The sequence below is a fragment of the Prosopis cineraria genome, unplaced genomic scaffold (assembly GCF_029017545.1).
Source record: "Prosopis cineraria cultivar Desert tree isolate PC_DT_omini unplaced genomic scaffold, ASM2901754v1 PC7, whole genome shotgun sequence".
In the NCBI taxonomy this organism is placed as follows: domain Eukaryota; kingdom Viridiplantae; phylum Streptophyta; class Magnoliopsida; order Fabales; family Fabaceae; genus Prosopis; species Prosopis cineraria.
In genome coordinates, this window is record NW_026555338.1 from 19,812,887 (window position 1) to 19,884,975 (window position 72,089).

Here is a 72,089-nt window from a genome sequence, read left to right on the forward strand (position 1 = left end):
AATAAAATAAAATAAAATAATAAATGTGTAAAAATATTAAATATATTATTTATATTTTAAAATTTAAGATTTAATTAGTTAAAATTTTAAGATTGAAGATTGGGCTAATAAAATCAAATAATATCTGAGTAAATTCAATTAGTTTTAAATAAATATATAAAAGTTTAAATTAAAAAATAAAAATATATAAAATTACCAGCGTCTAAGTCGTCCGCGTGGGAGGCAAAAAATCGTGCAATGGCCAAGCACCGTGAACTGGAAATTCGCTCTTCCGGAGCCACTGCACTTTAGTGCGACAATCAGGCTGCACTTCACATTGCAGTTAATCCTTTCTTTCATGAACGGACTAAGCACGTCGCCATTCGTGAACGCATACAATTTAAGGACATAGCCCCACGAAAAATCTGGACAAAGCACCAAGCTGCGGCCATATTCACGAAGGCTCTAAATAGAGAACGCCATCATGATCTAGCTTGCAAGTTGGGTGTTGCAGAAATTCACACGCCATCATAAGGGAGAGTGAAAGAATGCATGCATGATGGGCCCGTACGTAATGGGTAACTACGTGTTGGACTTGGACTTGCATGCAAGTAAATACTATAGGGATTCCCAAATCAATCATTTTGAATGTAAATATTGTACGATTACGGAGATATTATAGGCGGATTACGTGCGATAGTTTTGCTAACAATTCTTCGTGTATATATGCTCATCTTTGTACAGCTTATGAGGTCGAATGAAATAATTCCACCATTATCAAGATCTTTACCAAGGGTTCATAATCTTACATCCTTTCTTGAGTCTTCGAAAAACCTTGGCCCGTCTCGCGCGCAAGTAATTAGGTTTTTCGCACTCAGTGCTAGCTCTGGAGCCATGGAAGGCATCGAACTAGAAGACCCTTGCTTGTCCCTAGACGAAGAAAATGGGGATTTCTGCAGTTCCATTCTTTCTCGCTTCGGCAATTCCACCGACGGAAGTCATCAGCATCTCTGCGCTGTTATCTGCGCCATGTCCCAGGAGTTCAAAGAACAGAATCTCCCTTCCACATATGTTGCCTACTTTGGTGCCGCATGTTCTTCCCTCGACCGCCTCTGTTCTGAACCCGAGGCCCCTAACAACCTCGTGGACGCGCTGCTCACAGTTCTTTCCAACGTCATTACCTGTGTACCCATTGCAATATTGAAGAAGAAAAGGGACTTTTTGTCGCATCTTCTGGTGCAAGTTCTCCGGTCTCCTTCGATGGCGGAGACTTCTGTTATTGCCGGATTAAAATGCGTCTCGCATCTGTTGAGACACAGGGATAGTCTCATGTGGTTTGATGCGTCTCAGCTGTTCAGTGTCTTGTTGGGGTTCGTCATAGATTCGCGACCAAAGGTACTATGCAAAACAAATTCTGTAACTTGTTCATCATTACCTAAATTCTCTGTAGCAGTGGGATTCCTAGCCACTCTACCTTGAAACTGACTTAATGATATGCTAGTACAAACTCACATTCACTGGGTTCGAGCCTTCTTAGCGTTTAATCTTCAAATTTATTTGGTTAAAAAGCAATAATCAGAAACCCGAATTTGATAAATTTTGAATGTTAATGTCACGTTTTTTCATCGTCAACGGCGCATAATTTTCACGTTTATAGCCGAAGACAGTTGATATTTACTTGGGACTTACGGCCCTCTTTAATTTGATCCCATGACTCTAGGTGGTTTCATACTTTTAACACTATATATGTATAACAATGCTAAATAACAGAGCAAGACAGATGCTAGAGAGGATCTAATTATGTTAGGAAGCTTCCATGACTTCCTCAATTATAATTAGTCTCTGTCTCAGTTGCCTTAACTGTTGACTACGGACAAAGTTCACTGACTGGGAAAACAACGCATGCCCTTTGATATTGTGTGCTAATTGGATCTATATACAGGTTAGAAGGCAATCACATTTGTGTCTTCGTGATGTGTTACTGAGCTTCCAAAAATCACCATTGCTGGTATCTGCTAGTGAAGGAATTACAAGCATATTTGAGAGGTTTCTGCTGGTTGCTGGCGGAGCAAATGCACGTTCTGGTGAAGGACCAAAGGGAGCTCAGCAGGTTCTATATATTCTTGATGCTTTGAAAGAATGCCTTCCTCTTATGTCACTGAAGTGCAAGACTTGCATTCTTAAGTACTTCAAAACTCTCTTGGATCTACATCAACCCCTTGTCACTAGGCGCATAACTGATGGTTTGAGTTTTCTCTGTCTCTACCCAGCATCAGAGGCTTCCCCTGAAGCATTACTTGAATTACTAAATTCATTGGCTCTTTCTATATCAACAAATGAGATATCTGGAGATGTAATGGCGTTTACATCTCGTTTGCTAGACGTTGGAATGAATAAAGTTTTTACTCTTAATAGGCAAATGTGTGTTATCCAGCTGCCTCTTGTCTTTAATGCTCTCAAAGGTAAGATTCTGGATGCACTTTGACTGGTGAAGTTCAGATGATGTTTTTGTTAGCAGAATTCAATTCCATGAACTCTATTGTGTGTCTTTATATGTTCAACTTCTTTTACAAATTAATTATTAAAGCATGCTTCTTTCTTTAAAATGTACAGATATTTTGTCATCAGAACATGAAGAGGCCATACATGCAGCTACTGGTTCATTCAAGAGTTTGATACATTCTTGTATGGATGAAAGTTTGATTAAACAGGGAGTTGATCAGATATCTATGAATGCAGACACTCCATCAGGAGGTCTGGTCCTACCATCATTGAAAAAGTTTGTACAACTATTGAAAGCCTGCTTGATTATCATTTTGATGCTGTCTGGGACAGAGTATTTGAAGTTGTTTCAGCTATGTTTCGCAAATTGGGTACTAAGATTGCTATCTAGTCTTTTTCTACTTCACAACATTCATCCATATAAATTTTGCTTGTCATTAAACTGCAGAGGTAGAAGTGTTATTTCTCAAATCGTGGTGCATACAAGTTGGCTACTAACCTACATTGAAGCGATTAATTATCTAACTCCCTGTTTGGGATATTTTCATTGAATAGTTTCTGTTTCTTCATAATCTCATCTCTCAAGCTTCAAATTATAGTACGATATGCGCGCGTTGTTGCTGACTTTTGTTGTGACTAATTTTGTCAATACAGGAAATTATTCCACTTATTTTATGACGGGACTAGTTAAAAACTTAGCTAATTTTCAGAAGCTCCCTGATGAAGATTTTCCATTTAGGAAACAGGTCTTTCTATTTTTTATAATAATACATTTTATTTGGATTCAATAATCCTGACGCAAGTTGAAATTTTGATATGACATATTTGCTTCTTCTTCTTGTTTTTTTTTTTGGCATGTCTGGTTCAACTTAGAGATCACACAATGTGTATCATTCATTGCACCTTGTTTGCATATGTTTTACTAAGGGATCCTGAAATCATTGGAGTTTGAATAATACTCTGGTTCAGTTTTATTCGATGACTAGAGAATGTACATATAGCTAAAATTAAGGTTACATCGAATCAAATAAGATCAGATTCTAATATGATTTTATTCCTTAATATCTGTTGATAATAATAACAGAAAAAAAGGAAATAAAATAGTTTAAACCCTAAGTAGAAAATAGGTTAAGCCCATAAGAGTAATGGGCTCAAGCCCAAAGTAGACGTCCCCCAACAGATCCTTATTGGAAACATCACTCGTTTATTGTTACTCTTGCATTCTGATATACAATGGAGGTAGGAAAGAAAGAAAGCAAGAGAATCTGAGAGGGAACGTGAGAGAAAGAGCAGAGAGAGATGAGATAAAGGAAAACTAGTCTATTAGTCCACACCACACCATGTTGATTGCAATGACCCTTACACCTTATATATATATATATATATATAGCTGTTTGTCACAACTTCTCTTTAGATATAAGAGAACCTGCCAGGTTGTGAAATTTTTGGAGAGAATTCCAGAGCTTTCAAGAAGGATCCAGTATGGTGTGTAGAACAATCTAGAAATATCTGGGAAAATTTAGAAGTTTCTAGAAGGTTCTAGAAACTTATGGAGGAATATGGAGATGTCTAAAATATTCTAGGATATTTTAGAATGTTCTAGAACATTCCACACACATTTTAAATATTAGTCTAGAAATATCCTTGTAAAGTATATAGATATTTGTTGTAGATATTTCTATGGAACACTCTAGAGGATGAATGTAAACCGTTGGATTAGATTAATCTCCACCGTCCATTAAGGAGGTGGGAATTTTCTAGAGAAAGGGGAAGGCCTATAAATACCCCCACAACCCCTCATTTGTAAACAACAAGGAAAGTAATCAAAGTTTCAAGCTCTCAAGTTCTCTCATCCAAGCTCTCTTCGCTCTTGTGTTCAAGTTTCCTAGTTTCTTTGCCTACATCCTGAGGGTTCGGCTGACTTAGCAAAGATCAAGAGGTTGATCACGCTAAGGCCGGCACGGTTCAAGAACTGGGGAGTTCCAAGGCCGTGATATGTTGGCTTACTGACATTCCTAACAGCCTTTTAACTCCTTTACTGACTTTCCCAACAAACTTCCTCTTATTACATTTATATAACACATTCTTGATAGTTATGTATTTTATGCTGAGATCCAAAATACATGTTCTATTGTCTATTTCTAATTTCCAATTACATATTAAATGTAGACCAAATATCTCAATTTTGAACGGTTAAAAAAGTTGAACATTGTTTTAAATTGTACTTCAATCTTGAAGTTCAGAAGAAAGTAACATGTCTTGGTAATTTTGAGAGCCCCTAATGAGGTGGCAGATCTAGCTTTTGGCATGTGATATTTGGATTGATGTTGTGTACTGTTGTTAGATTTGATGTTTTCAAAAATTTAGCAAATGAAAAAATATAGTTTTAGTGCTGCTGATCTAAGTTTATCATGCTCTATAATCTGGTTATTAAAGACATTGGGAGCACCTTTATTTTCTTTCATTTCTCATTAGATTAGATTCCGTTGACAGTTTGATTTGTAGTGTAGGATTGGGGTAAAAGCTCGATCATTTATATAATTTTTAGTTTTTAATGTATTGCAGACGGATATTCAATATTCTAAAACATGCAGTTGCACGAGTGCCTTGGTTCTGCTCTTGTTGCAATGGGACTGGAAACTTTTCTTTCTCTTCTACCTTTGAATTTGGAAGCAGATGACTTATCAAATGCAAATATTTGGCTATTTCCAATTCTAAAACATTATACTGTAGGTGCACGTCTAAACTTTTTTAAAGAGGAAATTTTGAAAATGATTGATAATTTAAAGGAGAGGTCTAAACAGGTATGAAATATTATTGATGAGTTGCTTTATTATTCTTTAGAACAATCCGTTTCTTACTTTTTACGTTCTGCAGTTTGACCTACAAGGGCTGATTGTGTCATCAAGGAATGCGGATGCTCTTGCATACTCTTTGTGGTCTTTGCTGCCTTCATTTTGCAACTATCCTTTGGACAATGCTGAATGTTTCATGGATTTGGTCCATCTAAAAAGCACTTTATGTATCACGCTTCAAAAAGAACCTGACATTCGAGGAATAATATGCTCAAGTTTGCAGCTTCTTATTCAGAAAAACAAGAAAATTGTGAATGAAAAAGTTGACGAGCAATATGTAAGTGGAGATATGGCCAGTGAGCCTGGTTTGGTCCATTATACAAAGAGCTTGCAACAAGGAATTTGAATGTGCTAAAGTCTTCTGCTGGGCAACTTTTAAGTGTTTTGTCATGTGTTTTGAAGTCTACAAAAGATGATGGAGGTTGTTTGCGGGTACTTGAGTTAAATCGGTCAGAAGTAGTTCTTTTAATGCTTTACTGCTGAAAAATCCTTCTGGCTGATCTGATTTAAAAATATTTTAAGATTGATGAGATTAATATGGGATTTTATATCATACAAGTCTCTGCCTTGTAATGGTTATATGCATGTGTTACCTGCATCCGTGGCATTCATACCGTTATTACTATCTATGACATGTTATAGATTACGTTCTAGTTCTAGGACTGAATTCTGACAGATTTTAAGATTGATGAGATTAATGTGGGATTTTATATCATACTGGTCTCTGCCTTGTAATGGTTATATGCATGTGTTACCTGCATCCGTGGCATTCATACTGTTATTACTATTTATGACATGTTATAGATTACGTTCTAGTTCTAGGACTGAATTCTGACAGATTTTGCCATCCACTGCCCATAAAGTGCATATTGTCTTTAAACTTGTTGTGTCACTTGATTCCTAGTTCCCATTGCAGTAGTTGGGGTAACACTGAGGGATGCATCATCACAGATGCTGAAACAATGATTGTCATATCATTTGATGTTTGTGGGAATGTAAATTCACAGCATTGTCTAAGCTTGCTTCCATGTGGCTAGGTGGTCAATTGAGGCTTGCATTTCAGGCCAAAAAAAAAATTAAGGCTTGCATTGAGTTGATCAGTGTGAACATGTAGGCATAGTTTGCTTGAATAACTTCTTCTTGTTGTATTGGCTTTTAGTTTTCCACAAAAAGGTAACTACTCTAAAATCAGTACTAAACTCTAAATCACCACATTATGACTGTAACGTTAGGACTGAGATCATTACTAATCATAGATAAGTCCGAATGCTCAAGACAGTTTCAGGTCACACATTTAACCTCTTCCTTTTCCAAGTTTAGGCCTTTCAAAGTCTAAAGTTTATACCGAATTACAATATATGGTCTTTCACTGCTAATGTATTATTTGGAGATTTTTCTTTCTCAAGTTGGTTTATTCAAAATTAGAATGTTTTCGTGTTGATGTAGTTCTTGACATTTCTTATGGTTCGCATTGTTCACAATCGTACTAGATTCTCTCACTTGTTTGTAAGTGTTGGAAGTGGTCTTGCGGCCACTTACAAAGCCCAAACCTAGGAAAACCTATTTTTCATTTGTTAGATCAGATATAATTATCTTGTGTATTTATTTGTTTTTAATGCTCTGAGATTATAAGAGGGATTTAGGTGATTTGATTAGGTTTAATTTCTCTTATCTCTTCTATGTGTTTAATCATTCCACCTGAATAAAATAAATAGAGCTGTTTTATGCAAATTGTTTCAGTAAGTTTTTTTCCCTTTTCACTGTGGTTTGGATTTGCACCTGGTTGCCTTTATTTACTCTAAGATGTTCCTAAATGATTTTGTTCTGTTTACAGCACACAATCAGGGAGATTGCTTCCATATCAAAGGGAGAAGTGACATCCAAGCTCTTCAAAAGGACAATGCGTGAGCTTTTAGAAGTCACACAACAAGCCAATAGAGCAGGTAACACCAATTCCATGCAGGTTGATGAGTCATCAAATGATGTGTTGCTATCAGTTGCCAGGTGTTCACTGTCATCTCGCCACTTGTTTATTTCAGCCTTAGATTGTTGTGTCATGAATTTTACTTAGGTGTCATATGATCATGGTGGGTGTCTGCATATAGTTGACAGTAATCATTTTATTTCTTTCTCTATTTTTTTTTAATCCCAGGGCACAACTCGTTGACGTGGCAGTTTCCCTGTTGCCTGGTTTACAACCTAAGGAGATTGATCTACTATATGTTGCAATAAAGCCAACATTATATGTTTGAAGGAGATATATATAATCCTTTGTTCTTTGCATAAATCCCCTAAGCTTCCTTTTTTGTGATGAAAAGTTATGTTGAGTATGAGGAATCATTATTTCCAGGATGCTGAAGGTGTTATACAGAAGAAGGGATACAGAGTACTTTCAATCATTCTCAGGGTATTTTCTTTAGTTGTTCATCTGATTCATGTAATAGTTTAAAATATGTTCAGCATCATATAGCCTTTCATCTTAACTAGTGTTCACCAAGCAACTTCCCTGCCTCAATTATTCAATAGATGCAGAGTGTTCAATTACTAGTTTCCTGGTCTGAACTTGGTTGTTGAAGCATAATGAAAAATGTCATTCCGTTAATGTGCATTATGTTTCCTGGAGAACCAGAATGCCAAATTAATATTTGGTGTTTTTGCTGCTTAGCTAGTGTCAAGCTAGTAACTTGTTTGTTTATGGATTTTCTCAACAGGATTCAAATGATTTTATCCCGTCAAAGTTGGAGGAGCTGCTTGCTCTTATGGTTGAAGTTCTGCCTTATTGTCATAATTCCTCCAAACACCATAGAATAAATTGCCTTTACTTCCTAATAGTCCATGTCTCCAAGGTACTTATGGTTATTGGTCTTGCTTCCATGTTCTAAACTACCTTGTTCTTTACATGATGCATCTGATGTGTAGAATATTGCTATATTTATATTGCAAGTGTAATGTATTTGAAATTATGCACTGCAACAGGATAGTCTGGAGCAAAGGTGGCGTGAAATTATTTCTTCTTTCCTTACAGAAATATTACTTGCTCTTAAGGAGGTAATTTGGTTTATTTGTGGGAAAAATTTTCTTCTAGTACTTTTATTTAATGCTCTTTTCATTTTAATTTGTCAATTGTAAAAATATAATATATGGTTTAGTATGCAGTGTCTTTCGGCTTTTGCTAGCCCTGCCAAGGATTTTTTATGGGCATAGGAACAGCACCATAAAATTTAGATTCTCCCTTTTTGGGGAGGGGGCTTGTTGGTTCAGTATGCAATGCTTTTTGTAAGCTTAGCGATGGATATTTGCTGGCGCAGACATGTCTAGAGCCTGTGCATTTTGTGTGTATTTTGGTTTTGTGTTTTTCTAAAGTTGGGGTTAAGTGTTTTTCTCTTGGTTATCCAAATCAAAGTCTATGTTTCTGAGTATCATGTATGTACAAGGCTCATCATTATCTGAGGCACAATCCATTAGTTATAGTCTGATTTATCCTTGGTTATGAGCCACCATATGGTGATTGGTGAGCCTTTGATGTATGAAATCTTTTGAGAAGGAATTCAAACTAGCTATTTCCCCTTGCTTTCTATTTTTTTCCATCATTTCTCTGGAGAAGAAAGTAGTGAAAGATCAAAGATCTCAGGGGTGAATTTGAAAAGGAAGTGTTAGAATATTTCATATGTCCACCAAGGCCCATCAGTAGGGGAGTCCCAGTCCATTGGTTGTTGTCCGAGTTTATCCTCGGTTACAAGCCACTATATAGTTAGCCTATGACATATGGAATCTCTTAAGAATGAATTCAGACGAATTTTCTCTCTTTGTATTCTATTTTCCCCAACACTCCCCCTTTTTTTGTCCTTTCTGTTAAATCTGTGCTGGCATTCTTCCTTAGAAATACATCACATGATTCTTTTTTCATTGCTTATATTGTTCTTCAAAAGTTCCATGGGTTAGAGTTATAGATGTATTTGATTTGCTAGGCATTTTATTATATTTGCTGGAGCGTAAAAAACATTGCTTTATTGTATTCTCTTATTTCTGCAATGACACTTATACTGTAGCTGGTCATGTTTATTGTGTGATGCCTGTATGTTGGTTAGTCATCTCACACAGACATCACTTCTGCCAATTTGTTTTGAGTTGACTTGACAAGTTTGCTGAGTTGTTAACTTTGAAATATATATTATTTCTGCTGGCTAATAAAAAAACTAGGAATAGGGCTTATGTCATTCTCGTTAAAATTGGTCATGCAATTGGAGATGAAGAGAGAGGCGGGAATAGAGAAAATTTATTTCAGATTTTCAATATGGTAAATATAGATTTTCAATTCTTCACTAAATTATTGATAAATTAATGTATAATAGTTGATATAAATCTGCCTTGATTGGATGTGATTTAATGTAATCTAATTCTTAAACCACTATACATGAGCTGTGTATTTTCTAGGTTGACCATATATAATATTTGATTCTGTTCTTTTTCTTGGGCTCAGATTGCCAGTGGCCTGGTCAGTGAAACTCCACATATGATTAGTGCAGCAGCTAAAGGTTTAGCTCGTGTTTGCTATGAGTTTTCTGATCTTATTTCAACTACTTCCAATTTGCTTCCATCTACTTTGCTCCTACTTCAGAGACAAAACAGAGAGATTATAAAGGTTTGCTTCCTTTTCTTCTGTTCTATGTTACATGCTATGCCAAATGAACCAATGTAATTGCTTTAAGCTCCAAAATCAAGTAAACCGGTGTCGAATCTTGCTGCAGGCCAATTTAGGATTATTAAAGGTGTTAGTGGCTAAATTGCAAACAGAATGGTTGCAATCGCATCTGAAGAGCATGGTGGAAGGTTTGATGAAGTGGCAAGATTACACCAAGAATCATTTTAGAGCGAAAGTTGGTGTTTGGCTATCCTGTGGTAATGTTTCATTTAATGCAGTTTCATTGACCTGTTGCTGGTGGCTGCTGTTTTTCTGTTTCTTTTGCTTCTTGTTCATATTATAATGTTGTGATGAGATTCAATTTTTTTTCCAGGCAAAGCTTCTTTTGGAAATGCTTGTTAGGAAATGTGGACTGGAGGCGGTTAAGGCTGTCATGCCTGAAGACCATATGAGAATTCTTACCTGCATATGCAAGGTCTGTTGAACAGCATCATATGATAAAATTTCTCATCAGCACTCAGTCAGATGTGTAATCTTGTTTTTAATGCAGATCAAAGAGCAAAAAGAAAGGAAAGGAGGTGTTAAAACTGAGGAAACTAGATCTTGTCTTTCAAAAGCACCTACATCCAGGTTAATATTGTGATTATTTACATTTATAAATAGGTTTTACTGGCAAGGACACTTGTTTCAAAACTACCTTCCCACTCAAATATGTTGATTTGCAGTCCTCTTAAATTTATGCAACTTGACATGAAATTAATTTTATCTTGATTGATAAACAAGAGAGCTTGCGATGCCTAATGCGATTAGCAAGCTAGCTTCTTGATAGACGAGTAAACTCATTAGTAATGAAGTATTGCCATTTTGCGATTGGTCTTGTGATTTTTAATACCAGACCACCTTTGAAACGCTCATCATTTTTTTAGTGTTTGTTGTGTCATGTTGGATATTAAAATAATTAACCTGTTTTAATCTGCATCTGATCAATGCAATTCTTTATTGTTGTTGTTGTTATTGATGATGATCAATATGACTCCTAACCTCAGGCAAAGCATGTGGAACCATACAAATTTTTTTCTGATTTTGATGATGAAGAAAGTGGAGGAACTGATGCAGAATACTTGAACGCGAATACCATTTCCAGAGGGGACAAGTCTTTCTCGTGCAGTAAATTAGCAGCGTCTTCATATTGAGCTGTAGTATTAAATCTAATGAGTCTTCTATTGACTGCCTTGTGGATAAATTATGTGATGTTAAATAAGTGATAATTGCAATCTTAGTGGTTTTAGTTCTTGTGGATAAATAATGTGATGTTAAACATTTTGATTCATTTTGCCCAACAGATAACCATGAGTAATATAGAACCTGGCCTAGCAAAATGAGATTGTTCTTGTGCCTTATCTTGAGTGGTTCACTATCGAAATGGATTTTAACATTGTTATTGTATTCTACCTTGGTCAAAGATCAGATACAAGAAGAATTTGCTTGAGCACTTGCCTGACCAATCAGACGAAGAGCCACTTGATTTGCTTGACAGGCAAAAAACGATTTCAGCTCTTAAATCATCCGAGCATCACAAAAGAAAGTCAATGTTAGATGATGAAGAAGTTGAAGTAGATTCTGAAGGACGCCTGATTATTCGTGAGGAAGGGGATTGGAGGAAGAGAAAACCTGATGAGCTTGATTTTGATGATGCTGCTATGAGTGAAGAAGCTGAGAGTCACTTGTCTGGCAAGTGTGGAAGTAGAGTGAAGGAGAAGCGCAGAAAAACATTATAGAGTGTGGGCGGTGGGAATATGGCAGCAAGAAAGCAAGTGGGGAAGTGAAGAGAAAGGAGAAGATGAAGCCTTATGCATATTGGCCACTTGATCGGAAGATGATAAGTCGTAGGCCACAGCTCCAAGCTGCGGCAAGGAAAGGCATGGCAAGTGTCGTCAAGATGGCTAAAAAGTCTGAAGGCAAGAGTTTGAAACTGATAAGGACCAAGAAGAAATAGAAAATAAGGAACTTCACTGCTAGTTAGTATGTTTTTATTTATAAGTAAAATTATAAATTTCAAAAAATATTTATTACATTTTTTTTCAATTTGTCCTTTGTCAATATTTATTTTTACTACAAAAATTTATTTCATTAATTATAAGGATAATCTAGTCTAAATTTTTTAATTTCAAACATAATTATTATACTTAATTAATTTTCTTAAACTTTGTGAATTAATTATTTTTTCCCTATATTTAAAAAGTAGATGGAGTATGTAAATATTTTTTTTTGGCAGCGAGATATTGATTATTATTTTATGAAATTTGATCTGAACAGTTGAGCATTAAAGAAGGAAAAAAAATTTTGCTAAAAATTAGATATAAAATTAATACAGTGGAATGAAATATAAAATGGCATTGGATATCGACTTATTCAGTATGTTCAAAAGATACTCCGTCCGGTCTTAAAATATATGTGCTAGGTAACTAACATATATAGATTAAGGAAATTTAGTTATTTGTAAAAAATACCTGTGTTTTCTTAAAATTAAATATCCCTCCTTTTAACAATTTGTATTTGTAATCACTAGGGGTGGTTTGAGATAAAAAAAAAAAATGTGAGATAAAACAAAAATTGAGATCTTACAACTAAATGAGTATGACACAAATGGTAATGATCTGAATTTTTTAAACATTATTTCAGAATTTAATTTCTAGAGATGTATGAAAAATATTGCTTGGGTGTCTTCTATTTTTGTTTCAATACTATTTTAATATTGGAAAGGTTATGAGATATATACATACATATTTTTTTCAAGCTGAAAAAAAAAATACATGTCATTCAAATTTTATTTTTTCCGTTTTATTTTAGGCTTCTTATAATACTTTTTAGATAACAAAATACGGTAAATAAAAACAGTCTTTTAATCATTAGTTTCATACAAAAATATAATTAATACGTATGTGTGTATGTATATGTATATACATGTATATCTAGATCTTATAATTTGTTCATAATAATGTAATATTTCTTAATCAAAAAATCATAAGGGTTAAAATTTTGTGTTATTGTACAAATTAACTCCTAAATTTTTGAAAACGGTGCTATCTAACCTCTACTATTGACAAAAGTTAACTTTAATTATTAGTTAAAAAAAACTTAAAAAATTATAGAAAATAATAAAAAATATAATTTTTTCAGTCCTTATTTGTAATATTTTAGTTCTTTATTGTAATTTCTTGGTCATTTTTTATAATTTTTAAGATCTTTTTATGTCATTTTTTGGTTAACAAACGGTCAAAATTAACTTGTTATTGGTTGGGACTAGATTGCACTGTTTTAAAAATTGAGAGATTAATTTGTATATAAACAAGTTTAGGGTATGTGATGCTACTTGATCAAAAGTTTAAGGGTAATTTTCTTTTTTACCCTAAAAATTGAGAAAATTAATTATTTGATATTTATAGTTTTGATTCAGTTATAACTTAATCCTTAAATTTTAACTTATAACTCAGTTCTTATAGTTTTTACTCAATTGTAACTCAATTATTAAATTTTGACTTTTGCAATTCAATGCTTATAGTTTTAGCCATTTAAATATTAGTCTATGATATTAAAAAATAAAAGTATAAAGATTAAAAGTATTTTAAAATTTTAATTTTTATAATTTTTATAAAGATTAAAAGGGTTTAGTAGTTTAAAATATTAGTCCTAAATTTTATCATAATTATAATCATTATAATTCTATTTTCTAAAAATATAAGGAGCAGTATTTTAATTGGTTAAAACAAGCTGCAATAATCAAAATTTATGGACTAAATTATAATTAAGTTAAAACTGTAAAAACAAAGTAACAATGAGTTAAAGTTTAAGAATTGAGTTATAATTAAATTAAAACTTAAAAAATCAGAGAATTAACTTTCCTTTTACCCGAAAATTTTTATGCAGTATCTACCCACATGCATATAATAAGTTTAGCATTTATAGCTTTCTAAAATAATTTATATACTGACAAATCAAGAACAAAACATCTAGAATTGTTAATTGATTCATATTTGACCATTAACACGCCTTAAATTAATATATTATCTATATTGAAAATTTTAAAAATGGACGCTGTTTTATAGAAGACCTTAGGAGACAATTGGAGGAAGAAAAATAAGGAACAAGACAAAGATCAAATTTAGGTAAATAATTTGTTTTATAAAATGTGTCACTGCAATCAAAATCTTAAACTTAAAAAATAAGAGTGTGTTTAGATAACTTTTCAAAAACCTAGGTTGTCATGTTCAACACCCTTAAAATCTTATTTGGAAAAAAAAAAAGAGTGAATGAGTGGCGGCTAGGGCTGCACAAATATCGGACTGGACCAGGTTGGATGTCAACCCGAAGTCTAGTCTGAATGGAGACCAGGTTAGAATTTTCAGTCCAAAGACTAGTCTAGTCTTGTTGGACCCGGGACCTGGACCGGGTTAGACTTGGTCCACCGAGTTACTGGATCAGTCCAGTTTCTTGAATCCAACTTTCTCCAAAAAAAAGGCCCTCATATCTCCTTTCCTATTCACTTGTATCGATATCATAAGCTTACTACCGTTTGAGTTTCAAAGTAAACACTATTTAATTGCACATGATCCTTGTTATGAGATTAATTATGTTTCTTTTAGTTTTTTAGAGTATAAATAATCATCTTTCTCGCGTATTATATGAAATACAAAAAAGGTGTCATACTATTCAATACCTGTAAATATTACTATTGTTTTTTTTATTCTTGCAAGTGTCAAAGAGCTAGTTAGAGATTTGTGTTAATTATAAATGTAAGATTTTCATTTTTTTGTCTCTTGTATTTTATTTTTGTTTAAATTACCCTATAATCATATTTTCATGCGATATGGAGAAATGGAGAAATGACAAATGAGGCTATCAAACTTCAGAGTTCAGAGACCGAGTCTGAAGCATGCACGTGAGGTGTGAGGGTACTGTTACTGGGCTCAACTAAGTAAAATCTTTTTTTTTTGTAAATAATATAATTATTTAATATTTAATATTAAAAAAATAACCTGGACCGGGCGAGACTGATTGGTCCGAAAGAGCAGTCTCTAGTCTGGTCTGACCCATATGTGCAGTCTGACCCGTTCAGTCCAGTCTTTTATTCGGGTTGAATTTTTTAGGATTAGGTCACACCGAATCGGACCAAACAGATTGAGTTTAAAGTTTTTATGCACAGCCCTAGTGGCGGCCTCTAAACGAGCGTTATTGTTGAAGTTGGAAAAAGGGTGGACATTTTCTCTCTCCAGGCTATCTACGCATGTCTTCTCCCTCCAAGCTATCTATGTAGTGCGCACACTCCCAATCCCCTCTCATCTTTTTGCTCTGCTTGAAGCTCTTCACCTCTTTCTCCATGCTGCCACTCTGATTGTCCATTGTGCTCACCACTATTGCCATCTAAAAAGGTCTTCTGTCAACTGTGTTGCTCACCTACCATGATCTATGTTGCTCACTGTCAAGAGTTGAGAGCTTCTCCATGGTAAGCTTAAATGCCTTTCTCATAATCATGCTATTCACAACTCCAACTCTTTTTCTTCTTCATCTTCCCCCTCTCTCAGGAGCTTGTGTGTGGTGGTCACCTGACTGCCCTGTCGTTTCAGCTGTGTTTTGAGCATTACTGCTCCGTTTGCTTCTTCTGGTGTCGTCTTGCCAGTTCTGCGGTTCAAGGAAGAAGGGCATGACCGAGGAGGAATAATTATAAATATAAATATATTATAATATAATTATAATTATAATATTATAATAATTTATCCATTTTTAAATATTCTATTCCAAATTATAATATTATAAGATAATTATAATTATAGTATATAAATATAATGATCCAACAAATAAAATATCAATCAATTTTATAAAAAAAATTCTATATTTTATAAAATTTAGAATTTAAAATATAAAATATTTGGAATATATGTGAAATTTATGAAGATAAAAAAGAATCTAAAATATCTAGAACAAATAAATAAAAATCATAACAAAAATATCATAATATAACATTATAATTTTATAATGTTCTGAATATGTTTTATTTTTATTTTATAAGTTAATATTTTATTTGCTAAAAAATATATATCATATTTATTTAAATTGATAAATTTATTTCAACTTTTCGTAATTGAGTATTTTAAATTTTATCATTTAATTCTCTATTTTTTAAAAATTAAGATTTTTAACTTATCAATATCTTTTATATTTGTAATATATGGTTCTTTTAGTTGGTAAAAAAAATGGTTTTTTAAGTTTCATATTTTTTTCTTGAAAAAATCAAATTAGTCACAAAAATATATAACAAAACTTATGTTCATTTTTGTTATTATACTTTTCAATTGACTTTTAAATCAAATTATTCAAATAAAATTCAGTTTATCCAACTGACTTTTAAAAAAAATATTCAAATATAAATCACGTTACATTCACTAACTTTTTTCCTAATATTAATTTGCTAACTTCAGTTAAATCCTAACTTTAGTTATAAATTTTTTAATCAAAACACATACTAAATAACTAATGGTGTTTTGGTAGTAACCAATAAGATTGAGATTAATAGAAGGAGTTAGCCTCTCACAAACTAAAATCTCAATCCTCACCAAGAAAGGTGCCCATATTTAATGACCAACAATGCTTCTAATAAAATTGCTTGTAATAAAAAAATATCTGAAAACTTTAAAAAAAAGTTTGGTAGTAGGACAATATTTGATTTCTCTATATTCGATGTAATTTGGTGACAATAAACATGTGGCAAAAACAAAACAAAACCAAAAAAACAAATTAAGCAAAGCATCGTATTTCATAAATAAATATAATTAAAATAAAGAGTGAGAATGATTTGGCTTGTGAAAAGAAAAGCATAGTATATTTTTGGGAACCAAATATTGATGAGAATTTTTTTTACTTCAAATCAATCAGTTTCAGCGCCGTTTACTTCGCGCAATTAAAGGCTCTCTCCCTCCAAATGGCGCCCTTTGCGCCTCTCTTTCTTAAATATGTCCTCTGTTTGGGGGGATTAAAAAAACAAAAGAACGTTGCTTTTGCCTTTTAGAGTTTTTATATTTTTTAAATATTGGTCATTTTAGAATTTCAAAAAAACATTCAATTATTTTTTATACCTTATAATTATTATATAAAAAGAGAGTATTTAAATTAAGACTTAAGAGTACTACAATCTAAATTGCTATTTAATAATTTTCTTAGTTTGTGTAGAAAACTAATGAAACAACAAATTTTTAAAAAGAAAACTTATTTAAATAACTTTATATATTTAAATTATTTTCTTCAAATAAAATAAGTACAAGTAGATTTTAAGTTTTAAAATAATTAAAAGTATTAATATCAAAAGTTAATTAGAAGATAAATCATGAATTCAAAAATACAATCCTATTTATAAATTATTTTTTATATATTTTATCAAAATCAAGAAATAAATTAAAACTATCAACACTCCCTAAAAATTTAATAAGTTTCTAAACCTATTAAATTGTATACTCTAATAACGTTTCTCTCTCATCGACATGTAATGGAAAATAAAAAATTAATGACATATGCTTTATAAATAGAATTGAGGCGAATTTGTTTTAATTTAATTTAAAACAAGCATTATCAATATGTAAGGTTAATTATCTAAGGTTTTTGTATTTTAATTTTAATGGTAAATTGTATACTCCTAATTAGTCCCAATGACACTTATAAATATATTGCTTTATACTTTTTTTTTTTTACCTTGAAATAGTACGAGTGTTTGAGACTTTGACTTAGTCTTAGGTGACTCAATCTATATCTGTAATATTTAATAATATATAATGAATCATTTATAGTTTCTCGACTTTTAGGTCACGCTAATTTTCCATTGTTAATAAATGTATTAAATTTACTCTAATTGGGATCCAGAATAAATTGTAATCAACTTAACAATTAACATACTTGGCTAATTTTTTCCTATATGCCTCCTATGTGTATTTCATTGTTGCTTAAATCGTATATATAAACAAGAAAATGCTCGAGTTTAATGTGATAATATTAGATGTTAAAGAGCTTATTTAATTACATCCTTCTGTGTTTTTTTTTATAAATCACTTGTAATATTTTTATTAGAAATTAAATAGAATTTTAAAACTCATTAAAATTAACAATTTTTTTAACTTTAGCCTTATTAGCCCCATTCTTTTTTTTTTTTGGCTTGTTTTGAATTAATAATAGATTCATTTTCATAAAGAAATTACAAATTAGTCATGTCAATGAGACATCCCCTTTCATCATTCATCACCGCTAATACGATAAGATGGAATTGGTCAAAGGTAACAACGTACTCAAAACAATTATGGACTTGTATGGAAAATAAGTGGGGCACATGTTTATCTTTTCACCTTGTTATTAAATTTTTAAATTAACTTTTTAAATTTATTATTTATATATTTTTAATTTATATCATATCAATTCACTCATAACCTTGAATCAAATGAAATTTGATTAAACTCACAAGTTAACTTTTTAAATTTATAAATTTTATATTTTTAGTTTACAAAATCATATCAACTTACTCATAAACTCAGACTACATATAATTGATTAAACTTGTTAAACTTATTAATTTTTAATTGAGTGTAGCAAGTTAGGTATACACTATATAGAACTTTCTTCATAAAAGCGGTAGGGTATGGTTTAAAAAAACTCAAAAACAAAAATTAATATTAATGAAAAAGAAAACAACAGAAATAAGTTGAATATGACAATCTATTAATATAAGTAGATTTAATTTCAATAATTTATATTTAAAATATATTTAAATTAAATTATGATCATATTTTATAATTTACATCTCTATCATGAGTTTATTTAAACTCGTGAGTTTAACAACCTTTTTTCTTTTAACAATCTTTTTTCTTGCAATAAAATTCTAACAAACATTTTAATCCCTACAAACAAACAAAACAACAATTTAGCCTTATAATGTCTCTGAAGGGATGGGGAACAGAATCGCATCGAGTGATCAAATTTTCTAGTGATCATTAAAAGCTGCTTCCACAAAATTAGTGAAGGCTTGAACATTACGAAAATGTCTGTCCTAGCATATAATCGGAGTCCATAAATGATGCCAATCACTTCAGTAATGACAGGAAGATAATTACATATGTTAACAAAGAAACCAAATATGCAATCAAACTTGTTATCTCTAACTACTTACTCAAACTTACCTCCCCCATCTTTATAGAGCCATCAACATTGAGTCTCACCTCACGATAATATGATATTTTCACATTCTTTGAAAAACATAAAACAACATTAAATAAAATAAAAGTAATATAAAACTATGTATTAAATATTCTATTTAATAACTTATATGTAAAAAGGGAAAAAATATCTTCCAAATATTTTTTATTAAAAGGAGTTTGTACATGGCTTCGTTTAAATAACATAATTTCGGAATACTTTAGATTGATGTTCCCCAATCCCTTGACTAGACTAGGCCATGATTTAAGGAGTTTGAATTTAGGCCATTAACCAAGCATGTTATGTGATGGTCGTGGATAAGATAAGCACGTGAAGAACATCATGAGAGGATTGGGGATTAAATTATAAGAGATAAAGTTCATGAAATAGATTATAATCAAATTAAAATTATAATGACTAAATTATAACGAGTCAAAATTATAGAGACTAAATGATTAATTTTTCCTTCTTTTTTTTTATTCAAAGGCAAAAGCAGTATCTTCTTTTATTATTATTAGTGTTATTCGTTGCACTATAAAAGCCCCGTGCTAGTTTCAGTTAATTTCTTTTTTTTTTATTTTAATAGCAAGGTTCATACTCATTCCAGTACTTAATATAAAATGAATTTAATCAAGTTTGTGTTTATTAAAAATAGTATAGTTATATCCTTAAAAATATTTACAAAAATATGTAACTTTCAAGTTTTTCTTTTCTTTACAATTACTAACTATAATAAATTGTTTTGTATAAATTCAAATCATAATACATAAACAAGGGATAAAATTAAAAAATTATTAATTACTCTACCTTATATTAAAGATAAAAAACTTTTAAAATTTGTCTTATATTAAGAATGAGAAAGAGTATACTTATAAAGTTCACAATTTGCAAAGAGTGATCTGGTCTTGAACATTTAAAGACAAGAATGTACAAAAATGGAGATTATGAAACTTGATGTACCTGATGGTATATTTTGAGGGCATCAATAGACTTCAAGCCTTATGCATATAACACTCCCACTCTCACACACCTTTATAACATGCAATATCCATACCAATATTTATCTATGTTGCCAACCTATGAGACAAATATATATATATATATATATATAGTTAAAAGTATTTTTTTCAAATATAGAAAGTAAATAATATTAAAATTACATCTTTAATTTATTTAAACACTTAACCTATCATCTACTTACATTCTAACAATGGTCTTATAGCCTAGTGATATATAAGTTCTCTTGTAAGTAAAAAATTGCAAGTTTGATCTCACTTGTAACTTCAAGCCATTGGTGCTTAGCCCTTTAATTAAAAAAATAAAATCTACTTGACTCTTCTACATAACTTCAATATAGTTAAAATTAAAGTATATAAGGGTGAAATACGCAATTTAAATTTTTTTTAAATTATAAAAGCTAAGTAATTAAAGTTCATGTCATCAATAATATACCAATTTAACTGTTAAATTATAAAGTTATTTAATTGTTAAATAATATACCATTAGCTTACCACAACGTCATTTGAGTTATTTATACTGTATGTTTTACTTGAATAAAATTATCTTATTAAGTTCAGTCAACTAGCATGATTGTATTATCACATGTACTTCCATTGTTCGTGTATTACATTGGGCAAAGGTGATAATTTTAGATTACCCTCACCACATGATGGAGAAAGGAGATGCTTTGGAAATAAGATCCCAGTACCTCCAGCAATAAATATGTGAAGTCAAAAAGGACATTTTTATGGATCCATATATGCACTCATAAAGACCAATTTGCAATTGATATTTTTTTGTTAAATGTGAATTTCTTCTGATAACTCACCCTATTTTATAGGGATTATTGGCAACTGATCGTTCTTTCATTGAAGAATAACGCGGTCCTCTTCTTATGCTCCCTCCATTACAGACCAAATAGGACATAAAGAAGATGGTAGACTTATAAGTGTACTTGTACAAAAGCTATCAATTTTTATGGATATATTAGTTACAAATCTCGTGATGTTGATCATAGGGTAATGAAAACATATCAAACAATGGTCCTGAAAAAGTACGAGCATGAACTCAAGGATCTTATATGGATTGAGCTAAAAGTAGGTAAAACTAACACTTTATTAACTTATTCAATTATTAAGATTTGTGGTCGATTGCTTATATATATATATATACACACAAAGTCGTAGGCAACTATAGAAGACTTGTTTGTGCGGCATATATATGATAAGGTACATATTCAATATCATCACATTGAAAATAATTGAATTTACTAAGGAAGTAAATATATTTTTGAAAAGCTAATTTTATTATTATTTAAATTAGTTAGTTAATGTTTTAATTCATTGCAATATTATACTTTAATTTAGATGTTTCATATTGTGAATTTCTTTTCCAAGGAAGAGGTTGATGACAATCACACACATTGGGCACAATATGCTATAGATGGTATGTGAGGTTTGGATAGTTTTTTAGGAAATTGTATAGATCATTTGAGTTTTGTGCAATTTCTACAAAATTTTGTATTGAAATTTACATTTTCATTTGAGTTTTAGGAAATTGCAAAACTGTATAGAATTTCAACAGTGGACTAGGAACCGTCGTTGTTAAAAGTCACAAACTTTTAATATCATCTAAAACAATAACAGTTCCGTAACCACTATTAAAAATATTTTTATTTGCTATTAAAGACCTATCCTATAATAGTGATTTCATTTCTAGTTTTGAGTAATGAGAAGTAACAAATAGGGTTGTACAAAAGTTTAGCAATCTTGTCCAACCTAAGCAAACTTAGCCTAGTTCAATCTTTTGAAAAAAATTGACCTCAAGGACTAAAAGAACTAACATGACTTATCTTATGAATAAATTTACCTAAAGGACTAAAACATTAAAATAAATCTAAATAATTTCCTCAAAAATAAACAATAAAGTTTAAGAAAATTTACTAATAATCACATAATGTGTTTGTGTCTGTGTGTGGTAGGTGGATATAACAAGAGGCTATTATGATGCTAGTGACTATATTTAATTCAACTTTCCAATGGCACACTTAAATATATATATATATATATATATATAGCCGAAGAATGAGGCCTCAAATCCAAGAGGCCTGGGCCACGATCTATTGTGCCATAAAGTACCTCCCCAAGTGTGCCACCTGTCATAGGGCCATTACTCTCTCCCCAAAAGACTAACCCATTAGGGCGTGCAGCACAGCCGCTTATATAGCCAGGACCCTCCCCAAGTACCTCCAATGTGGGACCTAACAACCCCGGCCAATTCATGATGCCTCCATCATAGGTGACCCACTAGAGAGGCTCATTAATTGGGCAAACTCGGGTCTGACTCTGATACCACTTTGTCACGAGGTTATTACTCTTTCCTCAAAAGGCTAACCCATTAGGGCGTGTAGCGCAACAGCTTATATAGTCAAGACCTTCTCAAGTCCCTCTAATGTTGGACCTAACAATTGTCACAGGGCCATTACTCTCTTCCTAAAAGGCTAACCCATTAAAGCGTGCAGCGTACCCGCTTATATAGCCAAGACCCTCCTTACATCCCTCCGATGTAAGACCTAACAACTCTTGTAGCCAATCCATGAGGCTCTCATCATAGGTGGCCCACTAGAAGGGCCCACTAACTGGGCAAATTCAAGTTTGATTCTGATACCACTTTATTACGGGACTATTACTTTCTCCCCAAAAGGCTAACCCATTAGGGCATACAGTGTACCCGTTTATATAGCCAGGACCCTCCCCAAGTCTCTTCGATATGGGATCTAACACATTGCCACACCTGGGCGACTTAATGTTAGAGTTGGTAGCCCAAATGTGACTGCAAGTATTAGGAAAGGCATGAAGACATGAACATGACTCGAACTGTATATTAGGTCTTGCTTGAAAAATCGGGTTTAAATGTGGCCAATGAAACTACTGCCATCCTAGTCGCTACATCCGTTGTTTTGCATCGGGTCAATCCTACACAATCAAAGTTTTTATTGACAATAGCCCAACAAGTGTTCCAATTGGCTTTACATTATCAAGGTTCTTATGGTTGTTTCCTTGTATCTACTGTTTGGCCATTTTATTGCTCATATTTTGGTTACAAGGAAAATTACTACCTCTTCTAATTATGATTTTTATTTTAATATTTCAATTTTCCCTATAACTAATTTTTTTGGTGAAACATATGTCTCCATTATTAGACATTAGGCATGGTCTCCCACCACATAACTTAAACCCTTAACGGGCTAATTTTCGGGTTAGCTAGTCAGCTCACTTATATTTTTTTTAAAAAAAATAGACAACAAATTCTATACCTTAAATTGTTGATAAATTATTTATTAAAATAGAATTTAATCGTATATAATATATTTTGGGGGTATGATTGTTGTTAAAAAGGTTTATGATTTTTTTATTTTTGAAATTTTAATATAATTATGAAATAATTTTCAAATATGTCATGATTAAATTGGAAAAAAATAAAAGCAAGAAGTATAGGAAGCTCAATCCAAAAAAATACAAAATCTAATAAACAAAGGCCAACATAAAAAAATGAAAAAGAGAAAGCAATTGAAAATGAATGAGACACACCCAAATCATTGCTAAAATTACCGTGGTAACTACATTTCTAATGCATGGACATCCCTTTTTTCTTAAAAAATAAATAATAGCATCAACTTATTTTAGACTTCGGTTTTTTTGGCCAAATACTTTAGACCTCATTATGTGCGCAGAATGGTTGGGTATTAACTCATACTAATTATTTTTTAAAAATAGAAAAGAAATAAAGAAAGAAAAATCACCGGAATGCAATGACACTAATACTGCAGCTGGTCATGTTTATTGTGCGATGCCTGTATGGTGGTTAGTCATCTCACGCAAACATCGCTTCTGTCAATATGTTTTGAATTGACTTGATAAGTTTGCTAAGGTGTTAACTTTGAAATATATATTATTTTTGCAGGCTAATAAAAAAAACTAGGAATAAAGCTTATGTCATTCTTGTTGAAATTGGTCATGCACTTGGAGATGAAGAGAGAGGTGGGAATAGAGAAAATTTATTTCATATTCCACTTTACATAGAGAGAATGTAAAACTAGATGGAATTTGTCTATTAATTGATCATTAAAAATATATATATATATATATATATATTATGCTCACACTCTTACGCTAAATTAGTTCTTTAAAAATATTATTTTAAATATTTTTCTTTTTCAAATTAATATGAGCTATTATGGGGAGCTACACGGCTTTTTAGAGCAACAAATGCTGTTTATTATTATAGCTTGATAAAGAGTTTGGGAGCTGACGACCAACCTGATCTCTTTATTTGACACATGTATGCTGGTGCCCATGTTTTTCTCACGACGACAAATAAATAAATTTCTTTAAGTTTGATATGAGAAATGTAACTTTCCAATAATAATTATCATTGTGTTTTTTAAATCTTGATTTCTAGTAATTATTACTTATAATTATTGTTAATTAATGTAGAGAGCATTGCTGAATTTTATGTGCAAGATTTTGCCCAACTTTCCCTCTTCAAGCACCCAATATACACAAGGTAAATGCATCACTTTATAAGGAACAAAGACTTAAATAACCTTTCATTAATTATTTTTTGTCTTAGTGAAAGAAGTAATTATTATGTATGTATGTATGTAGCTGTGTAGGAGGGCTCATGTACAAGCTTCCTAGAGCAATCTTCAATATGTGACATCTATAACATTCTTGCTCACAACCTACTCTAAGTACATATCATTCACAAAGAACACATTTTATTGGGGGAATCTTTTTGTGACTCCAAGTACCTTAAGAAGTCTTGCAAAGATACAAGTAAGTCCATCATTTATTTGATTTTAGATTCTATATAATTTATGCCCAGTTAGGTAACATGGAATTATGATTGGAAAAGTGAAAGTAGAATTATTGGGAAAAAAATATATTGTTTGGTATAATGGATCTCACTTCTACAGAGAATCCAACCTATTAAAATTGGCGAACTTATTTCAACCTCCATGTCACTTCTTCCACCTCCTCTTTAGCTTTCACTTCCCCTTCCATGCTACCAAGTCTAAGTGGGGCGTAAGAGATTTTGGCCACATCACAATGAGTAAAAAAGCAATAATGTAAAATAGACTACTAACATCTTGGATGAGACAAGATTGAAACACTTTGAACTATATGGAATGCAGATTCTACTTATGATTCAACTTTCATGTTTGATCAATTTTATATAATATATGTATATATCTATATATATCCATTTCTTAATGCAATTTGATTACTTATATACTTATAGGTGGACTGTATTCTAGGAGACAACCATTTGAGGATGTCTTACATGGTAGGGTTTGGTCCTTACTTCCCAGAAAGGATTCATCATAGAGGATCTTCCTTGCCCTCCCTAGTAGCTCAACCTTAAAGCATAGGTCATGATGGCATCTTCCAACCGTTCTTCCACTCCATAAGTTCTAGCCCTAACATATGGGTTCGAGCTATTGTTGGCGAGCCAAATCAAAGCGATGGATTTCCAGATGATCACAAATAGCCACTCAAAATCGGCCACTTACAGCAATGATGCCTTTGTTGGACCTCTTGCATACTTTGCTAGTTCACATTAATTAGTGGTGAAGTTTTGTCACTGCCTTCACTAGGAGCTGGTCTATATGTGCCAACCCAACAAAGAAGAAAAAATGAAGGCATATAATTCAGCAAGTGTGTGTGTGTGTGTGTGTTTTTTTTTTTTAAGTTCACATAGCTCATCTTAATCTCAAAGCTTGAGATTGAAGCTTAATGAACTATCATAGAGAATGATCAAGTCAATACCTCAGGTTTTGTTACGGTCAATAGAATTCACAGATAGTGCTTTGAAAAATTCAAATTTAAATAAAACAATGTTGTCACGCCCTGAAAATAGAGGGTAACTGAGACGGGTGCGAAGGGTAACAACTCAACAAATCATAGTAGATACGAGTTGGAGCAGGGAAGAGCGAAGGGATCTTGCAGACGCACAGCAACAACAAACGAACTCCAGCACTTGTCAATGTTGGATGATTGAAGCAGTGGTGGCTACTCACGCTAGCGACGACAACGGCTAAAATGGAAGGGAAAATGGTGAAGGTTTAAAGGAGGAAGAAGAAATGAAAATCTCAGAGCACTCCTCACTCTCTGTGCTGCATCTGGAAAAATCGTAAGGAGTAAAGATTTTTATCTGATTTGAAGGAGGGCAATTCTATAACTTCATAAGGCAAAAAGATAGAAAACTAAGACTGATTATGGCCTTGCTCAAGTTCAAACTTGGGACCAAATGGGAAGATATTTTCTCAATTGCTACTACAAGAATTTTCCTTCTCGTCATAATAATTTCAAAGACTAATATAATTATTATTAAAACACAGACTTATATATTTAATTTAACTTAAAATTAAAATTCTTAAGTTATTACAAGTGCAATCTTGTGATATAACAAATCAAGAATAGCATGATCACTGGACCTTCTCACACTAATCAATGGAACCATTTACAATATCCAAACAAATCAAATTTAATTTTCCCCAATTAAAATTGATTCAATGTGGAACTGTCCAGCTTTCTCTTCCATCCTCAGGTCCATTAAATATTTCAAGTGAAAAAAGTATCTTAATTTTTTTACAATACTTTTTTTGTTTTAATAAAAATCTGTTTAAAAATATGCTTTCATATAAAAAAAAATTATATTTTTTTAAAAAACTAATAAACCAGAATATCTTTTTAATGTTTTGTTCTACGTAATTATGGAAAAATTTGACAATATGATGTTTGTATTAACAAAAATTATGGTAATAAAATAAATAATTTTTTACTTTTTATTCTACCACTTTAGAATTTTGTTTTACTTTTCAAAATTATGTTATAAAAAAGATATAAAATAAATAAATATATTTTTTATTTTTACTTCTAAAATTTGTTCTAGAAAATTGTTTTATCAATCGTTCCAAGAATGTAAGACAAAAAAACAAAATCAAACAAAGGCCAATTGTTCTGTGAGATTTGGATGGCATAAGTGACGAAAATGTCGAAGAGAAGCCTCTCTTGAGTCAATTCAAAACACAATTCATCATCTTTGGATCCTCTGTATCTGATAGCTTCATCTTCTTCCCACACAAGATTGACCACAGCAATTAAACCGAACACATCGTCGGCAAGAAAATTAGCAACACCTCCAACACTACCACTTCACTTCTAGAATCATCTCTGAATGATCCCATGAATTCTTTATACCCTTCATGTTCTCTGTCAACTTCTCAAATTTCATTATGGTTTGATTTAAGGACTTGGCTTGGGTTTGGGAATTTTGGGTTTTTAGATTTTGAAGACGTTGAGAAGAATTTGAGTTTGACAGGGCTTATGTGAGTCAGAATGGGAGCTGTTATCGCAATGCTATGGTACGAAAGATTGGGATTTTGGAATTTAGGATTCTTAGATTTTGAAGAAATCGTAATGGCGTTTGATGGAGATGAAGCATGAAGGAGATGAAACTGAGACGAGGGTTTTCAAATTGTTCAGAATTGGGAAGGTAGAGATTGTGAACAGAAGGAAGAAAACGACATGTGAACCTTCCAAAAATTATTGCTGGCAGTAAATTGACTGGTGAAAATCAAAAGATCAAATTGGGGAGATCTTGATTGAAAGCAATGGTGCAGCCAGAATTTAAAAATAAAGAAAGTTAATACTAAAAAAAACATATATATTATAAGGTTTTCATAAATTTTAGGAGAGTCGAAAGTATGTAATACTTATATAATATAAAAAAATTAAAAAAATTAGGAGATCACAGTCCCTGCTGGTCCCTCCTCCCTCCGCCAATGGTTGGAAGCAAAAACCTTGATGCGAATACTCCTTCTAGCTATCTATAATGTATACAGAATATTTTTAGTTAAAAAAGAAATTTTTTTTAATCTCATACCTTGTATCATTATCATTTTATTATAATTTTTTATTTTATTTCTTTCAAATTTTGATAAGAAGAATTATGTTATTAAAATATAAATATTTAATAGGTATAAAATTAAAAATTTATTAATTTTTTTATATTAAGAGTCAATAAGTTTTAAAAATATTTAATTTTCATCACTCCATCCATTCAATATTATAAAACACTTTTAATTGAATTATATCCCTCAATGAATTAATTAATTATTTTTAAAATTATACACTCTTTTTATATTTATCCTTATTTAATAAGGTGTCTCAATTATAAAACTTTATTAATTACAACCTCTAATTAAAAGTATTTTTAGAAACGGGTTAAATGGAAAATAAGCTCTTAAATTATTCTAGAGAATATGAAACCCTAAACTCATTTATAATAATAAAAATGAGAACCTCCAAAAATACCTTTCATCTTGAAAAAAAAAATGTGGACTTTTCCTTGACCCAAGTAATATAATGGTTTGTAGAAATTGTTTGTTATATAAAATCTCCATGTGAATAACAATTTATCTTTTCTTTCCTTTTCCTGTATAGGAGATACCAACCATAGGAGACTTTATTCTCATTCATTTTGATGTTCGTCAAAGAACAAGAGGATTGAGAGAGAGAGATTTCCTGGTAGAATTTCTTTAGCAAACATCTCTCAGGTAAGTTACTCTAATCTATTTCTCTGGTAATGAGATCTGTGTGTTGTTTCGATCTTGCATGAAGAGAAAGATTCTTTTTTCCTAGATGAGGTTAACTAGAATAATAATGATTTAAAAGACATCTTGTAATGGAATAGTCCTGTTGATTATTTCTAAATGAAAAGAAGGTATTTCATTAGTAAGTTGATTTTCCATAGGACTTTCCAAAACAAGTCCCTCTAACAGGGAGATTGCTGATCATTGAAACCATCAACAATTCTATATACATGTGCTTGTTGAGTTACCATTCCAAATTAATTTGTGCTTGATTCCATTCAAGGAAATTAGAATAGATGATGGTTGCTCCATTTGCATTCTAGGGCAGAAGCTTGAAATGATGGAGTAGATCCAAGTCAATGGTAGGGTTGTTTGTTCTAGTCAAAAGATTAGATACCTTGCAAAATCCACTATTTTCCAAATCGTGACTAAGCTGGCTATGACTAGGAATCCAAAAAGGGGAGTTTGGGGGGATAATTTCACCATCACCAATCCTCCAGTTGAGTTTTTGAACTACTAAATTTGTGAACTTTGAAAATTTTTTAATCTATTCCAGAGATGCAGCCTTTTTTAACCTTTAGAAGTACCCCAAAAGAAATTCGTACATTTAGCATATAGGGTACAACAAATAGATTTAGATAATTTGATGCAAGAGATCAGGAAAATATTAGCAGTTGATAGGACAGATTTGATCAGAGTGAGTCTAGAAGCTCAAGAAAGTATACTAATGTGAAAGTATACTCTAATTCTAATTTAAAAAGATAGAGTAGATTGGTGGCCGATTTTTTTTCATTTTTATTTATTGTAGAAGATATTTTTTTTATTTCATCAATTCATTTTATTTTATTATCAAACCAACTATTTTTTGGTATAAAAAAGTTTGGGTGAGTTAGGTCTTGAAAGTAATATTTTAAAACTCGAATTGAGCTAGACTAGTTGGATCATCACATGAATACAAAAGTGGCTCGGTTTGACTTGTTAACTTATTTTTGGGATTTAGACCATTTTGATAGAACCAAAGTTAACCTAGAGCCCAAAAACGGTTGGACCATCATTTCTTTTTTTTTTTTGCTCTTATTTTATTAATATTTTTAAAATGTTAAAATATTAATGCCAATTTTCTTCCAAATTTTTTTAGGAAAATTTTGAGATTTGTTTATTTTCATTGTAATTAAATTATATAGAACATTGAAAACTTATTTGCTTTAAAAGACAAACAAGGTAAATAAAAAAAAACATGCATATGAAAACAAAATAAAGAAGCTAAAACTTAATATGTTATAGTCAAACAATTCTAAACCCTTGATGATATTGTCAATATTTTAATGTTATATTTATTTGTGTATATAAATATTATCTTTTATTTAATTACTATGTTACTAATTCGATTGTTAATCTAATCGATTAAACTATAAACTTATGATTCATTGACCGTTTCAATTTATCATTTAGTCTAATTTTTAAAACATTACTTGAGAATATATTAGGGTTAGGATATATTTTTAGACTCAAAGAGCACTTATAGAGATATTTGTAAATTGTCCATTGACAACATCTTCACATCAATAATAAAATTTGATCATACAATCTTATAAAATATATGTTATAATCCAAACTCTTATCAAGTAAATAACCTTTGGTGGTCATATCAAACCAACTTGAATCTTTATCCTACAAACAATGCATGAAAGCAGTAGCCACTATTATAGGAATAAAAGCCCAATTAACCCGGAAGATTGATGTGCTTTGCATCTCAGGGGCCACATTAAAACTCGTTTATTACATATTTGACACAGATGATTAACAAATAAAAAGACTCATTGGGTCTTGGAGCGAAAAAAGAAAAAGACTCATTTGCTCCTTTTTCATATAAAAATCATAATAAATTGCTTTATATCTTTTTAACGGAAAATGACAAAGAGATCTTAAAAAGATTAATTTAATTTTGGTCCCAAGTGCCAAACTTTAAGAGTTCGCAAATTCAGCTCTTAATTTTATTTATTTTTCAATCATATTAAAATTTTAAAAAATAAGTTATAAAATTAATAATCAAACTTGCAAACTTCTAAAGTTTGACGCTTGAGACTTAAATTGAATTAATTTATTCCCTTAAGATCTATATGTCATTCTCCCTCTTTTTAATTCATTGCTATTATATTTCTATTCTACCAATCATAATAATGCAAATATCTTTCTATCTGATTTCAACCATGCCAAACAAAGGTTTAATAAAATATCATTCTCATTCCTTTTACTTTATTTTTCATTCCATCCCAACGTACAAAATGCAGAGTAAGATTTGCAAGACCATTTTTTTCTTCACCTGAAAGATTTGCAAAATTATTTGACTTACGTGTAAATATGTCTAGACAAATTAATGAATATAATACTTTTTTGTGTCTTTTTTTTTTTTGGCTTTCACTTTGGTATCCCAAGTTTTGATCCAAACTAATTTAGTCAGTAGCTTGCCGATTTTATTTTTTTTTTAAGAGGGCTTGACCTCCTACAAAGATTTTAACCATGCTTTATATATTTATTTGATTTTTGACTAGCCCATCTTCATGTGATTCCATTGAGCCTTTGACTCATGTGGACCTTGAGACAAGGGAAGAAAAAAAAAAGATGTAGATTCTTTTTCATTTGGTTTGAAATTTAATAATTATATTAAGAGTGTAACAACCCAAGATTTAATTCTTGATAAAAAAAACTCAATTTTAATTAAAATTTAAATTGACAATAGAGTATTTTAATTATATATATATACATATATATATATATATGGACGGATCGCGAAGTGGAAAAGTTGGCGATATTGTATCAATAACTTCTTACGTTATGTCCGTGTTCGTATGTCCGTGTTCGAATCCTGACATGGTATAAGGAGAATTTTATTTTAAAAGAGTGATAATAAAATTCTTTATGAATTTAAGAAAAAAAAGTTATAAATATAAAAAAATTATAAATTATTTATTTTTAACAAAATAATTTAATAATTTAAATAAATTTATTAATGAAAGAAAAACTTTTAGAGATGTTAAAAATATTATGACATTTTAAAATATTAAATTATCATTTGAGAGAGATTTTATTGTTATTTTTTTATTTTTATTTTAGATCACTATAAAATTACCAAACCACCCTCAGTTCAATTAAAAAACAGAGAGAAAAAAGGAATCAGAAACCAGTATTTTCTTCTTCGAGATGGCTCTGATTTGCAGCAGGAAGGATGCACCGAAACCCTAACCTTTAACTAGCCGCCGACATGTGCCGGAGTCGTCCACCGCTGCTGTGATAATCTGTCGCGATTTCTTCCCCGGTTCACCGTCATTCTCAGCCCTTTTCCTCTCCATTTGCAGTTTTCACTGTCGGTGTGAGTGCTCAAGGTCGCCGTGTTTCACGCTTGCTCTGCTATTCAACATTTGAATTGAGATCCATTCATTCTTCCCCTACATTATCGCCGTCGATCACTGCTGTGGAGGCCGTGGTTGGTCTGACATTTTCTCCTTGTTCTCCCTGTCCGTGGATCACTGTAGGTACTTCTGTTGCTGCGAGCTTCTTCTTCCTCTGCTTTCGTCGATTCCTTCTTTCCCTTCCCCTTCTTTATCATTGCTGATTCATGTTTGAAGCTTCAAACAATAATTCCAGTTAACTCCGTGCGTGTGAATATGTGGTGAATTTTCCCTCTCTGTTGAATCAGTGCGTGTAGGTGAGGATTGAATGTTGTGAAACTGATCCTTCCTCTTTATTGTGTGTGCCGTGTGAATGTGTTGGCAGTAGAGGTATTTATTCAAATATTGGCAATTTGGCATTATAGAATTGTTTGGGGCAAATGGTTGGGATGGGATTGGAAGATGAGCCTAAACTTATAATTTAAAGATTGATATTTATAAGATGTTTGATAAAATGCTTGTTAAATGAAGCTGCTTCACTGTCTATTTTCTAAAATTTCATTAAATTTTTTGGAAAACAAATGGTTTGGATGTTATTATTTTGTGAATTCAGTTATTGTATAGAAAGTTGATTATAAAGATAATGTAGTTAATTGAATTTTTTGGGGTGAAGCGGTTGTTGAGAAATTGTTAAGCAAGACATTTAAATGTTAAAAAAGCTTTATTGTGAGATTTGAAAATAATGTACATTTGGTGTTTTAACAAAATGTTTAATAGGTGATTGTATTATAATGGAGTATTGAGCTATGGTTTTTGAGGGATTTTTATTTGTAAAGTCTTGATTTTAAAATTTCAATTTTATTATAGTTAAATTTTGATAGTGGTAATGATGGAAGGAAGTTATTGAATTTATTAAAAAGTTTATTTAAAATCTTAATATAATTTAAAAGATGTTTAGAAGATGACAAATGTAATTGAAGTTGAGAGGTGAATTTTTGAATTTCGAAAGTATTTTAAGTAGATGAATAGCGTCCCAACTGATTTTTCAATGAAATTATATTTATTGAAATATTATACTTTTATGTAAATTATTTTAAAAACAACAATGTTGATTATTGAAAATTTGTTAGTTAAATTACTTTATTTTATGAAATTATAAAATGATTGTGAAGAATAATTAAATTGTGGCATATGCATGCACTTCTTCTTATGAGATACATTTTCAAGATTGATGAAAGTACCTTTACCATATTTGATAATTTTTGTTAATCAATAAATATAAGTTTGAGCATTAAGTATGAAATTTTGTCCTGATAATTATTGAATTCATATTTAAAATTATTCATGTGAATTTGACTGAAAATTATATTTTAATACTAATAATTTTTTCGCATGTTTGAGAATGGATTAGAAAGGGACTATATTTAGAACATTGATTGCTAATGGTAATTCCATTAGCTATTGACTCGTCTTGATTAATAACTAAGTAATTTAATTATTGTGAGATTTGTTCTCATATTTGATATTCATGGTTTAATACCTGTGTTTGTTTTCATAATTTCAAGCTATGCTTGATTAGTATTACTCTTATGAACTGTTTGTTCATATTTGTTTTGTAACTCAAGTTACGATTGGTTAGTTATCCTCATAAATTGTATATCTATGTTTGTTTTCATGACATAAATCATGTTTGGTTATTTATCCCCATTGATTATGTATCCATATTTGTTAATTATTCTGATAAGTCTCTATAAACATGAGTTTTGAATGTTTAGTGATTTTATATTTCATTAATTTTGATTAGTGATGTTACTATTTTTATTTATTTTGTTTATTTATTTTCTTGAAAGTTAGTGATAATTGTATTTTATACAAAAATATTATGTTTCAAGATTTTATTTAAGATTATATAGAGCTTCTTAATTTCAAAGTTTATTAAACATTTTATATGAAGATTGTTATCTCTTTAATTCATATAATTATTTCAAACTTTTCTTTTATTTTTATTCAATTATTTATTATTTGGACGTTATTCATTAAAAAATTATTTTTGGCCTCAGATACTTTAATTGATGCTGAACCTCCTGCTAATCATTGAGGGCTTACAATTGAACTGGACAGATGTATAATTATTTTTTGAATACCTTTTTTTTGATGTAATGATACCATTTATGTGTTTTATTATGAAAATTTGTTAGACGTTCCACGTAGGCTATAGTTATGGTTTTTATTTTGTTATATATTCTGTCTGTTGGCTAGAAGGAGTTAAACTTTTAATTGATATGGTATTTTGTGTAAAACATTATATTGTAGACTTTTCAAGAGGTTCTATTTGCAAAGAAGGTTTTATCAAAATTTCTACAAAAATATTAAAATTTTTGTTATAATGCATATATTATTAAATATATCATAATCTTAGTATAAATTTAATTATATTTTAAAATGGAAAGATTTTTTAATTTAAAGCTTATAGGATGTATGATATAATTTACATCTCGTGTCAATTATTCTTTATTTTTGGGATGTGTCAAAGAGAAAAATAATCATTTCATCTTTATAGTTTTTTTTTTTCCTTAATCGTAACTCAATTTTTAAATTTTTAATTTGGTGTAACTAAGTTTTTATAGTTTAAATTTTGACTCAATGTAACTTAATTTTTATAATTTTATTCATTTAAAACTATAGTCCTTATGCTATAATAAAAATATTGTTGTTTATAATTTTATTTCTAAAATGGAAGCAACAATAAATAAAACTATAAAAATGTAATTGAAAGGGTTCATACTTTGGAACTAAGTTTTAAAAAGGTCAAAATTATAGGAATTAAATTATATTGAGACAAAAATTAAAGACCAAGTTCTAACTAAATCAAAATATGAAGGACCATAAATGATTATTTTTTCTTATAGTAACACAAATTTCTTGTGAGTATAATTGACAAAGTCGGTAGTGATTTAAAAAATTCATGGTAGATTAAAAAGCAAAGGGGGAAAAAAAAAGAGTCCTCCGAAAGATACAACAACAAATTATCAATAATAAAAGAAATAATTGTCAAAATTATTACCACAGTAAATTAGTTTTAACTCTTAAGAAATAATAAATGAACATGAACCCAATATTGTCAAAACTTAATGAACTGACCAAGATATTAGCTTATTGAATTATGGTGAGATTGTGGTTCGATTAATATCATTTCACTTAAAAAAAAAAAATAAAACCTTTCAACAACTTTTAACGATGACTTTAAAGAATTACCATTAAAAGTAAACAATCTGTAGTGCATTTTATTTGAAAATTTATAGGCAATTGCACCAATATTATGACAAAACTATTTATTATTAATTATAAATAATCTAAATCATCAAATATGGCACAATAATTATCTAGTCAAGCCAATATAAACTTTTATTATGAGCTAAAATTATTAATAAATTATCAAATAGATGTATAACACTATAGAAAAATCAATCACAAGACAAATAAAAATATAAAATAAAAATCAATTGTACCAACATTATAATAAAACAGGTTCATGGCCTATCTTTTCAGTTTTGATAAGCTCTTGACCGATTTACGTTTTATTAGTTCTAAAAGGTGTTGACTGATTTAGACTATTGGCCTGTCCCAATTGGATCGATCAAACTTGCTAGTTAGGTCCAAACAACAATGCATGAACATCAAATACATCTTCCTTCTATTAAATTATGATGTTCCTAACAATATCAAGAATATGAGGCTATGAGCCTCCTTGGTAGCTCCAATAGTAACAAATAAAACATATATAACTAACAACATAATTCAATTCTGTCACTTTTTTTAATTATAATATTCTTTTGATCATATTTATAAGTTATTTTCAATATGTTTTATCAAAATAAAAAAAACCTTAAAATTTATTTGTTCTATCTAAAAATTTATTAAATTTTTGACTTTGTCCCTATTAAATACTATTACATATACATGCTTTAGTACTTTTTCTCACCAACATTTAATAAAAGATAAAAGAAAAACTTATAATAAAAAAATTAATAATGTGACTTATTAATATAATAAAAAAATTTATTCTCTCTACTCCTTAAAAATAGGATTAGAGAGAATAAATAAGATATATTGAAAATATAAAAGATGCTTATCCATAAAAATAATCCAATAACGATTGAATTGAAAATAATAATTAAAAACAATGCACGCATAATCATAAATAGCAAGTTGATATTGTCTTGTACAATATTCATCCAAACCAAAGAAAAAATAAAAAGCAAAGTCCATACATCACAATCGATCCAAACACAGAAAACAAGCAAACTTTCAATCACACCATGTAATGAATACAATTCATACAAATTAAAATGTTCAAACATTGAGTCTTTATTAAAGCAAATTAGGAAAACCACAACTAGCTAGCTTGTAAAATCTGATTGAAATCCAATAGTCTCCAATGAAGTCAAAGTTGGGGCCTCGGGCTTGAATATTCATATCTTAATGATTACCTGTTATATGTTTGACAAAAATAAATAATTATGTACATAAAATTAATGATATAATATTAAAATCATGAAAATATGAACCTTTATTCTCCTTTTCCCTTAGGAACTGATGATGGAAATATGGCGTCCTTATAAATCCAAGTTAAATGAATTAGTGAATAAGTCTACAAATGTACTCGGTTTCTTCTTGTGGTAACGCCCTCCCCTAGGCTTTCTAATTACAAGAAGGTTTATTATCCAAACCAAACATTGGAATTTTGTGATTAAAACCCAATTCTTAAAAACACTTAATCTGATTCCAAGTTCCTGAATTGATGTTCACTATTCAATTTTTTACACTCCAAAAAAATATAAAGGAATTTTACCCTCAATAAATTAATTAAATACTAACATCATTTTTTTACATTTACCCATATTTAATAAGGTGTTTTACTTAAAAATAAATATAAAATGATATATTTATTACGGGTATTTAAAACAATACATTAATTACACCTTATAATGTTAAAAAATATTTTATATTTTTAAACAATTCAGTCCCTAAAAAAATGTCAATGTGCCAGTCATATATTTTAACACAGGAAGCAACACAGAAGAAAAAAACAGATAAAGCAACATTGCTTTCTCACTCCATTCAATAGTTCTTTTATGCCAGAATTTAGTAGTTTGTTTTGATCAGTTTAATTGCGTAGATTAGTCTCATGTGTCAGTCATATATTCCTGGTAAACTGACATGAAACATGGAGGAGAAAAAAAGAAAAAGAGCAAATATAAAGGGGAGAGAGAGAAGAAGGGGAACCCGAAATTCTTGAGAATTCTATTTAATAATCACAAAAAATTGAATATACTTGAGAACCATAACCTTATTTATAGATTTTTAAAAATAATAAAAAAAATAATTTAAATTTAAATCCTAAATTTAAAAGATACTCATAAGATGCTAAACTTCTAGTTTGTAGAAGATAAATATATCCAAGATAAAAATAAAATAAAACAACAAATCCTAATCCTAATGGATAACTATATTTATTCAAATATTCCTTAAGATAATCTTAATATCTTAAAATATCTTAATTAACTAGTATCTCATATTTCATCATAAACTTATTAATTAGTTGTATCACTAATTCAAATTTCAATCAAGAAAGACAGGGCGACTTCAGTAGATCAAGAGCATGACTGTGCCAACATTTTGAGGTCATAAAACAATTTGCTATTTTTTTATATCCCTAAGGCTAAACTGTGCTATTTACAAACTGCTAGACTGCGCTTCTGTGATTTCCTTCTCTCTCTCTCTCTCTCTCAATGTTTTGAGGCATAAAAATATATTTTGCAATTTAATCAAGTTATGTTATTGATGAAAAGTTCATTTGAAATAACAATGTATAAATCTAAAATTTCAATTATAGCATACCACTGTTATATATATAGTCATTTGTTAATAAAGCAAAGAATGAAATAATTAATAAAACTAAATGTGATGAAAAGGGAAATATAAAAAAAAAAGAATAATATTGTTTATACCTGCAAGATAATTAAAATTATGTACTTCCAAATGAAAGAGAAGTAGAGTGATCATGAAAACCAAGCTCGTCCCAGCTCCCAAATATTTTGATTATGACGAAATCAATCTGCAACGATATATATGCAGGTATTTAATTATAAGTAATAATTAGATACGGCCAGTAATTAAAAAGACTAACATTAATAATACTAGAACTAGAGTGCCTTTACCTCTTTTGAGAAAATAATGCTCAAAACCCTTTAAATTTTGACTGGAAAGTGGCTTTAATGGTTGGGTCATCCCATTCCAAGTTGTCCCACCACTCTGGTTCTCCACCAATAAGCCTCAACTTAGCCTTGGCAGAATTGGAATCAAACGGTAACCTCTTTAGATTTGGACACGCAGACACTGTGATGGATCTTAACGAACGGAAAGACAGGACTCTCTCATGAATGCTCCTAAGACCTGGCAAATCATCTAAAGACAGCAGTACAAGAGAAGAGAATATAGAATCCACATTCTCTATATCTTTCTCTTCCTCTGATCCTTCTCCCTTTATCACTTCTTCTATTGAGGAGCAATGCCTAACATCAAGTTCTTGGAGGAGTGGGGCATACTTCAACCATGTCAAATGATGTATGGAGTAGCATCCCTTAATAGTCACGTCGCGAAGCATGGATAGACAACATGTGCCAAACACAGTAGAATCTTCCATAATATTAGTCACGCCACGCAAGTACAAAACCTGTAAATGCTTCATTTTTGACATTGCGTCCGACAGCAACGGCATTTTGATTTGTAAGTCACTATATTTACCAATCCAAAGCCTAGATATACAGTTTTGTAACTTGGTTGACTCAAGTAATTTGTTGATGCCATTCTCAGTTTCTATGTTCATCTGTAGTTCCTCTAAATTTGATGAGCACTCCAGCTCCTCTAGCAATTCTTTCTCTTCTTTGCCATTATTTCTTCCCACAATTTTGGTTGCAAAACAAAACACTTTTAATTGTTGAAGATTTGATATTAATCCCAAAGGAATAGCACCATTTGTTATAAACAAATTAAAAACCTTCAGATTTTTCAAATTCTTCAACATACTTGAGAATTCTGATACTTTTTGTAATTCTACTTCGTGTAATGACAAGTATTCCAAATGAATTAAGCCACCAATTTCTGTAGGTACATTTGGCACTCCTATTAGTTCCAAGACTCTTAATCGACTTGAGTGTTGGATATTTTCTAATCCAGTTATTGCACCATGATTATTATATAAGTTATATCCAACATTCAAACATAATGTTTTGAGATTCCGCCAAGGCATGATTTGTATTTGTGATCCATCATTTTTCATGATTAATATCCTTTCAACGATTTCCCCTTTTTCAGCATTAGTTTGAGATAATACCCATGCATCTTCTTGTACTAAAACTTTCATTTTGCTTCTATATTCATCACATGCTATCCATAATGCCATGTCACGGATGACATCATGCATCTTAATTGAACGCTGCAAAAACATTTCATCTTCAACACTCTCCAACAAGCATGAAAGCTTCAACTTCTCAATTATAGATCCACCATAGCCATGCATTTCCCATACATTTCTTAGGCTATCAGTATCAAGAAATCCCTCCCCAATCCATTTATCGATGAGCTCATGCACCCCAATCTCATAATCCTCTGGGTACAACGCACAATATAAGAAACAATTTTTGTGGGTTTCATCTGGTAATTGATCATAGCTAAACTTGAGGATGGAAAACACTTTTTTCTCCAAATCTGATGCTGTATATGAAGAACTCCTTAAGTTATTCTTTGAGTGTTCCCACGCTTCCACGCTCTCCACCCCAGCCATGGCACTTCCTACCACAGTTAGTGCAAGTGGTAGCCCTTTACATTCTCTAGCCATCTCCATTGCTAGCCTCGGAATTCTAGAGTTAGAGTTTAGAGTTTCCACACCAACTTTCATACGAAATAACTCTAACGCTTCTTCATCTATTAGAATTTTCACTTCGAATTTTCTGTCTGAATCCATTTTCACACACACATCCTTAAATCGTGTTGTGAATAACACTTTGGATTGAAAATTAGTTTCCTTTGGGTGTGGCACCCCCACCCTTTCCAAGGGTAATTTCTCCCATATATCATCCAATAACAAAAAAAATTTCTTCTGTTTTAGGATTTCATAAATCCTTCTTACTTTGTCATCTTGGTTACTACAATGCTGCCAAATTGTCTCTCCAATTCCTATCAATTTTCTGATGTTGTCCATAATGTTGTCCAAGTTAGGCCTTTTAGATACCACCACCCCCATAACATAAAAATCTGATGATCTCTTTCCAAGTTCATTATTAATTTTCTTTAACAAGGTAGTCTTACCTACCCCGCCCATCCCATGCAAACCAATGACCCCAACATTGTTGTCTTCAATACTATTCCATACCTTCTTCAACATCAAGTCTAGACCCACTGTTTCTTCTGAAGGAAACTTAATTGTCCGCAGTGGAACCCCTATTGTAATTTTAATATCCTTGCCAAACAACTTTTCCCCCTCATCTTCTAGGTTTTTTGCATTTCGTAGAATCTTTACAACATTCTTTCCTCGCTTGTAGCTTGACATACAATTCTTTGAACAACATCTACTTAGACATTTGTTTTGAGTTTGTTGAGCTTCAAGAGGTTGGATTTTCTTTATTTCCTATAAATATAATGTTTTTAATTAGCTTCACAATTAATCATCTATCATTCTATACTTTCAAATCAAAATTTGAATGTACAGGTGTACACGTACGTATACTCGTAGAGAAGAATAAGCATGCTTCATTTGTTAATATCAAATAAGACCATGGGTGAATAACAAGATAAACTATGAGTTGAAAATTAAATATTTGAAGAAGCTTGGAAAGGATCGATGGACACTTAAATATTTGGTAGGGTGTCCTTATATTTTTATTTATTTATTTATGTTTACCGCAATTTCAACGATTTTTCTCAACATGTGGCAAGAGCCTAGAGGTGCATAGAAAATATCTAATTATACATTTAAAGTTTCATCCCAATTAATTGAATCTTTAAAATTATTAGTTATTATACTATTTTTTTAAAGAAAAACCGATTTTATTATTTTTGAAAATTTCCATGCCTTGTATGGTAATTTGAGCGCGCCCTATTATTTGCATTTAAAGGTGGGGAAAACTTATATTTCCACTGTTTACCGAATGAAATCATTGCAACTTCTAATAATTTATATTCATTTATAGATTTGAAAAAATTCAATCATTTTAAATAAATATTTCTTTCGCGGTTTCGCTCCATTTTGTGAGACTTTTTAAAAAAATTGTAAATATTAACAAAATCAATTAAATACATTCCAGAATATTAATCATTTAATAAAAAGAAAAATAATTAAAGAATGAAATAACCAGAGGTAATTTTAGAATTAGTAGCATTAAGGAATCATTATTTTTTTAAAACAAAACATCAAATATCTAAAAAATTATTATAAAATGGAGCAGATGTATTATAATAAATTGAAATAAAGTATTTTATCTATCAATCATAGTTCCCATTATAAATCTGAAAAAGTAAATAAATAATACACTAAAATAATGATAAGAAAAAATATTACGATTTATTTTGAAAATATTGAAATTCTTTATTAAACAATGAAATTTGATTTACATCTTTTAATAGCATAAGAATTAAGAAGTAGGTTTTGTTGACAGAAAAAATTAACTCCTAAGGTATATAGAGGTAAAATGATAGATTTCTTCTAATTGTTGTATAAATTGTTGATGGGTGGAAGTAAGCTAGACTTTTATTACACAGCCTACAATCTATCCTTATTGGGGCCTAGCTTGGCCTATTTATAAAAAGACCAAACTTAAGGCCTATTTAGAGGCTTATATACCTAAATAGGTTAAGCTTGAAGTCCTAAAGCTTGGCCTATAAGCCTGTAAGCTTGACTTATTTAGGTAAATTTACATATTTTATTTATTTATGTGTTGTATTATATTCAAATTTGTATATCTATATATTATTTTATATTTAAATAGTTTTATGTTTTTAAGCCTATATAAAATATGAAACACATAGGCTTGATGCCTAATTAAAAACTTTGTGGTCTAAAGTTAAAAATTATTTTAAACCCTACATATGAAGTAGGCCTTTAAAAAGTTTTCAAGTCAAGCCTATCGTATGAGCTTAGAAAAAAGTATATGAATACAAGTTCAAGTTGAGGTTCAACCTGTTTGAAATCTGACTTGGCCTATTTCAACCTCTTGATATACTTTATAAAAGAATTCTTTAATCCTTAATATAAATTATTCAATAAATATTAATTATATTTTTTTAAATATTACCCTTATTTAAATTCATTAATTATGAGAGAGAATGTAATACAAATATAAAAACTTTTTATTTAAAGAGGGATAATAATATTGGAAGTTTATTCTATATTTAGACAAAGTTAATGACTTAATTATTTTTTTTGATTTCGATAAAATAATTAAAAATCATATGTGGGAGTAAAAAGGATTGAAATTTGATTGACATTTTAATTAGTCCTTATAGACTTGCTTTGCTATTTTATTTGTCTAAACATTGGAAGTAAATTCCTGTTAACTGAGTAAAAATTAAAAATGCCATATTCTTGATTATATTTTGAAATTATATTTCATCCAATAACAATGATTTTACAAGTTATACGTAGTTTCAAAATTAACTGAGAGCCAATTTGTTAAACTGATTAAAAACATGAAATTAACTAATTGACTATAAATACTTGAAATTAAATAAATAAATAAATAAAGTGTTTTACCTGTTGAGTCTTGTCGACATTTTGCAGCCAAGTATTGACTTTATGAGTCCCATGCGCGCCTTTGGTAAGTTCTTCTTCTTCAATAAGTGCTTCCGCATCTTTCTTCATGTCTTCAAGCTTCTTGGATTTCTCTTCCAGAGACTGAAGATTCTCTTCCAAGTCATAAACGTAAGAAGCTTCATTCTTGAGGCAGCCACACAAAGACTTGGTCATGTCCCATATGGCTCCGCCTATGCAAGCTGGATCCATAATATATATATTGATGATTTTGTGAATGATAATAATGGATCTGATCGGACCTTGAGAAAAAGATTGAAACTCACTTCGTCTTCTTCCTTCTCTACAAATGTGTTTTCAGAAATTTCATGTCCCAGAAAGCTACGGCAATCGCTATATATAGCTCAATCGTACACAAGACAACGGGAGAATAAAGCAAATATGGAGGGGCACGATGGTATTTTCGCCATATGGTGGAATATAATAGAGACATTTTCCAACTGTAAAGGCAGACACGTCTTTCGTAAGGGGACCACACGGTCTTCAAAATTATTAGCGTCCTCCTTCCGGTTTATCATCGTGGCATGGAGAAATACCGTTCAACCAATCCGGTTAAATGTATAAATTGTTAAATTAATATCTTAATCAATTTAATAAAATATTTTATTTATTATTGGTATATTTAATCAGTTTGATTATAATTATAATTATTAATTTTTAAACTAATTTTTGATTGATTTCATGAGCGGTTCAATTTAGTACCTTGGTTATCATATATTTATTTTTCTAAAATTTTATTTAAAATATAGGATATTAAGTATTCTTATAAATTTTTTACAATTATATTCTTATTTTATTTATTATTTTTAAAAAATATTCTTAAAATTTCAATTATCACTATTAAGACACTTATATAAAACATCTAGTGAGGGTATAGTTAGAAATATATATAATTTTTAAAAATATTAAGGTTTCAATTAATTTTTTAAATTGTGAAATAGTTATCAATGTCCTATATTGTAAACTAAGAGAAGTATTTCATGATATTTATTGTAAGATATTTTCAAAAATTTTATTCCTAGCACAGTTTTTTTCTGTTTTTGAGAAAACTCATTAAGAGGATTAAAAATAAAAAAAATTCCCAATTGTCAAAGAATCTAACATTACCACGTACAATTTGAATCCAGAAAACCTTATATAGAATACCTCTTATATATAAAAATAAGGGAGAGTATATATCCTGATCAATAATTTGAAAAAATAATTATGGCAAAAGTATATCTCTGATTCTTTAATTTTATGAAAGATTTTATTTCAGCTTCTTAACTTTATAAAACATTTTTCAGTCATTATATAACCTTAACGCAATTAATTTTATTAACATAAAAATGTCGATATTCAACTTCTAAATGTTGAAAAAATATTTTTAAATATCAACTAATGATTTTGATTTTTTAAAATAATAATGATTAACACAAAAATATTACTACTCTAGTCCTATTTAGAAATTACTTCCAATATATTTCACCAATATCAAGAAAAACTTAAAACTTATTAACTCTGACTTAAAATTTAATAAGTTATCAATTTACCCTTATTAAATATACATCTTCAATAATATATTTTTTCTTTTCAACATTCAATGGAGGATAAAAAAAATTTATAATAAAACTTTAATAACGTAACTTATAAATAAAATTAAAAAAATTTTCTCTCTCTATCCTATAAATAAGACCAGAGGGAGTATCATTTGAGAGATTAACATTGTTAAGGTTAGAAGGTTGAAAAATATTTGATAAAATTAAGGAACCAAACTAAAACATGTCTAAAATTAAAAGATCAAATGAACATCATTAATGTAATGTTCCCTATCAGTCACATTTTCTCGATTAATAAAAACCGAGAATCACGTTTAAGTAGTAAAAAAAAAAAACGAATTAATGATAGTTAGTTTTTAAATAAAATATTTTCAAAACAAGTTACAAATACTTATTTTAATAGTATAAGTTAAGGAGTTTCAACCGCAAATGAAACATTTATATTCCTCGCTTAGTTTGCATTTAGAATTTTTTTCAATTATTTGAATTAATATTTATGACTCTTTGTTAAGAAAATTTTCTTGAAAACCTAATTGTTATTAATTTTCGTTTTTAGATGTTACTGGCATTCTAAGAAATAAGGATATGGATGGCACATTCAAATTTGAACGTACGTGATAATTTTCCTTAGTCTGAGACTCTAAGCCCTGAGGTTAAGCGTTCATGACAGACACAGTCTTATCAAATGGCGGTGTTATTCTTCTTTTTTGCCCAAAAAAAAAAAAAGTAAGCCTACGAGAAAATCAAACGAAGCATGATAAATTATATTTTCATTAATTTTATTATTAATAATAAAATATAATTTAAGCTTCATTTTTAATTATAAACGATAATAATTTAATATTTTTTAATAATACAAAAAATATTAATAAAATTTTAAAGTATCAATATGTTTCCTACTGTTAATTAAAAATTTAATTTAATTTTTTAGATAAAAATTTAATTTTATTGTAAATAATAAATTTTTGTTAAGTAAATAAAAAATAGAAATAATATATCTATAGCGAATTTATAAATGAGCAAGCATCTGCCACAAAAACACACCTTGTCCTTTCTCATCTTTCAGCTCAAAGTTTTTCCTTTGACACTTTTTTCAACGCATCATATTCTTCTCTCTGTTTTTTTATTTTTTTGGGTCTGATTTTTATCCACAATGAATAAAGCATTGGGAACTAGATGCCGTTCAGCTTCAGGATGTGAGATGTGATACCCATAAATTAAGAATTATAGATAAATTTATACGAATCCAGATTTTATAATTGATTTCTCATTCTTTATTCCTGCTCAGAAATATTTTGGGTCAAAAAAATATTCTGTTTAGATAATTTTGATAAAATCACATGTAGTCGGGATTTTGTTTCCCTATCGCAGGCTTAGTATAGGGAAGATCAAAATGAAGGAGCTGTCTAGCATCTTATTTATAAAAAGGATCAAAAGATTTTGAATTTGCTTTGTTGGGAGTAAGGAATCAAAATGTAATTAAATTTAATGTAAAAAAAATAAAACTACTCGTCATCTGAACCCACATCCCCTAGCCACTCAAAAGGAGCTACTAAGGCTAGTAATTCCTTTCAAATATGTAATGCAGATATTTATATATGTAATTTTAACTTTATTTATCACTTTTTATATAAATATTTATCAGGAGTTTAATGATTATTTATTATTATAAAATATTACTTATGAAAGGATTAATGAGACTTATTAAAAATAAACAGGTTTTTAAAAATATTTATTTGTTTTTATTATCAAAAGCTTATATGTCAAAAACTTATATAAATTTATTATTTTATTAAAATTTACTTTGTCAATTATTAAAAAAATTTTAAAACTTAGTAATAAACTTATCATTTTATAAATATTTTTTATTAAATTATCGATGAGAACTTATTAAAAAAATTTAATATTGATAATTTTTTAATTATTAATACAGATTAACTTATTATGATTAATCTTAAAAATGTGATTTAATTATATATTGTAATTTATAGATAATATTAATAAAACAAGCATTTAATGATTTGGTTGATTTGCTTGTCGGCCATTAAATAAAAGAAATATGATCCAGGCGCGTGGAGTGAAGAGAATAAATCAAAGAACACAAATCTCTTTTCCCCTCCATTCAAACACAGCATAAAAATAAGAATATATCCTTCTCCTTCAATCAGTGGCGGTATTTTTTTAGTGGTGAAATTTTGATTTGATTTGAAGAAAAAGTTAGTTTTAGTCTAATAAATTATTCTCTGTGCACTTAAGAGGTTTCATTCTGTACATAGTTTTTTCACAACGACTTGTGGACTGTGTTGCTGATGAGACGGTGGTGAATCGCTTTCTATAATATTTCTAGCCACTACTTCAAATCCCTTGATCTTCACATGGGTAAGTAGGTATTCAGATTAAATTTTGCTGTTAAATATATTGATAAATCATTAGATTTTTGTGTTATATTTAATATAATATGATATGATTTGAAAATATTAATTGACCATGATACTCTCGCAGCCAAAGTATAAGACATTTTTTAAAGGATTATATATTAAAAAAACTTTTTAGTGTTTCAATGAATTATTAATGTTTTATTTACAAATACGCTCTTAATAAATAAATTATTTAATATTTATTTTTAAGTAGAACACCATTAAATAATGGTAAATATAAAAAAATAGTATTAATTTAAAGATAATTAATTAATTTATTAAGAGTGAGATTCGAATAAAAATATTTTTTATTTTTTAATAAGGGAGCATGTTTTTCTGTAAATCCATTGAAATATATTTAACATACTTGATAGGGATACAAGAACACTGTGTGCATCTTACAGGAGTACTTTTAATTCTACTTCATTAATCTTAAGGGCTTAATTAATAAAGGTTTAGAATTTAATACCTAACCCCCTATTAAACTAGCCAAAGCATTAATTCAAGGTTTATTAATCAAACGATGATTAAATTAATTAGCATAAATTAATATATTTTAAATTTTAAATAATATATGTTAAATATAAAAAACAATACTAATATTAAATATATTTTAAATTTTATTCATAAAAATTAAACTAGTAAAATCTAAATTAAAAACAATGCCAATATCCAAAACAAGCAATATTCATACATAATAATCATTAAAAGCCTTGATATTGTCTTATAAAATATTCATCCAACCAAAATAAAAATAGTAATATTAATTATATTCATACTTCACAATATTCAAAACCATACAAATGACAATATTGATCCACCACACAAACTTTCAATCACCATATAATACATATAATTCATATAAATTCAGATGTTGAGTCTTTAGCCACCAAATTAGGAAAACCATATCAGTAAAAATATCTATCCGGTTGAACTCCAACAACATCTAATAAATCAAATGTGGCGGCTCTAGAATAACCATATATCTTCTTCACCTGTTATTTTTTTTGACAAAAGTTAATATAAATGATTGTGTATAAAAATTAATCAAACGCAGTTAAAAGCAAAGGATATGATTTCAGGTTCCTAAGTTGATATATGTTCAATTCTCAACGTCTTGTAACTACAGAAGCTAACTACTCACATATACACGTGTGGACAAAGTGATGTGGTCATGGATAAATATGAAACATAAAACCCAGTAACATTTGAATTAAAAAACAATAATAATCAAACATAACCATATTCATACAAAATCATAAAATGTAACTTAACATTGTTTTGTAAAATATTCATAGAAAAACAAAATTCATACATCATCCCCCCCAAATAATAGTGCATACAAAACATACAAATTAAAACTAAAGTTCAGACATTGAGTTTAGCTAACCATATTAGGAAAATCCTCATAACTAGTAATGATATTAATATCGGATTGAACTCCAATAGTATACATTAATAAAATCAAAGGCTGGGTTCTTGGATAATATTCATGACAAATAACGATTATGCATAACTAATAATGATAAAATATTATAATCATAAATGGAACTATGAACCTTTATTATCCTTTCCCCGAAGGATCTGATGGACACATAATGTCTCCATAAATCCAAGTTAAATGAATTAGTGAACAAGTCAAATATTATGTTTCTTCTCTAATAATTACGAGAACGTTTATTATTCAGAGATCAGAGTCTTGTAACCAGTTAAAAGAACTGAATCTGATTCCATGCTCCTGAGTAGGTTCAGTATTCAGAGTCTTTGTCACGATCACCTGCACTCAAGAGATATTCGAGACAGAATGTTGAAAAGAAATTAGTTGGATAACTTTCCTGAGGGTCTAGTATTATTGAATCAAAGCTTAAATTCAGCCAAATACAACTCACAAGTGAAAACAAGCTACAGATAACTGATATACAAAGCATAACTACTTCTAAGAAGAAGAGTAAGAAATTCAGATGGAAGGACAAACAGATGAAGAATTCTCTTACAAAATCGCTTAGCCCCTGAGTTCTATCACACAACCATTCATATACCCATATCTGCCAGCTCATCATCAGTGTTCACACCTGAACCCAACTCCACGGTATTCACATCCTCTCGGCCCATTATTTCAGTATTCTCTTGTTCATCCTGGCCTCCAGCATTAGTATTGGTGTTCTTGTGACACAGAGAGAGCAATATATACCCTATTTCAAGATACTGAAAACTATGTAAACTCATGTATGTTTTTAATTTTAAGTATAGGTTATGGTCTATTATTAAGATTTTAATAACAGTCTTATGGGGTTTTTAGTTGTCATTTTCCCTTTTTATTAATGTTATTTATTAACATCATTAAAAATGATTAATGATAATAAATTAATACCTATTAATAATTTAAAATATATTATTAATTATTAGTATTAATAATTTTTATATATATAACTATACTCCCTCGGTACGTACTGCAAGGAACCTTCTAAAAGAGATTGATGCTCCTTAATATGAGATACTTATTAGGATATTAATTACATTTTTTCAATATTACTTACTATATTTATTAATTATGAGAAATAATGTAATGTGAATTTAAATTTTTTTTATTTAAGCATGTGTGAAATTAAAAGTTTATTCTTCTTCTCTTTTTTTTTTTTGGCTAGCAAGTTTATTCTTTTTTTCAAATAAAGATAAAGTTTTCTCCCTTCGTTTTTATTTGTAGGGAAAACTATCACTTTTTACTTATTATTTTATATGAGCAAAATCAACTGTTTTAATAAGCATTTATTACACATTTCCTAAATCACCCCTCATAATTTACATTAATAAAAAATAATTAATGTATGCTTGTGTTCATTAATATAGGACATTTTAGTCTTTTTTTATTTTCAGATATAATTATTATGATTAATTAACTTTTTAAAACTGTGTGATACAGTTTTTTTATATATAGAAACGGAGAGAGTATACTTTATAATCATTTGATGACATTTACTTTAATTTTTAAATAAAGTTAATAATTTAATCACCTCTCCTTAATTTCAATGAGTGGTTAGAGAAGTACCTCATAATAAGAATCAGGAGGGAGTATAATGTTATAAAAATTAAAGTAAAAGGTAGTATTTTTTCTAAGGTGCAAAGTAAAATGATGTATTAATTGACATGTTAAGCATTGATTTAGGTCACCGATCAAAGCAGTCTTTGTAACTTTCAATACATTTGCCTCCTGTCTTATTATTACTCACTAAAAACTATTGCGAGTCATAATTCTTGCACACTATTTAATTTGGTTGGAAGAGTTTTTGAAAGAATTGGAGGTGAAAGTGAAAGTAGGAGTAAAAGTGGGATGAAATAAAAATGAAGTTAAAAAAATGTTTCATGTGTACATAAAAATTTTATATAATTTTTAATGAGTAAAAAGAAAAAAATAGAAAAAGGGAGAGGTGGAGTGGAAGTGGTTATAATAAGAAAAAAAAGGGAAAACATATTTTCAAGCCGTCATAGTTTGCTTCAAATTTTAATCAAGCCTCTGTATTTTTATTTGTTGAAATTGGATCCTTATATTTTGCTCAAAAAAAAAAAAAGAAATTGGATCCTTATACTTCTATCCATTAAGCCCATTAGCCCTTCTTGTCATTAAGCCTGTTAAAATAGATTAACACCGTTGGTGGATGCTATGTCATTACCAAGCAAGATTAAATGTGTAAAAGTGCATGATAAGGTTTAGGGTGTTTATAGCTTCAATTTGGTTCACTTTTGAAAAAAAATCAAACTAAACCAAATTAATCGGTTTACTAAAGTTTGAAGCCTATTCTGTTTTTTATTTTAATTGATTTGATTTAGATTTAGATCAAATTTGAGCTTTGTTTTTATGAATATTCTTCATGCTTATGAATATTCATTGATTATTTTTAATTATTATTCATAATCATCATGAGGTGGACTTAAATTGTTTCCAGATAATATTAAATGAATTTTCATTTTCTTGAATTTCATTTTTCTCCGCTTTGCGACACCAACAACAATTGCGACGAGGGCCTGTGACTAAGGAAGAATACGGCTTCGCGCAATTGGAACTTAGAAGGCATCGAGCAAGAGAAACAAATAGGTGAGTATTTCTTTATTAATTTTAAATTGAGCTGTAAAATTAACATCCCTTACTAATTTTATCATTAATTTTATATTTTAGAGAAAAACAAATAATCTTTGCTAAATTATCTTACTAATTCACATTTTTTAGTAGGTGGTGCAATATTTTAAGGGATTATATTTTTTTATTTTTCTTACTTTGATAGCTTCGTTTGCACTTATTAGTAGGGGTATGTTTCTGTTGGTGAAATTTTGATTTCTTTCGAAGAAACAAATTTAGTTTTAGTCTAATAAATTATTCTTTGTGCACTTATAAGAAGTTTCATTTGTACAATATATATATATTTTTTCCTCAACTGGCCGGTGGTGAATCAGCTTTCTATAATATTTCTAGCCACTAGTTCTTGCCCTTGATCTTCACATAGATTATATGATTGATATTTTGTTAGTTTTACTTTTTTTCAGAAACAGGAAAAACTCATGAAAATATATGGATGAATACTGAACTTATCATAAATGTTTCTGGAAATTAAAGCTTAGAGCCGCATTAACCGAGGCTGTTTTTGACACAGAGACAAAGCTAAAAATAGGGTTTTGAAGTAAAATAGAGGTACCTACAATTTAAAATGTCTTTTACAATATTCATCCATACCAAAGAGCAAAAAAATAATAATTAAAAAATTATTAATATATAATCATAAAAAAGTAACCTAATATTGTCTTGTACAATATCCAAACCCAAAGCAAAAAAAAAAAAAAACAATATTCCTTCATCATAATTGATCCAAATTAAAAACAGAAAAACAACAATATTCATCCACTGCAAACTTTCAATCACCATCTAATGAATACAATTCATAGAAAAAAAATGTTCAGATATGAATCGAGTCTTTATCAAACCGATAGGAAAACCATATATAACTAGTAACAATGTCATATTGAACTTCAATTGTATCCAATAAAATCAAAGGCAGGGGCTCCAGAATATTCTTATCTTCATCATCGCCTGTCATATATTTTACAAAAGTACATATAAATGATTTTGTATAAAAAATGATATCAAATTGGAATCACAAACGAAAATATGAACCTACGTTGTGAACAAGTCAAACATATGTTTCTTCTTGTGGTAACATCCTCTTTTAGGCTTTCTAATTACATGCATTATATTAATTAAACGGGACACTGGAATTTCGTGATTAAACTAGTTTTCATGAAACGTAGGCCAATATGAAAGTATCCAAAATTATTGTTCCAACTTCAAGCAAAAGACTAAGGATATGTGCCTTTTTTTTTTTAGTACATATTATTCGGTAGTTTATTTTGAATGAAAGCTTTAAGCCCAGCTTGTATCTATTAATCCTTTAATTTTATAATAATTCTTGAATAATGGTTAAATAAAATTATTCATTCTTCTAATAAACACCCAAACAATGGGATGTTTCATTTTGTTCCACTCCCTCCCACTCCATCCCATTTCATTACACTAATGACTGTTCTTTTTGGTTTCATCATATACTATCAAACATACCTTAAAGCCCATAAACTATATGAAAGAGGATAATTCTTTCACCCAAAAATTTATATAAAGGGTAATATAATATAAATTTCACAGATAGGGTCTCATGTTAGATAACGTAAAACATCGGGTTCTATGCTAACTTCTAGACTGTGTCCTGTGATTTCCTGTTTTAGCTCTTTTTGTGTTTCTTTATTTTTTTTAAAAAAAATGTTGAGACAGAAAATATTTTTAAACTTAATTAATTAAGAGAAAAAAATACTAAGAACCCTTCTATTTTACTTAAATTATATAAACCTCCTTTCTATTTTAAAAACTTATATAAACTTTCCATAAAATTAAAATATATGTTAAATAACCCTTTCTTATATATATATATATATATATATATATTTAAGATTCTATTTCCATCCGCGTGATCATTATGTTTGATTTTTAACCTTTTATTTTGACTAAAGTACTCCGATTTAACATTACAATTATCTAAAAAGTTATATTTTAAAAAATATTTTTTATATACAACCAAAAAGAATTCTAATATATACAATTTCAATATTTTATTATGTAATAAATTTTATTATATTATAAATTTTTTTATTTTAATCAAAATTATTAAAACTTATTTATTTAGGTTTTTTTAAATTACATATTTTTCATCGTATAATATAAAATGAATTAAGTTTGAGAGATTATATAAATAATTTAAATTTATAATTTAAAAGTTGTAAAAACATGTTTTGATATATTTGATGTAAGTTTGAGAGATTGTATAAATCATTTAAATATATAATTTCCACACATATATATTATATTATATGCTGTTTGTGGTATAACCACATATTTGATACATGTGATTTATTAAAAACAATGAATTGAATGTAGATGAACTTATTCTTGCAAAAGAAAAAAAAAATAGATGAACTTATTACGATCGCATAATCCTACTTTCATGTTTACATTTCTTTTCCTTTTTATTCCACTTCATATCATACCTGTGATTCACTGATGATGGCCTATTTCCATGATTTTAATTTTTTTTTTTTTCAGTTAGTGGATCAGGCATATGAATTACAGGTAAGTAATCTTTGGACAACATGAACAATTTATTTTTCACCAGTATTTTTTCATCCTCTAATTTCACTCATTTTTTTTTTGAGCCAAATTTCACTCATTTAACAACGATTGACAGAAGGTTTTTTAACCCACAGAGCCGGACATTTGAAAACGTGACAAACATTTGACACACAAATGAATTACTTTATATCAAGTAGAATTAAAGGACATCACATATCTGGTGTTCAAATTGACATTGAGAGAGGAAAAGTATAATCTACTTGAGATAGGGCCGAGAGACAAGCAAGCCTGGCCCATAAGAGCCTAGGCTCATAAGCTAAATTTTTTATTTTGAGCTATTTCTTGAGGCCTGACCTTTATTTAAAGGGCATAAGGTTGGGTTCGTAAGCTCTATTTAAAAAAAATTAAAAATTTTTAAAATAAAATTAAACATAATAAATTACTTAAAAATATTCTAAAATTCAAAATAAAATAAATCAAGATGGCCATAATGTTTAAGAACTTATACACCACACATTTAAAAGGCTAAATTAATTTAAACATTCATCAATTCAAATCTAAATCTTCATCCTCATCACTGTCCATAAATAAAATATTAGAACCCTTAAAAGTTGGTCCACTTGATGAAGGTGGAGGAGGCTCAATGGCATATACTTTTCAACCACTTCTTCTTCACCTACAATAAATATTAACCAAACTATGTTATTATATATATATATATATATATATATATTTATATCACAAGATAAAATATGCAATTACCATATAACAGTGGTACAAAACCATGCAACCAATTGCAAATACAAATCAAAGCTTACACATTGTCTGGTAGGAGGCTAGAATGATACTTTGCCAAAACACAAGAGCCTATGCTAAAAGCTGATTCACTAGCGACTGTAGTGATCGGAATACTTAAAATATCACACGCCATCCTTGAAATGTTGGGAAATCATTGCTGATTAGTCTTCTACTATTGCAACACATTTAACTTTAGAAACTGGTGACCATCAAAGAAAGCTTCTTCCAAATAATAGTCTAATTTAGATTTTTCAACAAAAGAAACATCCCTACTCTTGAAATTAAGAAAATCATATACTTACAAAATAAAACAAAACATATCAAATAAAGAATTATAAACCAATAACAATAAGATTGTAATGACCCAAAGTTTTAAGTATAACTAAGAATCTATAATAATGTATCTTAATATATTTTTATTAATCTTGGAGCAAATTTATTAAGAGGGAGAACTAGTCTAGTGGAAATTAAGCCCACACCTTACCAATTAGGTCCTACGTTCGATTCCCATAGGCTTAAGATAAGGAATTCAATTTTTGTATGCTGATTATTTAAGCTTTTGAAATTACCAATATACCCTCATGCCATTAGATGTTTTTCCTCTCCTCTCACTTGTTCAGTTGCATTCCACACTAGAAAGAGAGAGAAGCTTCTAGTCGTCTTGCAATTCCTTACTTCACCTTCCTCTTTGCCATTCTATCCTTATTGCCAACAATTGTGGGCGCTCGTCACTGCCTTGCAAAGGTCAAGTCCTCCATTGTCCTCCCTGCCTCTATTTCATCTTCTCCGTTCACTATTTTGCCTCCTTCACTCATGGTTGTATCATTTTTGATGTGTGGGAGCTTACGCATGAGAGCTGAATCACCAAGGCTAAGGAATTTAAGGACAAAGCATTGTCATTAGGAGACTAGTTTGGAAGTAAGTTATATACTTGAAAACTATATAGGTAAGTGAATAACATCCCGATTAATCTACCTATAAAATATCTTCTATTGAAATATTACATTTTTATGTGGATTATTTTTAATTACTATGATAAGTGTTGGATACGTTGTTAATTAAATTATTTTATTCTTTAAAAATATAAAAATTGTGCGCAAGGAATAATTGAGTTATGGAATGTACATGTATTTTCCCTTAATTATATTTTTAAGACTGATGAAATTATTTTGACTACTTTTGAAAATTTTTGGTTACCAAATAAATGCAAGAATGAATGTTATTTATGAAATTTTATTTCAATGAGTATTGAATTGAAATTTGAAATGATTTATGCGAGTCTGATATTGAAAATGTAGATGGTATTTCAAAAGCGGCTATTCTTCTCGCATGTTTGAAAAATAATTTTAGAGGACTCTAAGCAAAACATTAATTGCTAACGACAGTTCTATTAATCCTTGGCACGCCTTGGTCAATGACTAGCTAGTTTGATTTTCGTGAGCTCTGTTCTTATGTCTGTTATTCGTGAGTCTTGTACCTATGTCTGTTTCATGATTTCAACCACGTCTGGCTACTTACCTTCATGGACTGTGTCTCCACATCTATTTTTGTGGCTCAGGCTGTGTCTGGTTATTTTACTCTCGTGGACTGTGTGTCCACGTTTATTACTTGTTCTGTTCAGTCCTCAAAATTTTAAATTTTTACTTAACATTTAGTATTTGAAATTTCAATGCTTTCAATTAGTAAATTTATTACTTAGATCATTTGTTTTCTTCAAGGGTGATAGAATAAAGAAATTTTCAGTTCACTCATTTTATGGTTATGATCAACATTTATAGATTTATTAAGTTTATTATATTAAATTATCATCTCTTCAATTAGTTTATTTAATTGTTTAAGTTTATTATTTTACTCTTTTAAATTTTATGTTTGGGGATACTATTCACTAGAAAAAATATTTTTGGTTTCAGATTTACTAGATGACGTTGGACCTCCTGCTGATCATTGTAAGGCTTACGATCGTGCTAAGTGAATATTTTATCTTTGGAAATGTCTTTTCTTTTAACAATTAAATGTTCAATTATGTGTTTTATTTTAAATTTATGTTTAGGTACTCTACGTTAACCATAGCTAGGGTCCTGATTTTATTTTATTATGGTGACTAACTTTGGATGGGGACTGTAGCTCCAAACTGTTGAATGCATATGGTAATATTTTCTATTTTAGAGATTTCAGGAGATCCTATTTATAAGGGAGATTTTGTCAAAATTTCTAAAAACATATTAAAGCTTTCATTATAATGAATATTATTAAGGGTGTCATGACTTCAATATAAAATTTAATTATGTTTTAGAATTAGAAAGATTTCTTGATTTAAGGCTCAAGGGATGTATGATATAATTCACATCTTATACCAATCACCCTCTATTTTGAGGCAAGACAAAGATAATGTGTATTAAAAAAATAAGAACTTATACCATAAAGCTAAGTCTAAGACATGACTGGCTCCTTCTTCTTCTCTACCATCCTTCTACTTATGCTTGAGCTTGGTTGACTTGGTGTTGGAGTTGAACTTGACGTAAGATTATTCAAAGATCTACCCATATCTTTGTATTGATCAAATATATAATACAACTTTTGTTTGACATGATCAACTTTCATGTAGTAATTCATAGGATCAATTAGTGAGTAAGAAAACTTGATTGCTTCAAGCTTTGCTCGTGCATCAAAAACACTTCCAATTGATAAGATCACACTATAGTAACTTTAATACTTGTCAAATTTCTCTTTCATTCTAGTTGCCATATTAGAAATCACAAGATCACGATTGCTAATGACATTATTCAACAAAATCTCAATTTTTACTATTTGTCCAAAATATATGTTTGAGGTTAGATAGGATATGCCAGAAATTAAAGTTGTAATCATTGCAAATGATTGGAAGAAAGGACACATTTCCTTTGCTCTCATCTACTCTTCATTTGATAAGAAATGCTTAAAAATGGTGCCAGACAAGACAAGCAAACAAAGGCTCTTTGATATCTAATTTCACTTTTAAGCATATCATAGGTGGAATTCCATCTAGTAGGCACATCTAACCGCAATCCTACCGAGGTGTCAATACTACCAATTTGCTCAACACATTGCCTAAAAATCTTTATCCTGGACTTAAACATTTTAACATACTTAATGCTGTCTCGGATTTTATTTATTGTAACATTTGTCATCTTCAAGTCTTCTTGAACTATCAAATTCAAGATATATGCACAACACCTTACATGAAAGAATTCCCCTTCACAAATCAAGTTACTTTGCAAAATCAACCTCTCTTTCAAGAACTTAGCTATACAATCATTTACATATGCATTGTCTAAAGTAACTGTAACAATCTTCTTTTTAATCCCACAATCATACAAGCTCTCAAAAACTTTGCTAGCTAATTCATGTCTAGAATGTGAAGGCTCTATTTTACAAAAAGAAAGTATTTTATGATTAAGTTTCCAATTTTCATCCACAAAATGTGCTGTCAAACATATATAACCTTTAGATGTTACAACAGTCTAACAATCAGAGGTCAAACATATTCTACTAGGACTCTGACAAAATCACCTTCAACTTGTCTTTTTGTAGCTCATAAAACCTCCTAATATCTGACATGGTAGTTTTTCTACTTATAACCTTAACATTGGGATTACATTCCTTAAAAACTTACCTAAAAAGAGGAAATTCAACAAAGAAATATGGCAAATCATGTTCAATAATCAATATCCCCAACAACTCCCGTATACGTGGATTATTGATTTGTCTAGATCTAACATTGCCTTCATTATCCAACATCATCAAGCCGATATTATGAAACTTTAGAAGAACTATACATTGTTTAATATGATGACTTAGATGTGAAGTGCCATGATTTTCACCACATGCTAATAAAGTGCCACCACCATTACACTTTGCCTTTGTTGCCCCCTCTTCATTAACCACCTTAGAAAAAGACTTTCAAACATATGAGGTACAACTTTTAGCTTTCTTAGATGTTTTTTTAGCTAAATGTAGTAAAATTAGAGGGAGTTAATTCTCTTTTACTATCCCCATCCACTGACTTCTTATTAGCTTCATTAGTTTTGGCACTAAATGATAGAGCCGGTAATTCGGGCGGGCCGGGCTTATTCGGGTCGGGCTCAATTCGGGCCAGGCTTGTTAGGATCGGGTTTAAAGAAGGGAAAATGACAATTAGGTCCCAAAAGACCAATTTTATTCAAGATAAGTCCCAAAACATTCTGAAAGGCCAGTTAAGTCCCTAGGTCCTTGAGTGACATTTTAATATAATGAGAAATGACCGAAATACCCTTATTTGGCTGATGAAAATGTGAGGTTTCTCCTTCTCTACTCTTCCCTGCCCTATTCGTCATCCCTTCTTTCCCTACCCTGTTCCTCGTCTTTTCTTTCCCTGCCCTGTTCATCGTCTCTTCCCTGTCTCATTGCAAGCGAGTAAAGCTTTCTGTTATCTCTTCCCTGAGTTGTCCAATAAAGCTGTCTATCATCTCTATTCTAGTCCTGTTTAACATCCCTTCTCTGCCCTAAGTGATCAGTTGCTTAAGTCATTAATATGTAATCTGTTGTGGTCATTAATCTTTGATGGGTGTGATGCATTTGCCTAGCTGAAGAGTCTGATCCTCATCAACATTTACCATTTTGATTATGCAGAAATTGCTTTTTGTTCAATTTTTTCCCTGAGTGTCTTAGCTGAAGGGGACTATGTAGTTTGTACAAGTGATAACATGCTCAAATGGATTTTAAGTTCGAAGTTATACATTGTACCCAATTAATCAAGTTTGCAACTTTGTAACTCTGTAATTTATTTTCACAATTTTATTTCCAACTTTTAATATTGAAACGTATTTATAATGTTCAAGTTATACATTATACCCAATCAATCAAGTTGTCAAGCAATTAGATACCCAGTTTTGTAACTAGCTCGAGACAAATTTGCCACTGCTTGTCAAAATTTTGGATGGAAGAACCATTGAATTTTTAAAAAATTTATTATTCTAGGACAACGTTCCAGTAATTTGTAATTCAGACACCAGATTTTGCAACTGTCTTATGAATAATTTGCAACTTCTTTTCAAAATTTTGGGTGGAAGAACTATTGAATTCTTAAAGTTAATATTATAGGATAATGCTCCAGTAATTTGCAATTGAGACACCAGCTTTTACAACTTTCTTACAAATAATTTGCACCTCCTTCTCAAAATTTTGGGTGGAAGAACTATTCAATTCTTGAACTTGCAAAGCTACCAAATTATTTTAGGATATGGCTCCAATAATTTGCAACTAATATACTAAATTTTGCAACTTTCTTACGAATAATTTGCAACTCATTCTCAAAATTTTGGATGGAATAGCTTTTAAATTTTTAAACTTGCAAAGCTACCAAATTATTTTAGGATATGATTCCAGTAATTTGCAACTAACATACTAAATATTGCAACTTCCTTACGAATAATTTGCAACTCATTCTCGAAATTTTGGATGGAATAACTTTTGAATTCTTAAACTTGTAAAGCTACCAAATTATTTTAGGACATGGCTCCAGTAATTTGCAATTGACATACCAAATTTTGCAACTGCCTTACAAATAATTTTCAACCTCTGTTCGAAATTTTAAAACAACACACTTTTAGTGATTACAAAAGATATGAACTGTACATATAAGTTGCATGTATTAAGTCATCTAATGCATTTGCACATATCAGTTGTCTACATACATAAAAGCATGAACTTGAATTTATAAAAGAGGGGTTGCTATGTATCAAAAAACCCCAATACTACCAATATATATGTATAAAAACCTATATATGTTAACCAAATCTAACTTGATCTAAAACTACCCATCTATGTATATCACCTAAATCCAAGTTCATGTGGTAACCCATTTACAATAACATTAACTTGGATTTAGATTTCTACACCTCTTCCGTGTACGGTCTGCTTCATGACAATGAGAACAATGATAAACCTTCTTCTGCTGATATTGAGACTCAATCCTCACATGATGAGGTTTGCTAACTGATCGAGATGTTCTAGGAGGTAGCAAAAAGGTTTGGCTTATGAGCTTAGATGCTGTCAATGCATTTGGCTTTGACATCTCATGGGTCTCAATATGATGCATAGTGTCATTGTATATTTTCTCCTATGAACTACGAAGATAACATGCATAGTGCAACACTATACTTGTAGATTGCTTGTTTACAATCATCAGCACTCGTAAAAATCTGCTCAGGTCCTACTAGTAAATCTTTCCACTTTGTTGCATTCAGCTTAGGCATTAGTATTGGGATACTTTGTATTGCACATGGTAGAACTTCAAGATCTTGTGTAGCGTGTGAATTCTCAGCTGAACATTTTGCTCTGCATTTTCATTCAAATCATGTTTATTACTACCATCTATATTCATATTAACATAATATTAATTATGCAACTATTAAAAAAACTTACCCATCAATTGAATCTCTTGTTGCCTCTGTACTTTGCTATATCTTCCCAATGATTTACACATGAGCAAAATTATCATTCAATTTCATTAATTGATTTATCCCTTCATCATCTTTAAGGTCTAAAAGGGCATTGCAATCAAACTTGACTGTGTACTTCAACTCTATTCCATTTAAATCACAATTCAAGCATGATGAAATTAATCTAATAAGTCCTTCAAGAGACATTCCTTCTCTAATCATTCTTCCATTACAACTCCCCCCATCATAATGCATTGTCCTATGCATATCTTTTACAATATCTCCACTAAAATGAAAATAACAAAAAATTTTCTTTAAACAACTACTTTCCATCGTATCCAATAATATCAACCTACAAGAAACAAAATAAAATGTAATAATATATCACTTAAAAATAAGTTACTTTTGACATAAGTAATTTTCACATCAGTTAAACAGTGACAGCGTTCCATCTTAAAATATGGACACTTGATAGTAATTTCTTATACTTTCAGTTACAAAATGTCGAATCTTCATGCCAAATATTTAGAAACGTGAAATAAAAAAAAATCTTTCATGTTCAGTTGCAGAAAACCGTTCCATCTTTTTCCTTATGAAAGCCATTTTGTAAGAAATCAAACCTTCATGGAGTAAACCTTTTTGTTTAGATGCAAGGATTTGCAAAAAAAAAAAAAAAAAAAAAACTGTCTGCACGTACCAGCACAACTCCTTAAGCTTCCTTGAGACAATAATTAAGGCAACTTACCTCTTCCAAGTATAACTCTATTTCAGGAATGGGTATTTTTTAACGTACAGCTCCACCACTTCCATGTAGCTCTCATCAATGGCGGGAGAGAGATAAATCGGGAGGGAAATGTTGGAGCTAATGAGTGTACATGTTATATTTACTCATAAGGGCATTTTCATCATTTCATTTGTAATTCTGATTGGGAAAAAACAGCATGAGACTTGATTGACCTTTTAAAATTAGTTGGGACTTAACTGGTATAAAATTGATCTTTTGGGACTTGATTGTCATTTTTCCTTTAAATAATCCTACTCTTTCTAGAAAGCCCATATAGCCAAGCTCAACCCTAACCCCTTTGGGCTTCGGGCTTATTCGGGCCAGCCCGAATATTCAAAATTTTTTTAAAAATATTTTTTATTTTTTAATCAATTTTAATTTTTAAATAATTTTATTAAGCATAAAATATTTTTTTAACTTAAAAGGAATAAAAAAATAATAGCTTATTAACTTTGTAGTTAAGTACTTAAGTAGCTCTGTTACTATTTTATTGTATTATGTACAATTTATTCATGAATGTTTCCTTTACTTGTAAATTAATATCTTATTTATTTAAATATTTCCCTTATCATGGTTATATAAAAATATTTATATATTTTAATTGAATCATATTATTTTAATTATGATAAAGTTAATCTCAATTCAACTATCGTTAGACCACTAATTGAAAATTGTTGTCCTAATTAGTTCAAAATTTTTAATAACTATTAGATAAACTGTACTTTTTATTTTTAAGAATATGAGAAAATAGCCATCATTATATTATATAAAAAAATCATTTAATTATGGATAAAATACTATTTTTTGATTTTTTTAACCTTTTATATTGTTTAAGTCCTATATACAAAGGGTATTTACTGTAGTTCATTCTTAATTTTTAACTAAGTCTGGGATGATAATCAAATAATTATCTAAAAATATTAGTTTATTTATTATGTTTGTTTAGTAGTAGAGCCAGAATTTGTACATGCCTAAATTTTATTCTTAAAGTTATTTTTAATTTAAAATTAATTATCTTATTTTATAAAAAATATAAAATATAATTTTTTGGACAAGAAAATGGTGTATATGACTCAATTTTTCTAAAAAAAAAGATTGAGTCTTAAAGTATAAAAATTAATATTAAAATATATTTTAATTATTATTGAGATATTTTATTTGATTAAAAATTATAAAAATAGGAAAATATGATATTTTTATTTTTTAAAATAACTATAATAATACACTCAAATATGTGATATTTTAAAATAAAATGATATAAAACTTTAAAAATAATTAATATTTATTATATTATATATATTTTTTTAAAAATATTTTTTCTATTCAAGTACTCGGGCCAAGCCCAAACCCGATCGGGCTTGGCCCGAATTTTCTCGGGCCTATTCGGGCCGCCTGAATAGGTCCAAATAATAAAAAATTATTATTTTATTCGAGTTTGGGCCTAAATTTTTCGGGCGGGTTTGAGTTGGCTTGTCGGGCTTGGCTCAAATTACTGGCTATACTAAATGATTACATATTGCAGACAATGCATGAATAACAGAATTAAAATAAAAAATAAAACAACATAGCAGCAACCTAGCAACCATGATGATAATAACATCAAATTGAAGCAATGCATCAAATTGCAGACACATGAATAATAACCTAGCAATACAGCTTTTCAGATGTAAATTCAAGGACAAAGTAACATAGGGGAGTCACTTACTTTTCATATGTAAACCAGAATTAGAGAGAAAATGAACTAGACATACCTAAAGGCTGATGTAGAGTTTGGAATCCCAAGTTGCTGGAGTCAGAGAGTGAGTACGAAGCAACTCGCAGCAACAAGTTCATTGTCAAGCTCATTCTTGTCAAGAATGAGAGATTGAGATTTGAGAAGGAGGAGAGGCTAAGTCACTAATATTGAGAAATGATTCTCAAAAAGAGGAGAGTGAGGAGATTGGCGGCCGAGACTTGAAGCTTAGGAGAGTAAGAGAACGAGGATGAGCCACTGAAGTTGAATCTAAAGCTTATAAGAGAAAGGAAGAGGACCACTAGATGAGGATGAGGATGAGCGATCTCAACGACTTGAATCTAAAGCTTGAGTTATGAGAGCAAGGAAGAGGATAATTGGCAAGCGACGAATGGATGAGGACGAGGATGAGCGATCTCGACCACTTGAATCTGAAGCTTATGAGTTATGAGAGCAAGGAAGAAGATGACTGGCGAGCGCAAATTGGACGAGGATGAGGATGAGCGATCTCAGTGACTTGAATTTGAAGCTTAATGTTACAGCAAAGCTATTGAAGTTGTGACTTCTATGAGGTGTGATTGGCTCGTGTCTTTAGTCTTTACTCTTTAAGGAGACAAGGACGACAATGTTTTGGTCTAGGAGAAAGGGGAAAAAAAAAGGAGACCAGGCCTAGATGACAATGTCTTTAGTCTTAACTGTTGGATATGTGAAGTCGCAATTATAAAAAATTGAAATTATAATTGTAAATTTTTGATGAAGTAGTTGTAAATTAATTATTTGATTGATATAATAAATGTTCAATAGGGGTATTATTGTTTTTGCAATCTGATTTCAAATTACACTTATGGGCAGGGACCTGATTGTAGTTTTTGAATTTCGTAAAACTTATTGATAAATGAGTCTATTCCACGAGGCCTATATGTAATTTTTTTCTTAAATTTTTATCTTCTCCCAAAATGACTAAATGTTTCCCATTCTTTTCTTACAAATACATTTTATCTACAATTTTTCAATTATTTTTAAAATTATTTTAGTAAAAAATAATTTTCACAACATAAATTTTGTTAATTGTTATTTTGAAAAATTTTTAATTTTTAATGAATACTAATAACTTTTAAAATACAAAACATTTAAACTAAATATTTAACTCTTGAAGATAAATATTTTTGAATAAAAACATCGAATTTTTGTTGTTTGCATTGAATGGGAAACTCATTGAATAATGATAAAATTTTTTTACATATTTTAAAATTAATTTTTGTCTGACTATATTTCAAACGTATTAAAACAATTGATAATCTAAAAGTTAAAAAATTTAAAATATGACTCAATCTTTAAATCTATCTTTACTTTGAATTCGAAAGGCATTGAGAAACAAAACTAATTCCATCTCTAATATATTTATTCCAGTTGTCTCCAATTCTGTCTCTAAATTAATAAAAATAAAATTATGAAATTTTAAGGAAATATAGAGAGGGAATTAGATATGGTTAAATTTTTGTCTTCAAATTCATAAAAAAGAAAGGTCTCAAATTCAGTATCTAAATTTCAAAAAAATGTAAAATTAATATTAGAGATAGATTTGGAGATGGCTATTTTAGAGAAGAAATTTATTCATATCTAAACTTAAAATTAATTCTAAACTTGAAATTTATTCATATCTAAATTAATAATTAAAGATGAAGTCCAGACAGATTTTGTGATGTTTTTTTTAAGACACAAATAAGTCGTCTCTACATCTATCTTTATATTTTAAAATATTTTTTAAAATTAAATATCTTTAAAAATATAATTATTCTCTATTTTTGCCTTTATTAGACATAATAATTAGGCTGTCTTTAATTTCCATCTCTATTTTAATAATTTTTTGTAGTGTTTATATCACCATTTCTTTTTAATATTGCTCTAGCCAAACCAATCTATTTACTTAAAATATGATTATCTCTTAGGCCTTGCTCAAGCACCTTAGGTGCATTACTTCCAATCATTCAATTAAAATTTTCTAACCTTCATTTGCTGTGTCATTGCTTGGACCAAAGTTAGTCTGCCAGCAAGATATAAGATCTTAATGCAACATGAGGTTCTACCAAGAAGCATCTATAATCAAATTGAACGTTTACAAGGAGAATTCATATGGGGAGATCGTGAAGGGCAAAAGGGAGATGCATCCTATGGGGTGGAAAAAATTATGTCTACCAAAGATACATGGAGGTTTTGGACTTAGGAGCTTGTCAAGGATGAATGAAGCACTCATTGGTAAAATTGGGTGGGAGGCAATTTCTATACCTGAAACGTTAATGTCGAAAGTTCTTCTTGCGAAGTACAAAAGGAAAGACACACTCACAAATTCATGCACGGTCAAGGCAATTCAGTTGTATGGAAAAAGCTTGGTGAATTGTGGCAAAAATTGATGCAGAACGTCAAATGGGATGTGAATAATGGACAGAAAGTGAATTTTTGGAATGATATATGGCTAGACAATGAAGGGCCTCTAATTAACAGAGACTGATATAAACCAAGTTGCTGAAGTTTATCAGCTCGTAGATTCAAACGGAGATTGGAAGGTTGAAGAACTATATGAATGGCTACCCAAGGAAGTGGTTGACAAGATCCACACTGTGTTGGCACCCAATCATGAGGAAGGAGAAGATAGGGTCAAATGGTCGAGTAAGGCAAGGAAAAGTATTTTGTAACTGAGATGTATGAAAAACAAAGTGATACGCAAGCACTTGAGGAGGATGAAGTTTGGAAGACGATATGGGATTGGCAAGGTCCAAGAAGAATACAGGTATTTTTGTGGTTACATACAAATAATAGCTTACTAACTTCTGTGCGCAGAACAAGGATCCTAGGGACATCTCCAGTTTGCATGAGATGGGGGGAGATAGAGGAAGATGCACTTCATGCTATCCGTGATTGTGAGCAACCAACACAATTATAGAGATCACTCAGATGTGAATCCAAGGTAAAGCACTTCTTCTCACTTTCTTTACACGACTGGGTGTTGAATAATTTACAGAAAAATCAACGTAAAGAGGGAGGATGGGAAATGATATTTGCAATCGTGACCTAGTGCCTATGGAAATGGAGGAACATGCAACTGTTCGAGGATAACTTCCAATGGCCAACTGATCTTGAGGCTATAATCAGAAATTATGCCAGAGAAGTGAAAGAGATACAGAACACAAATGGGAAAGGAATCAGAAGCGTTAGGGCGAGCATTAAGTGGGAAAAACCACAGGAAGGGTGGATAAAGCTAAATATAAATGGTGCGGTTCATGGGCGAGGAGGAGAAGCCAGTTGTGGGGGTTTATTTAGAAATAAAAATGGTGATTGTGTGGGAGGATTTGCAAGGAAGGTGGGACGATGTTCAGTAGAAATGGCTGAAATGTGGGGTGTAATTACGGGAGTCACATTGCTAAATCAATTAGAGGGACATGCTGTTATTATTGAAAGTGATTCTTGGTCTGTGGTACAAAGGCTGGAAAGATGCCTCTTACATGATGTAGATATGCCAGGCGCATTAGAAAGATAATGGGACACATATGGAAAGTAAAAGTAAATCACACGTTTCGAGAAGGGATGCCTGTGCTGACTGGCTAGCAAAGTGGGAACAACGCCAAGATTATTACATGCATCCATTAAAGGAACCCCCTAATGGGCTAGATATTTTGTTAGATAGGGATAAAATGGGATACTTGTATCAGCGAATATTGCTAGTGTAATTGTTGGGCCTTGCCCCGTTCTTTTACCAAAAAAATTAAAAAAAAATTTCTAACATTCAATCTCTTACCCAACAATTTATCAATAACTGTATTATTTTCAAAAATTCAACTTATATATTAACTTCATAATCAAATTCTTTTACAAGGTTAAAAATTCATCTCTTACAACTTCAGTCAAAATTTCCTTCCTCCAAATCCCTTATTAAATATAAAAGGACGTCCCTTCTTGCATCAGCATGTCTCTATTCATTTCAGTCCTCACCTAACGCTCCACTTTCTCCTCTATAGCTCCGAACGAACGTTTATAGCATTCTTGGCTTCCTTTGCTATTAGACCTTATGACTCTCTTGCTTTGCTTCGTCTTTTTTTTTGTCTAGATCTAATCTCCTTAGACCCATCTCCTCTGTATTCTCCTCCGCCCCTTTTCTTCATCATTCTATCTCCTTGGCCGATGACTCCTCTACTCTCACCATTGAGACCTCTCTTCCATTCAGGGTAGTTTTGTAGAGCAATCCAATATTAGAAGTTGGTGAGGTGGGGATTGACGTACTAGGCAGTTTTGTAGAGCAATCCAATATTATAATTATCAATAATACTTAATACTTAATACTTAATACTTCATTTTGTATGTATTGTTGTTTTAAATTTTAATTTAAAGTTTACTTTTTTTAAAAGATGATCAAAATAGACTATTTATTAAATTTTAATTATATATAGACTATAATTTATCATTTTTTCATGCTCTTTTTTAAAATTTTGATTTTTAAACAATTAATTTATTTTAGATATTTTAAATCTACCTTTTCTAAAAAAAATATAATTTAAAGTTTATGATTTTTTTAAAAATATTAAATTAGTCACAAAAATATAGACAATAAAATTTTTGTTTAATTTTCTCATTATATATCTTAATTGACTTTTAAATTAAATTATCTAAATAATTTTTAATCTGTTCGATTGACTTTTAAAAAAAAGTATTCAAATATAAACTATGTTAAAGTCACAGACTTTTGTTTTGACCTTAATTTGTTAACTTTAGTTGAATCCTAACTTCAGTTATAAATTTTTTAATCCAAACACATACTAAATCTCCTTTTACCAGTACAAGCCAAATCCCCATCAAGATTCAAGTGAGCTTAAAGAAAAATTCAAACCCACCATCTACATCTTGTTCTCATAGACTAGAAAAATTCAGATTAATTCAAAGGCCTCCCTTTTATCAAAGACGCACAGCACCAAATTAAATAAAAAAAAAAAAAAACTGCAGCAACATCCACTCAACCACACGCAGGAAACTAATAAGAAGAAGACTCGAATGCTCCTCACCTTGAATCAGAAACGCCAGAAGCAGGGAGAAGAGAATACAGGTCGTGCGAACATGGGGGAGGGGGAGGAAGGAGGTCCGTCACTGCTACGCGGCGGCAAAAACAGAGGAGGAAGGAGCTGGGTGTTCGACGAGACTCCTACAGCAGTGAACCACAGCGACGCAATGCAGGGGAGGAGGAGATTCCGGCGCACACTCATAGCTGCTTGAACCGAGGAGAAGGGAAGGAAGATCAGAGTAGATGCGAGGCTCTCTCTCACCCTCGGTCTCCAGGTGCGTCACCGGAAAAATGGAAGAGGAGAGGAAGAGGAACGCTTCCGGGTCGTCGGCGTCAGATGCGGCAGTGGAGGAAGGCGGAGTGGGGACGGAGAGTTTGAACGTTCTCTCTTTCACCAGGTTCTGGAACAATCGAATGTGGAGAAGGAGAAGAGTGAAGCCGTGCGTGCGTGAGTTTTGGTTTTCAGTTTTCTGATTCTTTTCTTCTTCTTCTTCTTTTTTCAGGATAAAATGGTAATTTTATGAAAGCTGAAGCAAAATGAAAATTTAATTCTTTGCACATACAAAGATTTGAAGTCAAAATCTGAAAGCAATCAGAAATAGAAACTTCCTCCAAGTCACCAATAAACCTTGTCACATCTACTCCCAAATTTATAGTTAAAAAAAAAAACAATCAAAATATGTTATTATTAATTTAAATATTATTTTTGCTTTCAGGGTCATTACATTTTAATAATTGAATACAGTCCAAATCCAAATTGATTGAGCAGGGCTAGCTAAATTAATGAGTCATGAGTTTGTGAAAAAGAAGCAATAACTGAGAGGTAGGAAATATTCATTCATCGTATAATGCACATCACTTTCCCTTCTTGGTAAACAAAATAAAATGAAAGGAAAAAACCATTGTCAGTTACGGTTTGTTTGAACCAAAACTTAATTAACATCGCAGCATGATGCATATGAAGATGAAAAATATCAAGCAATTTTTTAACTCTAAAGGTGACATTGTTCCAGTAACAATGAAAATATAATAAATAACATATATTGAAAATATTAAATATGCTTAGCCATAAAACTAAAACCAATAACATTTAAATTAAAAATAATAATTAAAAACAGTTCATACATAATCATAAATAGCAAGTTAATATTGTCTTGTACAATATTCATCCAAGCCAAAGCAAAAAAAAAAAAAAAGGGAATATTCATACATCACGATCCTAACACAGAAAAGCAAATCATCCACTGCAAACTTTCAATCACACCATGTAATGAATACAATTCAAACAAATTAAAATGTTCAAATATCGAGTCTTCAACAAACCAAATTAGGAAAACCATAACTAGTAAAATCTGACTGGTCACTCCAATAATTTCCAATAAAATCAAAGTTGGGGCTCTAGAATATTCATATCTTCATGATCACCTGCCATATATTTGACACAGAAGTTAATATAAAAGGGAAAATATTAATCAAGGATTATTGGAAGAAATTTATATTAGTCAAGAATTACTTGTTGTCAAAACTTGAATAAATACCTGTTGATTTGGATTAGTCTTTTATTAACAAGTATTCATTCAGGTTTTAACAACTTATTTTAAATTAACAACAGTCCATTCGGGTTTTTTTCATTCAAATTTTGACAACAATTAATTCTTGAATGATATAAATTTCTTCCAGTGGTCCATCATCGCAATTTTCCCTAATATAAATGTTTATCTATAAAATTAATAATATAATATTAGAATTATAAATGAAAATATAAATCTTTGTTGTCCTTTTCACTTAGGAACTGATGATAGAAAAGTTCTTCATAATTCCAAGTTAAATGAATTAGTGAAATCAAATATATATATATATATATTTCATCCTGTAATAACACCCTCTTCTAGGCTATCTAATAATTATAAGAACATTTATTATTTAAAGCTAACACTGGAATTTTGTGATTGAAACCCAGTTCAAAGAACTGAATCTGATTCCAATTTCCTAAATAGATGTTCAATATTCAAGGTCATATAACCGAATAAAAAAAAAAAAAAAAAACACACACACACACACACACAGAGCAAACAACAGATCCATGCCAGTCATATAGATCTCTCATATGTCACTAATTCTAGTATCTATTAATTAAGAAAGACAGAGCCATATCAGAAGATCAAGTATAGATATGATTGCGCCAACATTTTGAAATTTATAACAATTTACTACTTTTTATATCCGGCCGCAAGACTAAATTGTGCTATATGCAAACTGATAGCTAGGCTGTGTTTCTATGATTTCATGCTCTCTCTCTCTCTCTCTCTCTCTCTCAATGCTTTGAGGCATAAAAATATATTTTGTAATTAATCAAGTTATATTATCGATTAAAAAAATTCAATTCAAATATTAATATATAAGTCTAAAATACCAATTATAGCATGCCGACAATGTTTTGTATATATAGTCATTTGTTAAGAAATATTAAAAATTAAGAAAATAACTAAATCACTATATATATATATATATATGAAAATTATGAAAGCAAAGAAACAAATGAGGCGAAAGGGGAAACCCAAACAAAACTGAAGAATAGTGTACCTGCAGGCTAATGAAAATTACGTAGTCACAAACACAAGCATAGTTATGAAAACCAAGTTCATCCCAATTGTCTACCATGGAGAAGTCAATCTGCAACGACATATGTAGGTAATTAATTATAAGTAATAATTAGATATAAGTAATTAAAAAGATTAATATTTAATAATACTAGTACTAGAGTGCCTTTACCCTCTTGAGGAAGTAATCCTAAATTTTGACTGGAAAGTGGCTTTGATAGCTGGGTCATCCCATTCCAAGTTGTCCCACCACACTTGTTCTCCACCAATAAGCCTCAACTTAGCCTTGGCAGAATTGGAATCAAATGGTAACCTCTTTAGATTTGGACAGTCATACACTTCAATAGATCTTAGGGAAGAGAAAGATAGGACTCTCTCATGAATGCTCCTAAGATTTGGCAAATCCCACAAAGTCAGCTGTACAAGAGAAGGGAATATAGAATCCACATTCTCTTTGTCTTTCTCTAATCCTTCTCCCTTTATCACTTCTTCCATTGAGTCGCAATTGACAACATGAAGTTCATCAAGGAGTGGAGCATGCTTCAACCATGTCAAATGATGTATTGAATCACAACGAACAATAGTCAACCTTCGAAGCATGGATAGACAACATGTGTCAATAACAGAAGAATCTATCACAATAAAACACTGGGAGAAGCAAAGATATTGCAAGTGCTTTATTTTTGACATGGTTGCCAATAATAATGGCATGTCAAGGGTGAACATGTTGGTAAGGTCAATGCCGCATATACAACTTTGCAACTTGGCTGACTCATGTAATTTTTCGAGGCCATTCTTAGTTAATATTTGTATCCATAGTTCCTCCAAGCTTGATGAACACTCTAGCTCCTCTAGAAATTCTTCCTCATCTTTGCCATTTCGAAAAAATTCTCTGCTGTGAAGTTTAAGGACTTTTAGCTGTGGAAGATTTG

At 30.2% G+C, this 72,089-nt stretch overlaps 2 protein-coding genes and 2 pseudogenes across 5 annotated transcripts in view; 2 read left to right on the plus strand and 2 right to left on the minus strand.

The window, feature by feature from the left end:
* The first annotated feature begins 873 nt into the window (after window positions 1-873).
* Window positions 874-11,997, plus strand: LOC129316898 (uncharacterized; annotated as a pseudogene).
* Window positions 11,998-22,987: 10,990 nt separating this feature from the next.
* Window positions 22,988-25,830, plus strand: LOC129316555 (endoglucanase 9-like; annotated as a pseudogene).
* A 10,708-nt stretch (window positions 25,831-36,538) lies between these two features.
* LOC129315797 (probable disease resistance protein At5g63020) lies at window positions 36,539-43,409 on the minus strand. The gene is made up of 4 exons (XM_054959855.1): window positions 43,063-43,409; window positions 38,474-40,941; window positions 38,264-38,370; window positions 36,539-36,742 (listed from the first exon to the last, which is right to left on the minus strand). The coding sequence occupies exons 1-2, from the start codon at window positions 43,309-43,311 to the stop codon at window positions 38,494-38,496; spliced, it is 2,697 nt and encodes an 898-aa protein (XP_054815830.1). The 5' UTR covers window positions 43,312-43,409; the 3' UTR covers window positions 36,539-36,742; window positions 38,264-38,370; window positions 38,474-38,493.
* Window positions 43,410-68,332: 24,923 nt separating this feature from the next.
* The window catches only part of LOC129315379 (probable disease resistance protein At5g63020), a 6,909-nt gene continuing 3,152 nt past the window's right edge, over window positions 68,333-72,089 (minus strand). For 2 of the 4 annotated variants that reach the window (XR_008594471.1, XR_008594470.1), the window contains 3 exons: window positions 71,330-72,089; window positions 71,141-71,230; window positions 69,633-69,982 (listed from right to left, as the gene is read on the minus strand). The exon at window positions 71,330-72,089 is cut by the window's right edge. Coding sequence is in view for 2 of the 4 variants with exons in the window: in XM_054959022.1 (XP_054814997.1) it covers window positions 68,647-68,958 (312 nt within the window). In the remaining 2 variants the exon portion in view is untranslated. Of the gene's footprint in view, window positions 68,959-69,632; window positions 69,983-71,140; window positions 71,231-71,329 lie in introns of those variants that run through there. The other 2 variants (XM_054959023.1, XM_054959022.1) reach the window with 2 other exon arrangements.

Bases quoted from the DNA above. Each gene is read 5' to 3' on its own strand.
- LOC129315797 (XM_054959855.1), bottom strand. From the start codon at position 43,311: ATGGATCCAGCTTGCATAGGCGGAGCCATATGGGACATGACCAAGTCT. The intron at 40,942-43,062 runs GTAAAACACTTT...TTATATTTATAG, and splicing joins ATGTCGACAAGACTCAACAG to GAAATAAAGAAAATCCAACC.